A 70,748-nucleotide genomic window follows, 5' to 3' on the forward strand; every position below is an offset into this window, starting at 1 on the left:
TCAAAATTAAGGCTCACTTTCAAGCGTAATCAAAAGTACATTAGCAGCGAGCATTGGAAACCATTGTAGCAGAAGTGTTAGATGACGTACATGACCGGTGACGAGTTTATGATGAGACAACTACCTATTATAATAATAATAATAACAATATTCCATCCATCCATCCATTTTCTTTACCGCTTATCCTCACGAGGGTCGCGGGCGTGCTGGAGCCTATCCCAGCTATCTTCGGGCGGGAGGCGGGGTACACCCTGAACCGGTCACCAGCCAATCGCAGGGCACATACAAACAAACAACCATTCACACTCACATTCACACCTACGGGCAATCGAGAGTCTTCAATTAACCTACCACGCATGTTCTTGGTATGTAGGAGGAAACCGGAAGACCCAGAGAAAGCCCATGCAGGCACGGGGAGAACATGCAAACTCCACACAGGCGGGGCCGGGATTTGATCCCCGGTCCCCAGAACTGTGAGGCACACAGATCCAGCATACCCGCGAACCTAGTGAGAATAAGCGGTAGAAGATGGATGGATGGATGGATAATAATACCGCATTACTCTTATATAGCGATTTTCTTTCTTTTCGCTTTTCCTTAAAATTTCACGCTATTCATTCACTCTTCAGTCAGACCCATGTGGTGGTAAGCGACTTGTGTAGCCAGAGCTGCCTTTGGGCGGTCTGACGAAAGCGTGGCTGCCATTCTGCGCCTACAGCCCCTCGAACCACCACCACCAAACATCCCACAATGTAGGTTAAGTGTCTTGCCTGAAGAAAACCTTTGTTTTTGATGAGTTTTACTTACTTTTGCAGTGTTAGGAAATGTCACATCAAACGATGCTGTGATAGGCAGTCTGCTAGTAGGCGTGGCTCTGTCAAAATGGCGCTTTTCGAGTTTTGCGTATGAACTACAAGTAGCAGTACCAGGTTTTAGTGATTTGATACTGTATGACTTTTGAGGACTGGCAAAAAGGTAGTTCAGGAGGGGGGAAGACACCTTGTGAAATAGCAACACGAACACTCTTCTACTACATATTGTAGTCTTTTTAGTTTTTGGATGCAAACTCTTTATAACATGGGCTTTAACACATTAAATCACAGTTCGTCTCGGTGTGAATTTAGCAGTTTGTGTGTCCACCTGATTCTGAATGCCTTTGCCACTGGAATGTGTTCTGTCATCCATCCATTCATCCATTCATCCATCCAGCCATCCATTTTATATACCGTGTAACCACGTATTCTGGAACCTATCCCGGGTGACTTCAGAAAAGACAAACTACACCCTGTACTAGTCGCCAGTCACCCCCAGGGTACATATAGAGACATAAAACCATTGATAGTCACACGTAAACTGTAACTGAGTGAAAACTGAACTCCCAATGCCTGTACCGAAGTCAGGCAAGGGAACCATTACACCTTCATTACTACCATTTGACCACTTTAATACTCACATCTTCGTGATGAAAGACGTCACTTGTGCCACTCTACTGCATCCTCGTCGGCTGAAAGATGACAAACGGGCTACTGCTTCTATTGTCAGATACGTGCATTTAGTGTCACTGTGAAAAAAGTTGAAACCTTTGGTAGTTTTCATTAGTTTGTTTGCCACTTACCCACTTACCTTCTCCTCTTCTCTGCTCCGCAGGGACAACTCTGCTTCATTTTCCACACATCTGCTTTGCTACCCTCTACCTGAAACAAGTATGGTCATGCGCATTGAGAAGATGGAGTAGTCCATTCCATGAGAAGGGAGGGGAGAGCACTCGTAACGATCATGCTCGATAAGCATTTTGATGTGTTTTTTAGAGTGTGAATTAAGACTAAAGCTATAATAATTGCTTTAAATTGAAAAAAAAAGTCACTCAGATTTTGTGAGATGTTTGTTGGTGCCTTGGCAATCTCTTTGCAAATGACTGGTGACCAATCCAGGGTGATGTTAATTTTACAATTTTACCCTTTTGTGAAATTTCTCAATAATGTATCTATGTTAGTGGCCATGTACTCTTTTTGTGCCTTTCTCCATGGTCTCAATTGGCCAGCTCTTTAGTCCCGGTTCATGCAATCGCCTAGGCAGGTTTACGTCAATATAGCGACATCACGGATTGGTCGCGGTTTCTCCTCAGCGTGTGTTGTGGTTCGGCATCACAAGAAAATCCTCGGCAACGTTTTCTAACAGCAGATTTGACATTTATTAACTCAGCTTTCAGAGAGGCACTATATACATAAAATACATACAGTATGTTCCCATATCAGGAGGGTTACAACCAATGATAAAACTGTGTCAAATAAACAATTTTGGTTTCAACATTACATATTTCTATGTACACATTGAAATTAAAAAGTAGGAAAATAAAAATATTCATATCTTAAATACTTCATGGACAAAACTTTACATAGCATACACAGAAAAGAAGTACAGACATTTTTCATTGAAACCATTTGGACTTATGTCACAGTAGGAAAATAGTGGCATTCATAAGATGAATAATGGCTGGATCCAATTATAATATGTGGGTGTGAAATGTGAAAGATACTTCACACCACTGACTCTGCCAAAAATATGAAATGTACACGCTTGTAATAAATGTTATAGCTACCACTTTTGTGATGCGAACCTTACACTTTCGGTAAAATCTATATGGCTCGATTTTGGTGTGAAAGTTACGACTAAAATAAACCCACAATGCATGTAGCTTAATTTGTACTGTATGCAGCAGCTATTTTGTGACCAAGAAATTAAAGAAAAACCTACCGGTAGTTGCTATTTTATTATTTCATGTCATTCAATGCAATTTTTTACCTAGGACAATCTTTGTTCTACAATTATTAAATTATGCACAAAAATAAAATAACTTAGATAACACACTTATGAAAACATACACACTTTACATTTAAGACAAAATACATACATATTACTAATATCTCCCAGAGTTCTCTTGGATACAGTTGTGCTTGTGCAAACTGACTTAAAATCAATGGAACACAAACAAGTAAGATTCCTGATTTTTTTCCCCTCTGCTTTCAACACAGGCACAAAGTGTAATAACCAGAAAGAAAAAAAAAATTCTCATCAGAAGTCAGTCAACACGTGCACAATTTTATCAACTTGAAACCATGTCAATATTCTCATTGACAGAGTTGCATAGAATCAGACCTCAGAATATCCACAGGTGCACATAAGGTAAGCTTACAAGGTGTGAGTGTTGCTACTGTAATACAAAGGCCATAGCGTTACACACAAAACAGGAAACACTCTGTTGCCTTGGCTATTTTTAGCATGTGATTTTGTAGTGTGTTCATACGGTGATGATACTTACACAGCATAACCTTATTTACAATGCTGCTTTGGTAATGCTGGAAATGACAGCCAACCTTACGAAGCTAATGTTACTGATCATACCGCTAAGCGTGACGAGTGCAGGACAGCACTTGCTCTATCGGCAGCTAATTCGTTTTTATTTCGGCATCCTCGAGTAAAAGAGGGGGAAATGGTTCCAGTTGCTTGGGTCTGATAGGAGCAATCCCAGGAAGCAGCAGCAGCAGCAGCAATCAGCTAATCAGATCTGGCTCTCGTTTGTTTCAAAGACCCTGTAAAGTGAATTCAAGGATTTGTTTCGAAAGACGGTATACATGTTTGAAAATAATTGTTGAAAACGTGCAAGGACTGAGAACTACTGTATGTCGCAGTCAGTTGCGTAGATGTAGCATTAAAAGTTTTTTTACCATTTCAGTTTTCCTGATTTTTGGTGTATAGTGACGCACTTTGGAGTCCGGTATGTGTCGTAGTACTTGAGCGCCTTCGTTCACATCAGCGGTTATCCGGCGCAATTGTGGTGTGCCGTTAGCTACAACCCGAAAATGCATCTTCCCTTCGGATACTCTGCCGTGGTGGTTGCTATAGAGCGGCTCGTTGTCTGCAGTGAGTATAGTACAGAGACAGTCGTACAGAGATCAGAGTGGCTCCAATTACTGGAGACAAATTCCTTGCGTGTGTTTAACATACTTAGGCATTAAATCTGATTCGGATTCTGAAGAGCGAGGAGGGGGGAAAAAATAAGAATAAAAGTCTGACTTTGACAGCCAGCATGTGGACCAGGGATTTGGGCTGTTGTGGCCGCTTTAGAGCGCCAGCCGTGAGTGCTCACACTTTGTGGTGAGAAAGGCGGAAATACCAGGAGTGTGAATTTTGTTTTTTAAATGAACAAATTCTACCTTGACAGCAAACGTGTGGACCGGGGTTTCGTGCGGGTGTGGCCACATTAGAGCGCCTTGTCGTCAGGGCATTAAAAAGCCCTGTGATAACCTGGTGGGATATGTTCCATCCACCGGAAGCTTTAAGCAGATATTTTTTCATGGCTCATATACTGTATTTAGTTTTGTGTAGACATAAGAAAGATGCAAGATGAAGTAGCATCCATTTTTCAAAGTTTTAAACGGGTTTTGTTGACTGCTGAGCAGGGTGTGATTTAGCACATTAAGCTGACAATGGCTTGATATTCCACAATTGTGAATCCTTGATTTTTACACACGTGGCAATTTTTCTAATCATTCAAATTTGGTATTGTTGTTTGTTGCTGTTAACGACACTCTTCTCTGTGGTGTGTCAACTTTAAAACACGCTTATGTTCACTTTACAGGGACTTTACATTTCAGCCTGTAATCGTGACGCATCATTTATTATAAAAGAGTCTCCTTTCCAGTCCTGTTCTCTAAGCAGTAAATTCTGCTTTGGTCTAATTTTCTTGACAGTGAGCCTTTATAGCTGAGATGTACATCATTCGTCCAACATCGTGCTATTTATTTCTAGAATTACCAAGTCCAAGTCAAATCCATAAACATACAAAAAGGTGACATTGATGATTGAAGTGTCCTTAAACAGAGCCCAGCATCTCTGTGCTCCGGGCGTACGCTTCCAAATTCCTGTCTCTTTGTTCCCGTGCTGTATGTAAATAGCAGATTTATTATGTAACATTGCGTCTATGCTGTAAATACTATCTGTCAAGCATATGTTTCGTGGAACATTCTTATTATTTTACCTGTAGAGCGATGCTTTTTTGTTGTTGTTTATTTGCATTTATTGCTTTCAGATACCTGACAGAGGTGTGCTCCTTTGTATCGGAAGAAATGCAAAGCATCCACGCGCGCACAGTTGTGGCAGCTTTGGGCATGTACTGCATGTGCACACTCTATTGCGACATGCAAATCAATCTTTCTGCCGACTGAACTCTTCACACTCTTCACACATTTCTGCTCGTCGAACAGAAGACGGAGCCGGTGGTGAAAGGGAGTGGGGGTGCATATAAGACAGTCGTAGGCCCCTTTCTTGTTACAAATCAGGGTTTTTAAAAGTGTATTTGTCAGGGTTTTCATGAAGGTGCAGTTCCCCGCTCCCCCCCGTGCTTCTTCATTTGCACACGCTGACCCACTCTGTTATCCTGCATTCTTCGCACACCACGTAGCAACACCAGTGAAACTTGCAGTTGCAGCGTTCACTGCGCGTCTGCTGCAGGATGTTGTGGCCTCTCCCGCAGCATAGACTCTCGCAGTTGTCCATGCCCGGACTGGTCTTGTTGCAGATGCGACCCTGCGTCCCCGTCGAGTCCGAGCCCGGATCCCGCTCGCAGAAATCCGGCGACTTTTCAAAGTAGACCAGGTCGTTGATGCTGGGCCTCCTGCGGTGCGCGTGGTGGTGATGATGGTGGTGATGGTGGTGGTTGCTGTGATGGTTGTGGTTGTTGTTGTTGTTGTGGTGGGAGTGATCCAGCTGCCCGGTGTTGCGGTTGTGGGCCTTGATGAGAGTGGCAATGTGGAAGCGCTCTTTGAGGATGGAACCGACCACACGGAATTCCGGAGTGACCTGCCAACAGGTCTTCAGCTGGCAGCTTCCTGATGTCCCGTGACACTTGCATTTCCTCCGCATGTGATCCAGCACCACCTGGGGAAAGGAGAGAGATTAATGACCTTTATAAATACTGAAATACAAAGACGTCAACATCACCCTAAGTCCCAGTACACAGGCAAAGAAAATCGGTCTGTTTTTGTCTTGATTTTGCCCCTTCCTGACCAAGGACGACAAACGCTAGACTATTTTATGTTTTATGAGATTATCCTTCGGTCTGAGGTGTGATTATAGAGAATTTGTCCTGATTACAGTATAGGGTCCGAAACGGCTCCGGACCGACAATCTTAAATATTGAACGTGTTCAATATTTGCGACACAAAATCTTCACGCGTGGGGAAAGACAAATACTCCCGAGTCATGACTCTGTGAATTGTGACGTGGAATGGAATGTAGCTAGTGAAGAAGCGACCTGACTGTGGCACAAGGAAACGAGTGTTAATAAAAACAAACATTTCCTACCCGATGTCATGTTGTCTAAGTGGTTTCACCGGCCGGCAACAAGTATTTTCCAAAGCAAGTCTATATGACGATATCACCATTCTACAACACTCCCGCTCCCTTCGGCAACACTCGGGAAACATCGGCGCAAACATTGCCAGTAGCCTGTAAAATCAGGCCTTCAAAATAAAAGCATGCCAGTTAAATAACACGGTTAACACACACAAATACAAAGTCCGGTGGACCTCAGAAGTGGAGGACCAGCTCATGGAGCTGTGGGAAGCCCAAGAGTGCTAATTTAATATCTCCGCTGAGATTTTTCTGTAAATAAATAGACTCAAGGCCACCGTTATTTCCTCCTCTTGTTTGTCTCGTCGCATTTCTGTTTCTTCTTCTTCTTCTTCATTTTTGTTAGATCCCGTTTTATCAGGCGTGATTTCAGACTGGGCTGGCTAGATTCAAGATCGGCGGTGGAACAGAATCTTTACGCATGTGGTGTTCTGTGTTGAGATTGTCTAAGCACACTACACACGGTACAACCAAAACTGTTAAATGAATTTTTTATCTTCACGTATGGGGTCTGTCACAAATCAAAAAATCTTCTCCTCTTTTCCTCATTTGTGTACAAGGCTTAAAGTTCCTTAGAGACGTCCTCATTTCCCCCACAAAAAGTTGAGATTTTTCAACTTGATGTTATTATTGTATTTAAGTTGTTTTTGGGGCCACGGGGGGGACCAAGCCCAGTGTTCTCCCCCCTCCCCCCATGGCCCTCCTAGAACTGACACTGCTCTCTCCCAGTTGGACCCGAAGGTACAAGTCGACCAAAATGTGGATATTGGGACTGGTTGCTGGAGAGGCAGCAGTTTGCTTCTTGAGCACTCCTAAAGCAGGGTACACATACAGTATACCGCTAATTGTGCTGAATTTGAGCATTTTCCCCGTTCAACTCAAAGTCAACTGTAGCTTGATTATTGTATGTCTCCAGAGATTGTCTGGAGTGATTATATTGTGGTGTGGAGTGGTGTGTGTTGAGCGTGATATTATTTTTTTCCCCCGCCTCCCCGATGTGAAAATGTCTATTGTGAATGTTAAACCTGTTTCACATTTTGGATCGCAAGTTCATGTGTGTCGTCAAAACAGAGTTCGGCTGACCCACGGACTCAGTGATTGTGACGTGAAACTTAATTAGAGCTAATTTTCCAAGTACGCTATTTAAATATAGTTGCAAGCAAACTTGTCTTTGTAAGGAAACGGGAATATGTTTTGTTGGCTGACTATAACAGCAAAATATTAAGTTAAAAACATTTCCATCTCTCCATCTGGAGACAAATGCGGGACACTTGCAATGGTCATGGAAATAATTTGAAACTGCCAAAAGTAACAATTAATAATTAATTAATTAATAATTTACTTTAAAAAACAACGGAAAATTACTTAATCTAAACCAGACATAGCTTTATTTTTGTGGTCTAACAGAATTATTTTCAAAAACAAACTAATGAAACTTAATACCCTGCATTTAATTTAATATTCTATTGCACAAATTTGTGAGGAAATCACTGCAATCAAATGATCACCTCTTTCAATGGCTTTGTTCAATCATATAACCATATGAGGTTTTAACAAACATAATATTAATATATTACCAAATTAATATATACCAGGTCTGTTAAGATTTAAGGGTTGCTTCCTATTGTCGTATTATTTATTTTTCTTTCAATTGCAGCTCTCATATTCCTCTGTACATAAAAAAAATGTTGAAATTGAAGTATAAATAAATAAATAAGAAATAAAAGTGGAAACCTGTGCCGTTTTTGGAGGAAATGTCCTCTCAAGATATTTTTTAGATACTGTACCGTATATTAAAAAAATGATGCCTCCAGCCAGGGCTTGAAGATGTTTCCTTTTTTTTTTTTATAAATTAATGCATAGTGGGTGAAAGACTGAAACAGATACTGAAATGGATTCGATTCATCTGTTTGAAATGGATGTATAAAAAAAGACAAAGAAAAAACACTCCTTAGCCACAGAGCCAAAGTCAATAATGTTCAGTCACATCCGTGTGAAAACGAGCACCACAGTAAGAAAGAGAAGGTATCGGAACACCTGTGGAGAAGGCACATTACGAACACATCACAACAAAGGTGACGAGAGATATGATCAGAGAAATACTGTAGTTCTTGATTTCTCTATTACTACTACTACTTCTCGGCAAACTTAAAGCTAATAAAAAACGTACATAAAAAGTGAAAGTTTTTTAAAACACCTGTGTCACCATTCCTGTTTAAACACTCAAAAGTTTTAAAGGAAATCATGCATGTGCACAAATACGTCAGCATCATTCTTCAACGTTACAACACAGCGTTCGTGCTGTATGTGTGCGACTCAAGATAAGGAGCTTGATAACGCAAAGTGTACTTTTATTTAGAGTGACTCGTGGAGTTGCGTTACCCCCATAACTAAAATTTTCACCCCTAATATATGTATTAAAATACAATTGTAGTTTGTGCTTGTGTTAAATGTTATGAACTCATTCGCTGCCACCGACGAATATGTACGTCAAGTACCTTTTTCAATGGGTAGGCGTGGAAGAGGGTTTCGTCTGGCTTGTCTGTGAAATTCAGGTTTGTAAACCACTGTCATGACGAACAGATCCCTGTTTAGGCAGTGAATCTTGGCTTGTCGCACTGATTATGAGGGAGAGAAATGCCAACGCGTTGGAAGTCAGGCAAGTTTAGGCACCTCACACTTGAACAGAGTATGTACATGCACATCTGCTATCATGAGCAGACCACAGGGGGCCGTGCCCACCTACCAAGATGCTTGTGCAACCCTGCTCACACACACACTTGAGGCACAGATCTCCAAAAATAAAAAACATTTTTATTTTATTTTATCATAGTAGCTATTTTGTGTTAAGAAATATTAGTGTTGAGTTCTTTCCTGCAACAACATTAAAAACAGAAACAATGGTGCGTTTTTGATTGAGTTATGGCCAATATAATTTGCAACAGCCTCTCAGGGCATGACTGAAAATAATGTTAGGTGCATTTAAACATTTAAAATGTTACTTTTTCTTTTTTTTAATTTCTGCATGCAACAAAACTTATTTGCAAGTCCGGGGAAAAAAGGGAATGGATCGAAGCTTAATTTCAAATACAATACTAAATGTTTAAATAAGTCCTCCTCGTATTTATGAAATAAAAATCAGAACAGAAATTATAAACCGCCAGAAAACCAAAATTGCAGTTTGCTCCTGTATCCGTCATCATTTTATCATTTGTACTGGAGCGTGAAGTTCGTGAACATCAGCGCACAGCGTCTGCACGTTAGTGCTATAGACTACAATGCATAGAAATGTACATGCAGACACCAGCTTGAGCTGGGTGGACCTTTCTTTCGGATATGTCAGCGTGTCCGCCATACTGGATGTGGTGATCCTATCAGCCACACAATCTGCAAATTTCCCTCCATTTTCAACACCGCTTATCCTGGTTAGGGTCGCGGGGCGCTGGAGCCTATCCCAGCTGACTTCGGGCGAAAGGCGGACTACACTAAATTATATTCGTAAAATGGTGTCCGAATGGTCAGATACAATCAAAAGTATTGGTTCAGTCTCAATCCCATGCGTTCTGGCTTTGAGTGTAAAACGGTTGATCCGAATCTCCAAGCACAAAATAAACGAGGTATCTTCACAGATCGCTTTTCTTTGCCACACCCAATACGGCTGCGACATCATCGTACCATTCAGCACTCAAGGGTCTGTACTGAAAATGTTGTCTATGGTAATAATTGTAGCGTGTGTCGCACAAGGTGCTATTCTAGCTAGCAACGACACCTCGTGCGGCAGCACTACGCAAATAGGGAATAGGATTATCAAAAATATGGAGCAAAGTACAGGTAATAATAATAATTGTGCCACCCCATGTATCTCATGTGCCCCCCTTAAGACTGAGATCTGGCGACATGCCTGTGTGTATGTATGGTATAAAAAGAATAATGTGTCGCGGTAGGTAGCAGTGCGTCGCGATTGTGCGAAAAGATGACGCAGAATGGGAACGCCATGCAAAAAAGCCACTGACGTTCAAGTGGAGCCATGCGGTGAGGCAGCGTCACTCACAGCGCATTTATTTGTTGTGTATCTGTTAATAGATTGGTCTTGCCATAAAAGGCCCTCGCTTCCTCTTGTTTGAGGTGTCACGAAACAAAAAATTAAAAAAATGGTAAAACCCAGCCATTCCTTTGCTGGTTACGAAGAACCAAAAAAGGTAGAAGCAAACTTTTTTTTCTTGAAAGGGGGTCTGCTTTCTTTTGGTAGCGTTGGTGCTTCTGAGAGTCTTGAAAGATCAGTCAAAATGCTCTAGAAGGGTGGACAAGATTGGGAGCTCTGTTTCGAAAGCGGCTGGCAGTGAATGATTTAAAAACAGGCCTTTTTTTTTGTAGCTCAGTCTAAATGGTGCTGGCAAAACCTTAAACCTACATTATGTACATGCAACTTTTCAAAAACAGGAAGAAAAAAAAAACTTTCCCGGATGGTTCTTGTGTAACTGTGGCCTTTGAATGTATTTTTGCTGCTATCACTCATCAAACTGGTTGGAAATGTGAAGCATCTGAGAAAATTAATTGCAAGGTACCTTTTGATGAGAGCAAATAAACAAAAAGAGGAGAAAATATCCCCGTCTTTTGCATTCCCACTGTGCCCATAAATGTGTGTCAAGATAACAGAGAGTAACCAGTATAGCATTTTGAATAAACATCTCTTATTTGGAGTGTTGAAAAGACATTGTGATCGGTGCATATGTGCGTTTTGAAGACTTTTTGTAAACACCAGCATAATGGCTTTAGCAGTGCTCGTAGCGAGTTCAAATTCAAGCCCAGAAATACAAACACACTGGACTTAAACACATGGCAAAGGCTGTAATCATAAAAAACTATCCAGCCTCCTTAAACTTTAAAGAGTCTGACTGACCTACTGTCAGAGTCGTAATTGCATCCACATTGCTACTGTTTGAATGTTCACTCACAGCGGGACTATGGTTGTAATACAACGGTGGTGGGGGTGAGGAATCCTAAAGCATTGTTGTCGTTGTAGGGTTAAAGCAAATAAGACTAGATTTGAACTTTTGTTTTATCAAAACGAGAAGATGACATCTCATTAAAACATGAGTTTTGTTTAGGACATACTCATCTATTAATCACACACCTGGTATGCGCCGAACACTCAATACACACATTGCCCGTGAGTGAGCTCTTCTACCTTTCCACCCCACTGTTATGGAACAGCTGGGCTAATTTACATACCTACCACCGCATAGAGAAAAAAAATACAAAGAGTATTTAGTAACATAAAATAAATAATAGTAAATTACACAGTGCAAATTGCAGCACGGCAATCGTGTTATACTATATAACCCTATTTCATTTACATTGTTATTTTGATGTGAGGAGTATTTTGTTAGCGCTGTTTAGCTCTACCAGTTGGCGCCGTGCAAAAGTATGTTAGTCAAATCCCACTGCTCAAGAGCCGAATGATGCGTTCACACCAGAAGTGAATAGAACTTTTCCCATGATGTTATTACGTATAAAGGCAATGTAAATGCACAACTAGGTGCAAATTCGTGCCGGGCGTCGGAAATACACATTTGACAGGATATGATTCAGGCGAACACGTGAAAATATGCTTCTTCACCGATTCAAAACATGCTGACCACTGTTTAACAACAAGTTTATTGTCAAAGATTATTTTTTTGTGTGTGCTGATTTAGGACAATTGTGATGTACTGAATCCAAATGTTACATTAGTTTTGCTCAATCAGGTCAACTTTTTGAATTACAGACACGTTTCTTTTACCTTTTTGTTAACATGTACAGGTATTTTTGCTTTAGAGGTTCAAATAAACAGAGGTTCATGCATGGAATTTTGAACAATAATGGCGAAACATTCAATTTACAAGTACTTTATCAATGTCTACTATTCAATTTACAGTAAGTCAAGTTTGCAACATTTGAATAATAAACTGTTAACATCTTGGCATAAAAACCTGACCTGAACAAAAGAAACAGAGGTCATGTTCAGATTCCGTGAAGCAAAATTCTCCTAAATCAGTTGAAAAATGTAGACCACTTACAAAAAAAATATTTTTGTAACCCAGTGTAATAAGTCTATCCCTATTCTGCACCTCACCTTTCGCGGATCGAATTACACAGACAAAACCCCAAGTTAGGTGCGTCACTCTCTTATTCTGCAATTAGGGCATCTGACTCGACAATTGGCAGTGATAGGCTTTGCTGTTGATCACACAGCCTTTGTGAGGAAGTGGCTGGGTGAGCTGAAAGGGGGTGTACTGTAAACGGGGGTGGGGGTGAGGAAATGAAAGAGGAAGACAAGATGACAGGAGGAGATGATTTTAGGATCAGCTCCCATCGTTTTTTTCCTTTGCAGCCTGTAGAGAGAGAGAGAGAGTGTGTGTGTGCATGTGCATGTGTGCCTGTGTGTGTGTGCTTGCAGTGGTGGAGAACTGCAGTGCATCATATCAAGTTCTTTGAAACTTTTGGCTACCATATTTTACTTTCGGACCCATGGGGTTACAATGCATGTCGACTAGAAAGATGCAATCACTTCTCATAGTGGAGCCCAGTGGGAGACAAACATCTGGTGAGTTTCAGTTGGTTTACAGAGTGAGACAGAGGCGTCTATAAAATAACCCCAGACGGAGATCAAACACACACTTGTGGGAGCAGATTTGGACTGCAGGATGCAATGAATGGCGGCTGGGAGCGAGTAGGGGGGAACACACTCCGTTGCAGGCGACTACTGTGAAGCAAAGAAGTTACAACCCCAATTCCAATGAAGTTGAGACGTTGTGTTAAACATAAATAAAAACACAATGCAATGATTTGATCAATCATGTTCAACCTATATTTAATTGAATACCCTACAAAGACAAGATATTTAATGTTCAAACTGATAAACTTTATTGTTTTTAGAAAATAATCATGAACTTAGAATTTTATGGTTGCCACACGTTCCAAAAATGCTGGGACAGGTGGCAAAAAAGACTGAGAAAGTAGAGGAATGCTCATCAAACACCAGTTTGGAACATCCCACAGGTGAACAGGCTAATTGGGAACAGGTGGATGCCATGATTGGGTATAAAAGGAGCTTCCCTGAATTGCTCAGTCATTCACAAGCAGATATGGGGCGAGGCTTAACTCTTTGTGAACAAGTGCGTGACAAAATAGTCGAACAGTTTAAGGACAATGTTCCTCAACGTACAATTGCAAGGAATTTAGGGATTTCATCATCTTCGGTCCATAATATCATCAAAAGGTTCAGAGAGTCTGGTGAAATCACTGCATGTAAGCGGCAAGGCCGGAAAACAACATTGAATGCCCGTGACCTTCGACCCCTCACGCGGCACTTCATCAAAAACCGACATCAATGTGTAAAGGATATCACCACATGGGCTCAGAAACACTTCAGAAAACCAATGTCAGTAAATACAGTTCGGCGCTACATCCGTAAGTGCAACTTGAAACTCTACTATGCAAAGCAAAAGCCATTTATCAACAACACCCAGAAACTCTGCCGGCTTCTCTGGGCCCGAGCTCATCTAAGATGGACTGATGCAAAGTGGAAAAGTATTCTGTGGTCCGACGAGTCCACATTTCAAATTGATTTTGGAAATTGTGGCTGTTGTGTCGTCCGGGCCAAAGAGGAAAAGAACCATCCGGACTGTTATGGACACAAAGTTCAAAAGCCAGTATCTTTGATGGTATGGGCTGTGTTAGTGCCAATGGCATGGGTAACTTAGACATCTGTGAAGGCACCATTAATGCTGAAAGGTACATACAGGTTTTGGAGAAACATATGCTGCCATCCAAGCAACGTTTTTTTCATGGACGCCCCTGCTAATTTCAGCAAGACAATGCCAAACCACATTCTCCACATATTACAACAGCGTGGCATTGTAGTAAAAGAGTGCGGGTACTAGACTGGCCTGCCTGCAGTCCAGACCTGTCTCCCATTGAAAATGTGTGGCGCATTATGAAGCGTAAAATACGACAACGGAGACCGCAGACTGTTGAACAGCTGAAGCTGTACATCAAGCAAGAATGGGAAAGAATTCCACCTACAAAGCTACAACAATTAGTGTCCTCAGTTCCCAAACGTTTAGTCAATGTTGCTAAAAGAAAAGGTGATGTAACACAGTGGTAAACATGATCCTGTCCCAGCTGTTTTGGAACGTGTTGCAGCCATAAAATTCTAAGTTAATGATTATTTGCTAAAAACAATAAAGTTGATCAGTTTGAACATTAAATATCGTGTCTTTGTAGTGTATTCAATTAAGTATAGGTTGAACATGTTTTGCAAATCATTGGATTCTGTTTTTATTTATGTTTAACACAACGTCCCAACTTGATTGGAATTGGGGTTGTAGTTTAACACGATCAGAGGCAGAATCCGAGTTAGTTGTAGAAGTCTGATCATTTCAAAATGCTTCCTCGCTTAATGTCCGACCTGGTATTGTAAGGATTTCTTTCATTACATAACACAGATTCCCAGCCAAATTCAAATCAGAAAGATTGACGATTGACTCCTGCACAGCTCAAGCTAGAATACGGCACTTATTCTTACTTTTACTTAGTTTTACTTTTAGTTTTTTTTTTTTTTTTTTTTAACACATTTGGCAAGAATGTATCAGTTTTGGACATTTGCACATTTGCACATGTCAAAAGATATGCCCGTTAGCGGCAATGAGTAATTGCAGCGATTATTTGTCAAACAAGCAAACACATGGAGGCGGTTTTCAACATGTGAGTGCCTGTTACCGTTCTGTCGTAGTGCAAACTGTGCATGACGGCGGAATGCCCGAGGTGAGGTATTGCCACATTAACCTAATAACTCAAGTATATATATATATTTTTTTTGGGATCATGCCCAAATAACTACAATGGTGCATTAAGCATTGTTAATGTGCAGGGGTTGATTACAGATGAAAGGGTATGAAAATGTTATATTACAATTACAGAGACCGAAATTATAATGGTTACTAGTATGATCACGATATCGTGAGCCTAATCGAATAATTGCCTGAGTAATTTTTGAACATTTCTAGAAAATAAGAAAAGACACAACAAATTAAACAAACAATGAAAGTCCAGTTGCCTGGAGTCAGCATTTGCAGATTACCTTGAACTTGATGATGTGAATCTACACTGACGTAAAGAAAAAAAAATATATATATAATTTTTAGCAAGCGCATTGGTATTTTTCATCAATATTGTGACAGTAAGTTGAAAACGCTAGTTGGCAAATGATACTGAAAAATAAAAAAACCTAAATAAAATTTCGAATACAAACAAAATATATAAAATCACGTGCACGTTTTGCAGATTGCGAATTGCTACCGAACAGTAAGAAAACTGCATCAGAATGAATTTTCATCCATGCAAGCCTCCTCAAGATGTATTTATACGGAAGTGACTTTGATTACAAGGATGAGTCAAAAGATCTGTATACAGGGTGATGATCTGGAATTAATTTTCCATCTGGAGTCCTTTCAAAATGAAATGCATCCACACATCTGTCTCTCGTCATATGTAGCCATCGCCAGGGTTGCCTTCCGCCATGTTTCATAGCACCTTAACAAATGCTTCTTCTTCTTCTTCATCTGCAATTTGTGTCATCTTCTTTTGTCACAGTGCGTACCAGATTTCAGAACCCGAAAGACAATAGCTACTCTCCGAGATGCAAAATACATATGGTAGTAACGATAAAAATAAACACTACCACCATCTGAAATGTGAACACTGTTAATTAGTTATCTTTTTCATCACTATTGTTCATATCTAATCAAACCTTCAGCTAAGAAAAAAGCCAGAAATTAGCTGTTTAACTGCGAGCAGCAGATAAGCAAAGAGTTAGCGTAGCTTCTTCTATTTCTTCTTCTACTACCACTCGTCTTTGTTTTTTTCCCGTGTTGGTCATCTCAAGTATGCGACACGCTTTGCTTCCTCATCACATGGTACGTATGTACACCGCTTTAGAAATCTCATGACTGCAATTTACCAGGGTGCACATAATGGTACTGTAACTGAGCGACAGCATTGTCTATCATAGCTACACTTACAATATATACTGCCATTGAAGTCTCATATGCAGTAGTGCGTTTGTGATGTAATCACCAGTCAATCCCTGTGTCATCATGACTAAGTAGTTGAGGGGAAAATCCGTGTCTGCTGTCTGCGCGTTCCCCCCCCCCCCAAAAAAAAAACGATGAACATTGTCGGCGAGTGTTTGTTGCTTCAAAGCAGAGTAGCTTTGAAGCAAACCAGAGAGCCGCGGTGAAAGCAAAGCACACAAACAATTCCGCAGCGGCACATTAAGCTCAAGAGTCGCATGAAACAAATCAAACGGCTTGCTTCAAAAAGAATGTACATCGACAGCACACGCTCTCTTGCAAGCTCAACGGCATATGGCGCAAATACAGTCATGTATATTACACCGCTTGTCTCGGAGTGCAGTGGGTTCGTCCACGCTAAGTGTGTGTTTGTGTGTGTGTGTATATAGTATTTGCCCACTCAGTGTCCACCACTCTCATTTAGGGACTGTAATAAAATGTTATTACCAGCATAAGCACTTCCACCTGTTGGGAGTTTACCATGAAGCGCTCATGTCAACGCATGAGTGCGAGTAAGAAGGTGGAGTTCTCAAGGCGGAGTGTGCCGCATGCTTGTGTGGGGTGAGTCACAGCAAATGCTCCACTGATAAGAAAGAAGAAGAAAAAAAAGAGACTTAAACCCGGAGTAATTTCTTTTTAATAGGTTTTGGGTAGCAGCTGACTCAGTTCATTATTCAATTAATGAATGCCACTGATAACCACTCAGCTACTACTGTGCTATTGCTGCAATGGATCCAAGATTTGCTCCCAATTTATCATGCTGATAATCACTTTTACAGTATTGACACTTACTGGGTCGTGGAAGGCAAAATATATTTTGTTGTTGATTGTGCACGTTTTGTTGTCGAAGATGATGCGATGAAAATCGATTCGATTAATTAATACATTGTCATCATAGCTATTTATTTTCCAGCACAGTCCAGTGTGGCGATGTCTGTGTTTGTTGTATCACACAATTTCTATGGTAAATAAAGTTCTGGGTAGGACACAGTTGTTGGGTGTACATTATTAGACATTATTTGGTGCTGCCGTTGTTTGTCGCCTCCAATACCGAGGTACTGCTGGTATTGTATTAATATTTTGATTGTAGCGGTAATCGTAATAGCTGAAGCTAAGAAGACCAACCCCTGTTCTCATCTACCATCAGTTCATTTTCGTGATCCCTGACCTGTGCGGATGTATGAAAACTGTGTCGCCTTGTTGGATATTTCGCTGCTCCACAGAGCAATAAAGTCAGACAACGGCGGCAGATGGGCAAGTCAAAATTATGTAAATTGGCTGTTTGGAAGACAAGATGCCAAAAACGTGATTAGCATTTAGTCAGAATGGAAACGCCCTTGTGAGAGGAACATCGATGCCACTCTTTGTTGCAGTTAACGCTAAGCCGACACCAGCTGCCATTCTAGCAAGATAAAGTCAGGTCAGACCGACTAAAAGGTCATGCAACCTTTGATATTTTTATTGCCAGCCGAATTTGAATGATTAAAAAAAAACAAATTCTCAACTATATAAAATGAGGCTTCCAAATCGTGAAGTGATTCCGTGATCGCTGCTCTCAAACGCTATGATATGGACCTGTCCGCTGAATGTGCTAACAACACGCCCTGCTCAACTGTCAACTGTCAGTTAAATACTTACTTATACTACCATATGGAAATATAGAACTTCGAGGAAGAGCTTTCTCATGCCCACACATAACTACATGTTTAAACAGCAAAAAACTATCCGCTTAAAGCCTTCGGTAGCTGGAATATATTCCACTGGGTCAGCAGGGGGCTATCCACGCTGCGACGAGAAGCGCTGGCCACTAGCTAGCTTGCGAACTAACAGTTTCCCGGGGCTCCTCTCGGCCAGCGGAAGGGCGGTGGCCTCTTCTGCTGTTTCACCTCCTCTTTTCGGAATTTAAATAATGAAACCGAGCTGTTCTGTAAATTGTGGCATCTAGGCAAGATACATTTTTGGGGTGTAGGCATAACTAGCTAGCTAACTGCAAGTTGTAGTTAGCTACGACAAAAAATCTGAAAAACTGAAGTGGTGAAAAACCAAAACAGTTTAACTGAGTACTGCGTAGTTCTTTGCAGATGTTTTCAGTAATCGTCTTCTCCATCTTGTTTAGAAACAAATCTTTTTCCAGGGTCTTTAGATAAAAATTATATTGGTCCTAAATCAGAAATTGGGCATTCAGACCTTCAGTGCAAATCCAGCCTTGTGAAGATGAAGCATTAAGATTCAAGGGCAACAAAGGGTGCATGTTCAACCACCGATGACCTAATTGATGAAGATGAGCATCAAAACAACTTTTCCATGTGCGTAGCAAATAACAGACGCGTTGCACAAGAAGAGCGTGGTTCCTTCCTGTGAAGGGCCATAACATCCCTCGCTCTTTGCCTCGAGTCAAGCACTGATGATAAATGATAATTACTGCAAGATGTTTGCCAGTAACAAGCCACACTGTTACACTGTCACCACCTGCCTAATGAACAGACAGGACTCAACAAAACACTGCTCCAAAAGCTATCCTGCACTACATACACACAGGGAGGTGTGTTCGCTGAACGATTAAGGTGAGCTCTTGGAATAAAAAAAATATTTCACTTGGCTTTGAAGTTTGGAGCCATGGTAAGTGGCACCTTGCTATGAGCAGTTGTACGTAGTCCAGGTTTAAAGCCATTGTTGCTGACGATAGAAGGGAAGTGTTTTTCGCTTAACGGCAAATTGACAGCAACATGCGTTGTGCTAAACTGGTGTTTTTACACTGAAGTGGTGCCTTCAGTGGCCCGATTTACGCGGGTTTTATTTTTTTAGATACGAGCCGTCCCTTCTTTTTTTCTTGCGTTGACTTGCGAGCAAAAACTCGAGATACGAGCTCTGTATGCTGGCAAGGTGACTCAACTCACCTCACAACAAGAAGTTTGGCAGATATAATTATTTTTAAAAAGAAAAGAAAAAAAGAGGCTTCACTCTGTTTAATCCCACTCCCAGTTAACGTTTACTGACACTTGAAAGCTAAAACAAAGAGAATTACACAATGTATTTAAAACAACCACATAACTTTGCCTTAAACTTCGCTATCTTAATCCTAAAACACAATACAAAATCGCATAGATGGCGGTGTTATAATGCTTTAAGCAATGGGTAGTTGAACGTAAACGGCTCTAACACATGCAGACAGACAATTTAACAATACTCATGGGCCTGTATTCTTTATCCTCTGCGGAAAACACCTAAAATTACTGCATCTTGCTGCAATAAGATGCAGTAATAAGTAGTCAAAAACTGTAGTGGTGAAACACTTCTTAATTTGTTTCTGCATGACTGTATTACACTGTCCCCCAGTGGCCAAGTCACACAGGCACACACGCACCAGAAGGAGCCTTAATTAATTACTGTTCAATTCTTTACATTCTATTTGATTACAATATTACTGTTTCATTAATTGAGTACTATTTTCCTTGTGAAAACACATTATAAAAGTTTTCGTTGTTTTTTTTGGGGGGGGTGGGTGGGCGGGCGGAGGCAGGAACAGATTAATTGGATTACCATTCACTTCAATGGGGAAAGATGATTCGAGATACCAATGTTTTGAGTGTGGTAACGGAACAAACTCGTAGCTCAAGGCACCACTGTATATAGATCATTAGTTACACCTATACTGTAGATCCTGGTGAGATACAATATACATAAGCTGTATTCTAAACTTAACAATGAATATAAAAATATGAATCAATCCATTTTCTATGTAGTGCACACTGCTCGGGCACGGCTAAGCTGGAGTCGACTGTGCGCGAGAGGCGGAGTGCACGCTTGACTGGTCGCCAGTCAGTCGCAAGGTACATACAGACAGACAAGCATTCACACTCTCGTTCACAACCTAGGGACAATTTTGAACACAACATGTATGTTTATGAATGTGGGAGGAAGTACTTGGCTGCACGGCAGGTTTGAACACAGAACCTCAGAACTGTGAGGCACAATTGCTAACCACTTACCCCAAAATAGGACACTGTTAGACCCTGTTAACATCCTGTTGACTTGTAATGTGCATGGCAATAAAGGCACAACCTGTACACTTAACCCCTCACAGTAATGTAACAGACCTCTCATAAAGCTAAATAAGGTAACTAAAATACTGTACTATCAGCATCACTCAGCGTCGAGTGCAGTTTTACACTGCAAAGTACTTCTCCGATTATAAGCACATTTTTATTTCAATAACTCAATATAAACAGCATTATGATCATAGCAAAGGCACAATTGTCCATACAGCTGGATCTTATTAAATTGTGCAGGTGTACCTAATGTTGCAGTCTGTTGATGTAGCATTTAATATACCCATTTTTTACTGTACGTTACATTAATTTTTGACATCCTGTTTGGAAAAAAAATAAATAAAATCGACACCTTCCACCTGATTATTTCTCATTGTATGTGAAGTAACAGAAGAGAGGAGTTTGAGTCCCAGCGGCGGGGAAGGAAGGCCGAAACGTTTTCTACTTTCCACCCTGGTGTTAAAAGTCCAAAATCTTTTAAAGCAGGATTTGAAACATCTGTCACTGCAGCCACTAATTAGGACGAAAAACAAGATGGGACGTCGTGAGAACCCTGGGGTGGGCATGAGGGGACATGCACACCCCGCCAAAAGAACTACCGCATTCCTCTGCTTAAACAGTACTTCTCTTTAAGGGGGAGCGGGTCAAGTGGGTGGAGGCAGCAAGGTGGTGGTAGTCATAGGTCTAGGGGGAAAGACATACCAAGGGCATTGTTTTTATTTACTCTCCTGGTAATATTTTTCTCTAAACCAACAAGCTGAGTCGAGAGTCTCACAGGTATTTCTTTCAATGTTCTTTACCAAGTGAACAGTCATGTGGAGCATCTTAACTTTGAACACCCCTAAATGTCAATGTTCGAGCAATCTGCTGCTGAAGCTGCGCAAAACTTCAGAGGTTGAGCATGACGTCTCACTCAAATAGAAATAGAACTTGTAATACAACAGTTAGTTCTGACCAAGTAATTTGATTGGACAAGTGTCATTCCGTGAGTGATGACACACCGTACTACAGCACTGGGACTTTGAACTGTTCGTATCACTCTGCCCAACAGGTGTTTAAACCGTTAATCTGGTCTACATGAGCGCTCACATTACTCACATTACATTACTGCGCGTTGTTGAAAGCGTAGCGTTGCAAAGATGGACATACTGTATATTCAGAAGTAACATTTGATTTCAAGTATAAGTGCTTATCAGATGAGGACGAAGGCTGGAGGTGTGACCGCAAACCTCCAGGTGTGCTCATGTGATTAAATGACACATACACGAGCCATTAATGGCGCATTAATTGTACAAACAGGAGCGGACACTCACCCAACATCCTCATGCGGCTCTTGAGTACACTGTCGTCACATCAAATGATTTCATTTAGCCTCTCCAGACTACTTTGTGTAAGTTTTCATTGTCGTCGAGTAGGTTTGTGCAGGAAAAATTTGAGTTCCTCCAATTAAAAATACAGGTTCAAATTGAATGGGCTCGGACAACCCTTTAAAATGACATCAATATTATGAGTACTAAGAAAACTACAAGATTTTTTGAAGAACATTGAGGGCCCACTAAAAGACGTAATAGCGTGACGCGACTTGTCGTCACATGGACTAAACATCCAACTCGCTCTGTTAAAGTGAATCAGTACAACAAGCTCCATTTGTTACATTTCTTTGGGGGGTCACTGGTGATGCTGGCGCTTTGGATAGTTAGCATGTCGCGCGAACGGCTAGTGCCACAATTTGCTGCTACAAACAAAACGTAATTTGTTGCTGTTTATTCCTGTCAATTGATAAATGGCCCTTGTAGAATTGTTGCATAATATACAGTACAACATGACTCCCTTTCGTGTGATTTATCTTAGTCACGACAATGACGTCATGAATTAATCGACTTCGACTCAACATTCATGCTACAAAAATAATCTTTTGCCTACAAGTAAACTCAAATCTCTGAAACCAGAGAAGAAAACTCTAAGGACTGAAACGTTCAGAAGCAATTAGCCTTCGGAGGACTAGCAGACCGGGTTAAATATGAGCTCCCTGACCTGTGAGTTTCATAACATTACACATCGTAGGCCCCGGAAGACAAATTATTCTCTTCTTTGGCTCATGAGCACATTACTACATGTTATATGAGCCCCCGCAGAAGACTGACACCCAGTCCACAGGGCTGCTTGGAACTGAAGTCACCTTTTAAGAAACTGTGATATTTCTTTCTCTATTACAGCGAGCCTCTGTTGTCCTCTGCGAATTTGTGTTTTGTCTGCACAATCAAGGGAACCAGAAGTCCACTGATTGAAAGATTCAGGCCCAAATGACTTGAGAGGAAGTAAGGAACAATGTGCCATAAACAGCCGCTTCTTGTGTCCGTGGCAGCACTGGAGATCGAAAATAAAATAGTGATCATCCGGTGAAAATGTCATTTTATTAAAGACAATTTGTCAAGGTGCTTTGAATTCTCAAGGCACACAATTTCATCTAAATCGTTTCTCATTTTTAGCTTTATTTCCCCCCAGATGATAGACAGACGGCCGATGATCAACACAAGCAAAGATAGTCGAAGCAAAAAGGGAAGTCTGCGACCTAAAGTCCCTGTAAAGTGAAAATTATGTCTTCTAAATTTGTCATACCACAGAGAATTAGAATTACTCCTTTTGAGCACAAACATTGTCCATTCCCTTATTATTTCCTTGTTTCTTTTTTTTATTTGCATTGTTTTGTTTTTCCATTTGTCACAAGTTTATCTTGTGTTGATTATTTCGTTTTCTGTTTGTCTTCAATAAACACGAGTTTAAAAAAGTGTGTTGTTCAGCCTAATTTGAATGATTAAAAAAAATTGCCAAGTATATAAAATGAGGCTTTAAAACTGTGAAAAATCAAGCCATTCTCTCTGCTCTTGCACACTGTATACACTGAAACGACACCTCGCTCAACTGTCAATCACCACTGCTGCGACCTGAAAAAAAATGGATGCAACTTCATCTAGCATATTTCTTATGACTACATGTTTTAGCCGTGACAACGAGGTGCTCGAAAGCTGTCACACCAGCAGACTATCTGAAGGAAAGATGCATTTTCAGGGTGTAGGCATCACTAGCTACCTAACTGCATGTCACAATTACACTGGATTGCCCCTTATGCAAGCGGAGGCACTCAAGTTCTTATACAGTGAGGGAGGGGCAACTCATACCGGACTCCAAAGTGCATCACATGGGGCCATTTTAGCGATGGTCAAAAATCTGAAAAACTCTGAAAACAGTTCTCAGTCTTTGCAGATCTTTTCAGGAATTATCGATAAATATTTATAAAAACAGTGTTGGGGAAAGTCTATTTTCTACGCAAACAAGAACACACAGCACACTATGACAGGAACGGTGCTGAATGGATATTAACTTTGCATTCCTCGCAGCTCTGGCTGAATATATGAACAAAATATTTATTTGATCAATTCTTATGTTACAAAACAAAATAAATTCCATATCAGAATCAGAATCATCTTTATTTGCCAAGTATGTCCAAAACACACAAGGAATTTGTCTCCGGTAGTTGGAGCCGCTCTAGTACAACAGACAGTCAATTTACAGAACATCGTACAGTTTTCACTAAAGCATTCTGATACAAATAATAATTTTCCTTGGAATCAATTTTTACAATTATGTACGGTATATTACAAAAGAATCACAGAATAACGCATTCTCTCCCATTCATGAAGGGTCCCTGAACGCAACCCGTGTTCTCACGCAGCTGCGACATACCTGCCATGATTGGCGGCCGTGGCCGCACTGAATCGGTTGCCAAATACGTAATACGACGTTTATTCGCCGACATATGAAAGCTCGTAAATAGTCTATCCTGGAAGTCCCGAACAAAACCTGGCGCTCTTGAATGAAAATGAACTTTCGTTCGACAACTGTTCTTTGACGGCAGAATGAGCGTGATCTCAATTACGTTCATCAGACAGAAGTGAACTGAGTTCAGTTCACGTTCTCATAAAATATGAACTACTTCATGAACTTTCGTTCATTGAACGTGTTCGGGTACAACACTGCATATAAATATATATCCTGTAAAACTATAAATACCAACGCTGCGTTTTCACAGTGCTGTATGCTGTCCCTTTCGTTTCACACCCTCAAAGATCTGACAGAAATTGACTGTCAGCACACGCTCACAACCCAGACAGAAACAAACTAAGTGAGAACTTCCCAAGTCGATCCAATAGGGACTGGTTGATCATTTTATTTTATGAGCTCCCTGCAGAGTTGGGGAAATGACAGAAGTTCCCCGTAACTGTGGAGTAGAGAAGCAGCGTGATAACCAGGCCAGGAGGTGAAAATCCACCCTAGGCAATCATATTGAAGAAAGGAGAAATCTTCTGTATGTTAGCAGAACTCGAAGTCACAATGATCAAATATAACCACAAGAAGGGAAACAAGCCTGATATCAAAGCCCTCGTAAAGCATCAGAAGAGAAGCTGCTGAATGATTTTATGCTTCCTGTTGGTCCCCCACCCTACCCTCAGGTTACCTTCTGGAGCGTAACGTGGCTTAAATATTATTTAGGCCCAACTACAGTATGTTAGCAGCATGCCAAGCTGTCGTGAAGAACCACCGCATGGTAGAGCACAGTCCTGTTTTCAGACGAGAATTGTCTCATCGTAATTTTGAACTCGACACCCCGCAAGAACAGGTGGTCCTTCCACTAATGTTTGTGATGCCTTGTTTGCTAAAATGAGATGGCTTGAATTGTATTGTGCTCCATTCTGGGTGCATGTGATAGTTTATGGCCTTCGTTTATCTTGGAATGATGCGCTTCAGGCCTGATGCAGCGTAACATTTTCTTTCAACCTGTCAATCAGTGCTGTCTGTCACTGTACAGCAACCATAGAATGGCTGTACAGCAACCATTCTATCTTTGTGCAAAAGATAGAAAGCATTTGGGTGCGTATGTATATCTGTCGTCTACAGTTAAAAAAAAAAAAAAAAAAAAAAAAAAAGTATACACAGCCCTTTTCAAACACTATTTTTCCACATTTTTGGGAGCTTTTGTTATGGTCCGATGAAACCAAGCTTGAATCTTTTGGCCATTAATTTCAAATGGCATGTTTGGAGCAAACACAACCCAATACCTACAGCGAAGCATGGTGGCGGCAACGTCATGCTTTGGGGGTGTTTTTCTTTAACTGGAACTGGAGCCGTAGTTAGGGTGGGTGGAATTATGAAAAGTTCAAAATAGCAGCCAGTGATAGCTCAGCAACTTCAGGCTTCTGTTCGAAAGCAAAAATAAATAAATAAATACATTTAAAACAGCCTACTAGAACACATGAGTTAATCAAGAGAACTTTAAATGGTAGCAGCTGTGTGGTTACTCCCATGAATTTGAATATGATTGATTTATTCTGAACACACATCCAAGTTACTGTATATGTATATGGACACACATTTTTTTTCAGTTGTTTATTTTTTACTTTTCCTCATGAAATAAAAAAAATGAATCGAGTTGAGCAGGTTATAGGTTAGATTAATGGTGGAAAAGGTTTTGAAATGATTTATCTTGGTCTAATTTTTCTATAGCACAAAAACCTGGCATTTGAGCGGGGGGGGGGGTGTAGACTTTTCATTGCTTGGTTTTCACAGCCGAACCAAATTTCCAGCGAATGTTACTGTTTGTCTTGTTTTTTAAATCCATGTAAAGAGAAGTTACCTACCAACATGACAGGTGAACCCTGGGGCAGCGCATATCAAACGGAATAAATGACAGAGGAATCGTGGAGAATTCCTTCTTCCTTTTGTGTCCTCATTTACAGAACACTCTGTGCAGGTAACTTTTAAGTAAACACATACAATAAATGAATTATGTGACATTACCAACCTAAGCTTTATGTATACGTGTACAAGCTAAATAATCCTCTTCTTCTTTTTAGTTTGACACAATACAGTAATATTGAGGAGTGTTTCACCGTTCCAAAAATGAACCAGTTCAGTTCATGGTTCATAATTAAAATTTTGAACTAAGTTTACTGTTCCAAAAATTAACTAGGTGACGAGCTATTACCCTCAAAATAATGTCATTTACTTTCCTCATTATTGCCAACCATACTGTCCACACTAGTAGCCAGCTGCAGCTTTCGCGCTACAACCTCAAAAACAAGAGGAAAAACTTGTTGCTTGAATGTTCTTTTTTAAAATGAGGAATTTAAACAAAAACAGGACTTTTGTCTTTAATGTGCAAACAAACAACAAGCAACACTGTATGAAAAGACAACGACAAGTAGTGTACACTCTTTGTTCTCACTTTTGGCCACTTTTGGCCTACTAGCAGGAACAAAAACCTTAGTAATAGGGCTGCGACTAACGATGATTTTATTAATTAATTATTAATATTTTTTATATTATATAATTATTAATATGTTTTATATTGTATTATTATGTATTTCTTTACTCTTGGAAATTGTGATGAATATTTAAAATTCCAATTCAAAATGAAACAGGTGATCAATTGAGAGCTGAATCGATATTGAATCGGTGAGGACAATTTTGCAATACGTCGATTAATCGATGTTTTTATCCACCCCTAATAGTATGCCAAAGTTGACTTACTGGTATGCAGAAATGTCAGTAGTGGAAGGCATTAGTGGCAAAAAAAACCCACGTTGATAGCAGGGCTGCAACTAACGATGATTTTGTTATATATTTTAATTGATTAATCTGTCAGTCATTTTTTCGATTAATAGACGAATTGGATAAAAACATTTTTCAATTTCCATACGTTTATGAAAAAATAGGACATTATTTAAAATTGACAGTGCAGAAAATGTACAAACATAAATTGATTATGATTCCGTTAATAGTTTTGCCACTAACATGGCAGAAAATTGGCAAACATTTTGAACAGTGTTTTCCAAAGTAAAAGCATGTTTGTAAATGTCTTATTTGATTAAACACAGAAAGTAATCTGAAATCTGACAACATTGACTGTTGAGAGGCTGAAATTCTGAGGATTAAGACAATTTTAATTTAAACAATGTCTCTAAATGATTAATCGATTATCAAAATAGTTATCGAGTAATTCGGAAATCAATTTGTTGTCGACTAATCAATTAATTGTTGCACCTCTCGTTGCTAATAGATAGATGTTCTCCTAGTGCGGCCGAGTTGTTCTTCTGGTGGGGTGAATTGTTTGAGTGAGGACAAAGAGTGTACTAGTGGATGGACCCTAAGATGAATATCGAGGATATCTAATAAAGGCTCAAATGGCTTTCCATAGATTGTGTAGCCGATGACGTCAAGCTTGCATTGACGGAGTGTATCTGATTATTAAATTGGTTATTTACTGAGTCTTCTACTCAATGACCATACAAACACACTTTCATAGTTATTATTGCAAGGAATGAAAAATACCCCACATTTGCCATTCCTATTCCGCCGTTGACTCACCTGTCTGCCAACTCGGTTGTTATGAAGCCTCATCCTGGCGTGGATGTCCCTGTAGGTCTCACGGGCATCCAGGAAGTCCCGTGAGAATTTTTCTCCGAATTCCACGTCGGGACTGCAGCCGCCCCACTCCCAGGAGTCTTGAGGTCCCGGCAGCTCGGCGGGGAAGTGCTCCATGACGCCGTGTACCATCCCCTTTCCCCGGTGGATGGCCTCCAGTTGCAAGCGGTGCAGTTTGATGCGAAAGGCCTCCTCGTCGCCACGCCGCTTCTCGTCGCAGCTGCAGGCCTTCAGTTTGCCCATGGAGCAGGCGTTGGCCACCGCGTGCACGACGCCCGCTGCCGCGATGGCATAGGCGAAGGCGCTCTCGCGGAAACCTGTGAGATGCGAGCGCAGAAACAAATGTTGTTTAATCCACTTCAGTTTTATTGCGCCAAATCACAACAGAAGTGGTCTCGAGGCCCTTTGCACATGGAGCCGGTCAAAAACCACACTCCTCACTTAATTAAAAGACCAACTGAACCCTACGTGAGCAAGCAAGGAAAAACTCCCTCTTGGGAGAAACTTCAAGCAGACCCGAGAGTCAGTGTGGGCGGCCGTCTGCTTCGACCGGTTGGGTTAGAGAGTAGAAACGGAGAGAGAGAGAAAGAGAGAGAGAGAGAGAGTAATAGGGAGATCACAACTGAGAGACAAGAACATGCAGTACTACAACTGTCTTGCAGTCCAACTAGGAACCGCGCTAAAATGGAGAACGACTAACAAGTCAGTGAGGGAAAATGTAGATCCATAGGAAACTGGTACAGTAGGTGACTGCACATGAAACACGGAACAATGGCTCACAGAATTGTGAGAAAAATGACCAAAAATGGCATAGCTGTCCATCAAAATCCAACACTCTGATACGGTGCTGTTTGCAGCCTAATATTAATGTAAGAGCCCGGAAAATGCAATGTCATTCACCCAATGTCAGATGGGATACAGTATATGGAGGACCAAGAGTGCCAAAATGTAATAAATACATCACTAAATAAATAGATAAATTGATTTCAGTAGGTATTTAATTATTTTAATTTGTATTTATTATTTATTTAGGTATTTATTTAATTTTTGTCACTCCTGTTCCCCTGTGCATCATGAAATAATTTGTCATAAATGTTGAAATATTAAATATTGGCATCATAAATAAATATTGAAATAATTAAATACATTGTGAAATAATTCCATATTTTGGCACAAATTCCATCCATCCATCCATTTTCTTTATCCTCACTTGGGTCACGGGCTGCCACAAATGTATGTATTTATTTATTTAGTTATTTATTTAATGATGTATGTATTTATTTAATTTTGGTACTCTTGGTTCTCCATACACGCCATCTGACATTGGGCAAATGACAGTGCACACCCTGGACTGGTCGTCAGCTATTTTCCGGGCTCATATACAGCATTAATGTTATGCTGCAAACAGCAATGTATCCAAGTGTCGTACATTGATGGACAGTTGCGTCATTTTTTTGGTCATTTTTCTCACACTTCTGTGACCTATTGTTCCATGTTATTATTGCTCCAATGACTTTTTGCTCAGCAGAAAGTTAGCTCCAGTGTGCGACAGGCTTAAGAAACACAATCAGGAGGAGTTTCTGGCCATTGATTCCTTTCCTTTACTGCGTATCGTGTGGAGGCTTATGGGTAAACTGGAGCCTAATCCCAGCTAATTTAGGATCCAGCCCAGGACTGACAATTTAGGCAGACAACTGTTCTCACTCACATTTACAAGCCAAGGGAATTTCAAGTCATTATACTAACATGTATTGGACTGAGAGAGGAAGTCGGGGTATCTAGAGAAAACCCACACAAGCGCAGGGAACAAACTTGCTCCAGAAAGGCTTGAGTCTCCACTGATTCAAACGCAGAAACGTCTTGCTAAAAAGGGCTGAACACTCAACAAACTTGACTCTGGAACAGTTGAGACACTGGCGATGGTTTCCTTCGCAAAAAATCCTCAATGTTTAAGAAGAAGATTTCACTTTTCTCAATGGTACAAAGCGATAGGACGACTTCCAATTTACGCAGCTATCAATTAGCACGTTTACCTCACAGTTCAAGGTTCGAATCTCGACCTTTGTTCTCCCCGTGCTTGCGTGGGTTTTCTCCAGGTAGGACGGTTTCCTCTCACGTTCCAAAAATGTGTGATGACCAGTGAACATTTCGTTTCCCATACAGTGATGCCTTTAGATACGAATTTCATTTGTTGCGTGACCACTGTTGTAGCTCACTCATATTTCAAAATCATCATTTCGCATCGAAATGAATGAAAATGCCATTAATCCATTGCAGTCTCCCAAATAAATTATAGAATATTTTGTAGTCTATTTTTTTAAGAGAACATAGCACTCTATAATATTGTGCTTTACAAAAACAAAATAAAAAAAGATACAGTAATGACATAAATAGAATTTTAAAAAATGAAACAGTTTTTGTCACACTTTGCATCAAATGAATGGCCATCGTGCTGCTGCCCGCCTTGGCCACCTGCGGACAGTATAAGACAGACATATACTTTACATGGGCGTCTGTATAGTATAGGCATCTCAGCGGGTCCTACCTCCTCGCAGAGGATCAAGAATATATGACTTTAAGTACTGTTACATTTAAAGACTACAAGGTTGCTGCACCATTTCTGTTCAAAAATCAGTTCCTTTGAGGGTTATATATGGGGTTCCCATTATGTGTTAGCATTAGCATTAATCTGGTGGAATAAAGGCTAAAGTACCATATATGTGGTTGTTTGAAATAAACAAGGTGTAAATGTATTGTTTAGCTTGGCAGTAAACTTCAACTAGTAGTGCGATTAAACAGTTTGAAGCCTCTTTTTTTTTTTTTTTTTAAGAATTCTTCACTCTTTGCCAAAGTGCTGCTTATTGTGCAGCACTTTGACCATTCCAGGCAGTACCCTGCCTCTTGCCCGTATTCAGGATGATAACATGTTGCCGCTCCATACGCATTACACACAGAAAGCTTATAGAGATTATAAGCAAATGACTCGCATCCAAAACAAATCAACCTTCTCCTGTGTGACTAAGGATGCACAGATGATTTGATTTGCCCATTCAGTCTGAAATCAACGCACACACACGCAAAAACAGGGAAACATCTGGGACACCAGCAATTAAGTGTTGCTTTGTCTCTGAAGAACAACTGAGCTTGAACAGAACTCCACCACTCCCATCAGAGGACGCGCAGAAGAAACGCACATTGTTCCCAGACAAGACGGTGACTCTGTCTGAGTATCCTTTTCATTATATGCAGGACATTCAGTCACCTGCCAGCTGTGTACATGTGCTCTTATGCGGTCCATTTTAACGTCCTGATGGGTCTTTGACACACAATGGATGCGTTAATAGTTATTTTTTTATTTTTTTTTTACACTTCCCATCATCAATCAATTCCTTGACAAGATATATTCTTTATCTTTACTAAGATCCACTGGACCTTTATCCAACCTGTAACTCTACAGTGGCTTATTATTTCTGTTTGCCGGAATGATGTGACTAAGAGTTTATTTGATGTTTTTCTCATCATCAGTTACAAATGTCAGATTACACAAAAATTAAAGAATGTTTTTCACATAATTTAGTCGACGGGCAGCGCATGGACTAAAGAGGAACTCAGTGAATTCCGGTCAATATTTGAGAATGTTCATTTTCACGTTGCCGTTACGTTTCACTTTCAGTGGCGCTAGTGGTGCAGATCTATCAAATGGAACTATGTTGACAAAAAAGAAAAACAACTTTGTGTGTAGCAGTTGGGCCATAATGTTGTTGTTGTTTTTAATCAAAAATCTTGCTTTTCTAGTTTTTTTTTTTTTTTTTTTTTTAAAGTTGTATTTAATTCAAGGTTGTGTAGCAAGGTTGGTTCTGTTTCCACAAAGTGAATGTGTGAAAATTAGTCTGGATGGTTGTTTGCCCTGTGATTAACTGGTGACCAATCCATGACATTGTTTGCTTTTTGCCCAAAACTCAGCTGGAACCTATCTCTGATCTGGAATGGATACATTCAAATTGATGTGATTGTCTAATTTAAAAAAAGAGAAAACAATAGCTTTAAAAATAACAGTTTCCATCCATCCATCCATTTTATATACAGCATGTCCTTTTCAGGGTCATGGGTAGCTGGAGCCTATATTAAAAGGTTTATTCCTAAATTATTAGAGTTTTTTAATTTAAGAAAAAAACCCACAAAATGTTTACTTATTTAAAAAAAAAAAAAAAGGAAGGAGGAAAATGTGTTTGGCAGCCCATTATTGGCCGGTACAAGTATCTGTTGGTGATCTGGGGTCGCCATGGTAGTGATGTTGTTGTTCTTATTACATGCCAGGGTATCATCAGAAGGATTATAGTTTTTGAAGTTATTTTTTTCAAAAGAAATAGCATCATGTAGCTCTTTTAGAAAATGTGGCTCGTGTAGAAAACTATCTAACAGTAATTGCCTTATCTTCGGGAATTGTTATGCAGTGGTGTTTATGACACTGGACGGCGTTATGCTAACTGGTAATTATTTTTATCATGAGCTAAATGCACAAATGTGATGCAATGAGCAACATACATAAATTGTGCGAGAACAAGGTAGCATGTATATTAAAAAGGTTTCACGACAACTTGTCATGTTAAGGTAAAAAAAAAAAAAAGAAAGACGTGTTAATTGAATAAACTTTTAAGCTTTTGCAATACAGTATTTGACAAATTGTTTTATTCACTGACTCTCACTGTATACACACACACACACTCCACCTCATGAGATTTGGATAGCACTTAGGCTCTGCCAGATACATAGAAACCCTGTTTTAGGTCTTTCCCTGCATCGAGCCGGGCTCTCTGTAATGCAGGTCCCCAGAAGACGGGGAACAAATCAATCTAACAAATAATTCACCGGCTGCGGCATGCCCGGCTGAACTGATGGCAGAGGAAGTGGCAAAATGAATTAAAGATTCAAGGGAAACTGTCACTTTGTGTTACAGAAACCAACGGAACTGGTTTACGCTTTTGCCGCCGAGAGTTGGGAAAGTGCTGAGAGCAAATTCACGAGCACTTGCACTGGCGAGGGAAGTAAAAGCATTAGAAGCAGCGCAGCCTGCGGGAAGACGGTAACAGGAAAAGTAAGAGAATGAGAGGTATTCCCCTATTTCTGTCTCTTCATGTCTTGCCTCTTGAGGCTGCTTTTCATGCAAGATAAAGACCACTGAATATGGGCTTGTAAATTTTCTGAAACCCTTCAAGAGAGCAATACGTAAAAAAAGATGTGAGGCCTTCTGGTCTTGTAAAACGACACAAATGGTTCGACGAAGCACGCGTACACAGATGTGGGCGATACTGTCAGTTGGGCTTTTGGCGGGTTAAGGTGAATCGTAACTGTTTCCAATACATAAAATTCATCTAAAATTCTTTGTTAAGAGCAGCTTCACAAATAATTTAATCAGTGGCGATGATCTCGCGCCAGGACTGTAAATCTGTCTCTTTTACAGTAGCAAACAGTAGTTGTGGCTGCATGCGATACTGGTTGTGGCCTGTTAACTTAAGCCACTTTGTAGCTTTTGTGAAGCAGAGTAAGTCAACATGTATCATATGAATCATCAGTTTCAAAGGGGTTGTTTATGTCAGCGGTTTGGAGTTTTCGGCACCTGAGGCAAGGCAATGATTTCTACCAACAAGCAACCGTCTCTTCTAATCATGACAAACAAGTTTTAAATTAGATCCTGGTGAGGGAAAGTAGGATTATAGGTGAGCCTTCTATGGTGTTTCATGGAGGCTGATAGCATTACTATTTTGTTCTTTGAAAAGAAGAGCACATTCAGCTTGAAATAGTGGTATCATATCAACTCCATAATTTGTTGGTGATCCAAAGTGTGTCCAGCAATATTTGATCAGAAGATAAGCGGTACAGAAAATGGAGGGAGCGTCGAAGGAACTCATACAAAAACAGTATATCAAGTTTTAATGGCACTATTTTCCAGTTTCATTATCAAACCCAAATAAAAAGAAATTCTTGGTGCAACGCAATTTTCCACTTCATTTATTTATACATATCGTTAGCCTAATAGTGTAATTGCACAAGTAATTTCTAATTGTCACAATATCAATGCAAAAACACAATGTGTTTGCTAAAAAATGTTTTTTTTCTTTTCTTTCTTAATTCCAGTGTATATTCTTGGTGATCCAGGTTTGGGGTAGTTCACAAAGGTTGATTCGAGGCAATTGGACTCTTCTTGTTTGTTAGATTTGTTACGAATTAGTTTTTTGAAAACATTCAAACATGACCAAGGCAACTATGCTATTAGGCTAACGGTATATTTAAAGGGGACATATTTTGCCAACCCAACTTTATGTAGTATTTGGGATGTGATATTGTCTCTATGGTGCCTCAGTAAACGTGAAATATGAATGAAAATCTACTACAATCTACAAAACTACTTAAAGAGGCTGCTGTGAAAGCCTGGAAACCCATCATAAAAGAAGAATGCAAAATCTTGGTGATATCAAAAGGTGACAGGTGTGATGTAGTTGGTGCAAGCAAGTCTTAATTGCTTTATTCAATTTTTAATCTGTTTCAATAATTTTGCTTACAAACTTGTGAATTCAAACAAAAAAGTGATATTGTTGTTATTGAAGTTGTGTATCACATTCGGATGTAAATACCTGGAAATATAAGCTGAACTGTCGATTGTTCATATTACTCTTTATATGTCAAACGTTTTCAGTCTATAGCAAAAAAATAAATAAAATAAAGGAATTGGCCTTATTGTCCCAATACTTTTAGAGAGGCGAGAATATGCCATCATTTCAACACAGTAAGGGCTTGGTTTACGAAAGGTTTGCGCATGTGCAAACCAGTGTGGAAGCTGATCTACTACCCTGGATTGCTTCTGCCAAAGTGGTTAAAATATATCACAATTTATCATGCGCGTTTCTACCTAAAGGCGCAAAATTCAGAGAGGGATAGATGTAAATAGATTGATTTAGCGGGGTTTAAATACCGCGTCTGAAAGGCAGGTGTAAAACCGCACCGCTGGGCGTAACCATGACTGTGGTTATCGTGGCAATGAGGAGGTGTGGGTGAAATGAGACAACGGGGAGATTGGCTCTTTTCCGTTTGTGTAAATATTTTTGAAATGCCAGAAACAAAAATGAACGAGACATTGTCTATTCATCAGTGCAATTTTGGAGCTTCTGAATTATCTAATGGCAGACTTGGAGCAAGTCACAAGAAAGAGTCATGCCATATCACCCATGACAAAACTCTGCATTTCCTGCCATCTGTGTCATTTCAGCAAACTGTCAAAATTGGTGCTGGCCTCTCCCAGAGAAGTTTTTTTTTTTTTCGGGTGTGCTCTCCCAAGTTTTAAACACAGTGTTATACAGGATGGGGCAGAGCTAGCCAATGAGTTAAATCAAACAAAACATGGATTTTAGGCGGTGGCAGGCTTCCCCATCATTATCGTAGCGATAGATTGCACTCACTTGTTTCCCCTTCAGATAGGGAGTCTGTGTACCGCAGTCATAACAAACCTTGTGGTTGATGCTTCCAATTTTATCACTTCAAACTTCATTTTGCGCTTGCGGTGCTCTCCAAAATTTTTCACTTGTTGCCAATGGCGCCGCAATCTTCTTTGATCACGTGTAACACTCCCAGCAACAGCACACGCAATCTCTTAGTGTGAACACGCAATTTATTGCCCGCTTTTTTGTATATTAGTAAAGCAGTCCCTCAGTGTCTATTTGTCATAACATGCTCAGGAAATAGATGTTTTCCTACAAATTTACAACAATTTGCATACCTTATGAACGCCTAGTGAGAGCACGTTTATGTTATCCAATGTGCTTTGATAATTTTTTTGACAAATTTTAATCAACAACTAGTTTTTGCCACCTCCATAGCACTGAATCAGCACTCATCAATATCACCAGCAACCTCCTCGTGGCAGCTGACTGTGGCTTACTCACCATTCTCATCCTCCTTGATCGGAGTGCAGCATTTGATACCATTTCCCACACCATCCTCCTGAACAGACTCCACCGCATTGGCATTACACACGCACACACCCCTCCAGTGGTTCAGTTCTTATCTGTCCAGCTACACACAGTTTGAAATTGAAATCTTTCAAATCCCATCCATACCCCATTTCTTCTGGTGTCCCTCAGGGGTCTGTCTTTGGCCCCCTCCTCTTTATCACCTACATCTGGCCTCTTGGCAATTTTTCCATAAATTCAACTTAGACTTTCACTGTTACATGGACGACAACCAGCTCTACCTCTCCACCAAACCCATCACTACTCTTCCTCCCTCCTCCCTGACTGACTGCTTCTCTGAACTCAAACACTGGTTCACATCCAACTTTCTATGACTCAACAGTAATAAAATTGAAATCCTACTCATAAGTATCAAGTCCATGCTAGCCAAAATTGACAGTTTTTCCATCACACTTGATAATTCCTCTGTTTTCCCCTCCCCACACTGCTGCTGTCCCTGTTCGTAGCCTCATCACTTTCCGCCTGTATTATTGTACCTCTCTCCTGTTTGGTCTCCCCCACAAGTTGCTAAGAAAAAACTACAGCTTCGCCAGAACTCTGCGGCCCATATTCTCACAAAGACCCCCTCAACTCATCACATCACTCCAGCCCTGCAACAACTCCACTAGCTCCCTGGCCAATACTCCATCCATTATAAAATACTGATCTGCACCTTCAAGGCCATCAATAACCTTAACCCACCATATCTTGCTGACCTCCTTCACATTATCATACCCTCCCACTCTCTCAGATCTTGCCCTCCATCCACCTCAATCTCCCTTCTGCCCATCTGTCCAACATCGAGGACAGAGTCTTCAGCCGCTCTGTCTTTGGAATTCACTACCATCTGACCAGCGAAACACGGATTCATTAACCCTCTTCAAATCCAAACTCAACAAATACGTATTCCAGATTGCCTATTCACTTTAACATTTCTTATACCATTTGCCATTTTAATTTATGTTTTATGTTTTGTTATTTGTATTGTCCATCCATCCATTCTCTATACAGCTTATCCTGGTTAGGGTCACAGGGCGCTGGAGCCTATCCTAGCTGACTTCGGGCGAAAGGCGGACTACACCCTGAACTGGTCGCCAGTCAGTCACAGGGCAAAGATAGACACGGACAACCATTCGCACTCACATTCACACCATCACTAAGTGGGATCTGAACATACTCTGCCCGCACCGAAGTCAGGCGAGTGTACCACTACACCATCAGTGACTATTTTTATTGTATTTCCTTTAACTATGTTTGTACTGTGACCTTGAATGGCTTGAAAGGCACCAATAAATAATATTTTTATTCTTATTATTACTAAAAACAAGCAATTATAGATAAATGTCAGCTATAAAACTCGAATCATGTTACAGACAGTCCAATATTTATTTCTGTAAAAATGTGTTTAATAAGAATAAAAGCCTTTCTTGTCAGTGTCATTTAAAAGGTAACCCATGATGCAAAAATTCATCCTTGAGCACCACTGTCCTCCTTTTGTTCTTTTTTTTTTTTTTTTGGTGAACCTGCCCTGTTCAGCTGCAAGTCCATGCAGAATGGTGGATCTGTATGCCTTTTGTGTTGGAACAGTTTTTCTGTGTAACAGGGGAGTTTGAAATACTTCTGCTTATTTTTTTATTATCCTGATGTTTGTTGAAGATGCAGCCGGACAGAAAAGGGTTTTAGGGGGCAGACAGAGGGACAGAGTGGACAAGAGGAATAGAGGTGCGAAGCACAGCAGAAGGATAGTTAGACAGTCTAGATATTTGACCACAAGTAACGTTACAATAGTCAAATTGTGTTCTTATTTGTGGATGTGAATTGTGGGGGGGGGGCATGCAATAGCTAACCAATAGAACAAGATGAGAGAGGGCAGAAAAGGGTAGGACAGGATGTGGGAAATGAGCAAGGCAGTGCCACTGATGAGTGGTGAGGTGGGATGCTTTTATAGTGTCTAAACACCTGTAAGAACCTGTGAGTTGATATCTTAATAAAACGTTCAATGTTATTGTTAGTTGTCCCAGCATAAGCAATGCAAGCCTATAGCGTGTCTATGGAAGCTATTAGTGAATGAATACCACATCACATGCATGTTAGTCAACTGTTGTACTGTTGTCTTCCTTGTTTGATGAAGTTCACTCCAACTCAAAGAGCACACAAAATGCCCTGCTCATCAATCCTGGTGCCCCAAAGAACCAGATGCCCTTTCCAGTCAGTAACTTGGATTGAGTCTATGTGAAGATCCTCTTTCATCCTTTGTAGCTAACATGTGAAGCTTGGAAGACTTCAAACGATGCCTGAGGAAACTGATCTGCACCAAGTTTGGTAATCTGCAGGTGACCAACTTTTGAACTCTACTCATCTTTTGTCTGAACCACTGACAGGACAGTAGTGTCGGCTGGGTGGTTCCAAAGTAGGAAGAAGTCAGCGGAGGTAACCATGTGTATAATTTAGTCTTGTGTGCTCCCAGTCAAAAACAAGAGAAAACATGATCTCCTTTGACTGTGGCAAAATTGACTACACTAACATACAGTACGTTCATTCACGCGTGTCATTGTGGCAGCTTATGTCCTCGAGCTTCCCATTTTGAGGTATTCTATCAATGTGAAGTTGAGTGTGAAACCACAACCTGTTTGAACATCAAACCTTAGATTGGTGCCCCCATACTTTCCCCCCTGCATGTGTCTTTTAAAATTTGATGTAACCTTTACATGCAACATGTTGCTTCACATAATGTATTTTTAATGGAAGCGATGCAAGCATGGCAAGAGAAATACATTAAAAGACCACACGTTTCAGTTTTTAGGAATATTTTATTTTAACTAATTCTCTTTCCTAGAATCCAACCGTGTACTGTTACCGACAAATATTTTTGTCATGTATATTTTTCAACAGGTATGCATGAAAGAGTGCCTCAGAAGAAAGTTAGAAGTCAGACTGGTGAAAGAAATCAGTGTACTCTTTCTTACGGTAGGTTTACTGTTTATATTGTCACAGAACACAATATTCTGTAGGTCCTAAAAGATCAGTCAAAGTGCTTTAAAAACGATTGGCATTAAGTTAATAAGTCTGACCTCTTTTGAAGACGATGCTGTCGTAAGGAATTTTGTTCCTCGTCTCCAGGCTGGAGCAGTTCCAACGGTGCCCTCGGAACTGGTGCTGGCACTCGTGGATGGCGATCTGGATTCCCTGGATGGCTGAGGCCGTCACGTCGGGGTTGCGCATGCACACCTCCAGCTGGCGCCGGGTCAACCCCGGTAGAGTCAGGCACACCGTGTTGGCGTTCAGGATCGGGTCGATGTTGGGGAGCTTCAGGCCCAGAATTTCATTGGAGTCTACCCTGCATAGGGAACAAAGGTTCATGTGACAAGTTCGCACTCTCCCACAGTCCTACTGTGAAGGGCATCCAGTGAAGATGCGTCCCTTCAACTTTTGTCGGGCATGGAACCCTAGTTTACGCTTTTATTGGGAAGGGATCCATATTTGGTCATTTACAAGGTCTGCACATGCCTCCCTGTAGAAGCGTATAATTGCAGGCACTCAATGAGAAAAGTGAATAATAGCGAAATAAGCATACTGGAATTTGCTGCTAAATTGTCCATATGTGTTAATGCGGATGTGAATGGTTATTTTTCGAAACAATAGGTGCCGTGATTGGCGGGTGCCCAGCTAATCAGTGAATAAAGACAAAGATAATGAATGATTATTTTTACAATAGATTCATCCATCCATTTTCTTTTGCTTTTGTCCTCATTCAGGTTGTGGGTAAGTACACCCTGGACTGTTCGTCAGCTGATCGCAGGGCACGTATAGAAAAACAACTATTCACATTCACACCCTGTTTTGACTAACATTGTACATGCTTATCATGTGATAAACTCAGCATCCATTGCAGCCTGAACATCCTGAAAGTTGGATCCTTCCGTCTGTGATGCCTTCTCATGGTTTCTTCCTTTAGTTATTCATTTATTTATTTTTGTTTTTTTATTTATTTGTTTTTTTTCCAGAGTTTTTCCTTGCCCCAGATGGGGGTTCTAAACCAGAGGATGTCGTAGATTTTCGTGAACTGTGAGCCCGTGAAGCCCTTTGAGACTCTTTTGTAATTAAGGGCTGTATAAATAAACTTGACTTACTGTTAGTGTCAAACAGACCCGGAAAGATGCTCTTTTTACAAGAGCGAACTCTAGTTTTCACGCGCTGAGCAAAAAAGCTCACACAAGGAAATCTGCTGCTATTATGTGACTTGAGAACAACTCAAAGTTGAGAGCCTCTGTTTTCGTAGACGCCGCATTTTCAGCGGGAAGCAATTTCTGGCGTATCTTGATTTTCGCGCAAGCGCAAGGCCCACTGCATACCCATCGGTGACAAGTTGTGTGTTTCGGCATCAGGGTGCGTCCTTTGACATTCCCTCAGCGAAGTGACAATTTGGTGCCAGAAAGTCAGTCTAAAATCTTGGCGCAGCTGTTCTAATGTGATTATGCTGAATTGGGGCAGATTCTGAGCTCTGTGGACCTGTGGTGGATGTCAGACGTATTCCATTCATACATATGTGAACATCAAAGCCTCTGAATAATTGTAGAAATCAATCAATCATTATTCTTATTATATTTTTTTTAAATCATCCCACTGGCTGGCATACAGCTACGGGAGCCACACGAACAATCGATGGTGGGGCTAGATGCATGTAGTCCACCGACATATTTAATTCACCAGCAGTTATCGCCAGCTCATTCTGTATTTAATTATGTCATCTTTTGCCACACCGGCCAAGAGGAGTGACAAAGCTCCAGTCACGTAAGGTTCGCTCCTCCACGCAGAGATGTCTCCATACCACTGTCATTGCACCACATTTAAAGGAAATAAGAAGAGCCGCTTTAATTGGCGGCGAATGTCCTTTTTTTTTTCTTCCAATGATGAAAACCCGCTAAACCCGTCTCCGTCTGACGCCGCGCCGAATTTATGCCAGACACAAAAACAGAGCCCAAGGTGCGCGTTGGTGTTTAAACATCATCTGCAACTGTTGCAGATCAATCATGTGAAACACCGTCATTGTCTCTTAGACAGCAGCTAAGAGAGAGCACTTTTCCACATCACAAACAGTAAAAATAGAGCAACAAGGAAAACACAGGGCTGCCCTCATGATGAGAGAGCTCGTATAGCTGAAAGGTGGCCAGGCCGGCTTTTAAAGAGCAGGTTGTGTGTGTCACACAACACGTGGCCCAGACACACAACCTGGAGCGTGCCTGCAGGCGCACATGCACGCACATCTGTACATGCTTGACTGTGACTTGACATGCAGCTGGAAGTTTTGCACGCGTTCTCGCCACATTTCATAATTTTGTATTTGTGTGGCTCCACTCTTTAGTCTGCGAGCCAATTAGAGAACAAACGTCTTTTGGGCTTTTTCAGGGAAATTAAAGAGCAAAAAAAAAGAAACTTTGAACATAAATCAAAGCACGTTAGATGTTGATCATCCCTGATGGTGGCATTGTGCGCCCTCAGCTGTAATTCCATTTAGGCTTCTGTTATTACCTGTTGCGTTTCCTGCTTTGAGGTTAGGCCTGTTTCAACAGTTCTTTCCGAAAGGCAACATCTAATTAAGAGAAACATTGTTCTAGAAGGAGGGGAGCAAGGCCAACCACGTAATTGGCCAAAGATAATAAACGCCACGAAACAGAGGTAATGATTATTACTTAATTTCTTGCTTTGAAATTTTCAGCTTGAGTGTACACATCAATCAAATACTTTTGGTTTGTTTCCAATGACCCAAACTGATATTGTCTCATTAATATGTTTCAAATAACCATGATTACCTTTAATGGAGTTGCTGACACATTTAGGGCGTATATGACACCCATCAAACATTAATGACGTTAGTGCAGTGTTTCTCAAAGTGTGATAGTGCAAGTGATACACAAAAAGAATTTTTTAAACATTTAAAACGTGAAAAACACGACTATATGATGCATGTAGCTTGGCATACGGCCTATTTTTATCCAGTACAGTACCGCACGTTTTACTTTTGATGTACAGTCCAACTGCACAAGTACAGTTCAGTTATATTTAACTTTCAAATAAAGTCCAATATATTTGCTTTGAATCATATGAGGCGTTGACACATTTTAGTGTGCAAATGGCACCCATCAGCATAAATGACTTTAGCGCAGTGATTCTCATAGTGTGGTACGAGTACCACTAGTGGAAAGAGTCACTGCATCAAATACAAATAAAAATGCACAACATTTCAAACACGAAAAGCAATTAAACATGTAAGAATGAAGCTTGTAGTTAAGCATACAGCCTATTTGAGTCCAGTACAGTTAAATTTTTACTTTTGGTGTACAGTACTGTACAGTGCAGTTCAGTTGTATTTAACCTTCAAGTACAGTACGATACATTTGCATTACATTTTATGAATTTTATGAAAGTATTTTATTTAACATAGGTGGAGCACATATCAATTGAATCATTTTAAGTAGTAAATATATATAGTGTGTGCGATGTTTAAACTGCATAATGTCACATTGGTTTACATCGGTATACTTTTTATGAGTTTTGGAGGGAGTACTTGTCAAAAGTTTGCTCAAGTAGGTTGGAAAAAACTTCAGAATTGAACTCACCTTTCGTCAAATAGACAGAAAGCCACCAAGATGCACGTTACACTGATGAATGAGTGTTCCATTTTTGGCTATCGAGAGTTAAAAATTCAAAATAAAGTTTCAAATAAAACCAAAGAGATACGCGTGTTGTGAAGAGGTAGGTCCAATATTCCAAGCACAAAGTTGAGTGAAGTCAAAGACAAGAGTGGTCCTGGGCTCCACATCAAGAGATGTTCTCTGACGTGTGACGTGTGAGAGGAAGGAAAAGGGGGGCGGGGGGGAACCACAAAAAAAAAAAAAAAAACTAGCAGTTTTGTCACACACCTGCGAGTCCAAAAATCGGCGTAACATTCCACAGGGAGAAAACAGAGCAGAGACTGGACACGCACCGAGAAAAGACGCTCGACAAGAAGTGTGCGCGACTTGGGACGTTTCCCTCCAAACTGCTGCACTTCGCACTCCGCCGGCCCACTTGGTTTTTCTTCTTCTTTTTTTTTTTTTTTTTTTTTTTTTTTTTTTACGTCACTCTTGAAGCACGGGCTCGTCGAGGACGGTCAAGTGTCTCGTAAAAGAACGCACGAGATCCCTTTGAGAGAAGGGGAGCGCAACAATGCCTAACTTCGCCTGCGCTCTCTGCGCGGAGCACAATTTTGTGCTGGCGGAGGGTGGAGGATGATGTGCTGGCGTGTGTTCCAAAAGTCTCACTACAGCAGCACATGGCGCACTTTAGATGCTTTACTGAGTCATTTATGACAGCGCTTGAACATCCGAAACTCGAGAAGCATATTTTTCGTATTTTCTCCCAGGGGATTTGACGATAGAGGTTCTACTGCGGCTTTCAATTTAGAATTTTGATGGAAGGAATTTAGTGTCAAGCAAACAACTTCTTTAGACTTGTGGAGGTATTTGGACAGTGACAGAATTTTCTACCGCGTCAATAGTTTTGACATGAAAGATGATTGTCGTATTGCAGATATGGAAGTGGCCTTTCCTGCCCGTAAAACAAACAAACAAAAAACCCTAGAGAAAGTAATAAATAAATAAATTCATCATCACCATATGAAAATTAGTACGGACTTCCATATTTCCACCAGTAAAAAAACTAAGCAAAAATACAAATGAAAAGGTCGAGCCATAATTGTGAGATATTAAATCTTAATTATGAATTAGGAGATGGTAAGTCGTTATTATGAGTTATTAAGTCGTAATTATTAATTATTAAGTCATAGAAATGAGATACTAAGTCATAATTATGAAATACTAAGTCATTAATACAAGATACTAAGTCATAATTACAGGTGACTTATAAGATACAAATTCATAATTATGAAGTACGAAGTCATAATTGCAAGATAGTCATAATTATGAGATACTAAGTTATAAGTACGAGACACCAAGTCATAATTATGAGATACTAAGGCATAATTACGGGATGACTTATAAGATATTAAGTCATAATTATATGATACTAAGTCATAATTGCAAGATACACAGGCTTAATTATGAGATACTACTGTAAATCATAATTTTGAGATACTAAGTCATAATTATCAAATAGTAAATCAGAATTATGACATACTAAATTGCGATTATGGCATACTAAGGCATAATTGTGAAATATTAAGTCATAATTCTGAGATTATAGTCATAATTGCAATATATCTCATAATAATATAATAATTCATAATTACAAGATGCTAAGTAATAATTATGAGATACCAAGTCATAATAACCAAATACTAAGTCATAATTGTGACATACTAAGTTATAATTACAAAATACTAAGTCATATTTATGACACACTAAGTTGTAATTACGACGCAGTAAATCATTGTGTCAAAACACTAATTCATAATTATGACGTATGAAGTTCCATACATCCATCCATTTTGTGTCGCAGGAGCGCTGGAGCCTATCCCAGCCATCATCGGGCAGGAGGCGGGGTACACCCTCAACTGGTTGCCAGCCGATCGCAGGGCACAAATATAAACACTACAACCATTCGCACTCACATTCACGCCTACGGGCAATTTAGAGTCTTCAATTAACCTATCCTGCGTGTTTTGGGGATGTGGGAGGAAACCGGAGTGTCCGGAGAAAACCCACGCAGCCACGGGGTGAACATGCAAACTCCACACAGGCGGGGCCGGGGATTGAACTACGAGGCAGCTGTGCTAGTGCTATCTTTTTTTAATCTGCTACAGACCCCACACTTAAAGATAAGAAGAAAATCGAGACAAAATGCTGTGGCAAAGGCAACAGGCAAGAAAACAATCACTCTGCATCTTCCTCGCATGTGTCCTGCATCTAAATGCCCTGCTGATGATGACAGCCAGCAGGTGCGACGCAAGAGTCTCCGCCCACCGGGCGGCAAAAACAGCGAGCAGAGGATGGCAACAAAACAGGATCGGAACAGTATGCTATCTTTTAATACTGTGGTGGTGTATAGAGACAAAATCATACAAACTCATCATACCTGAACTGTAAAAATAACATGTAGCTATTACTTAGTACATAAAGTCATAAAACTGTTATGTGCCTTTAGCTCGATATCTTTACCTACACCCTGAAAATGCATCTTCGTCATTTGGGTAGTTTGCTGGCGGGGCCGCTTTAGAGAGGCTTGTTGTAGACCCTGAGTGCACGCACATCACACAGAGAAAGTCAGAAGTGCGAGAAAGGCGGAAAAAAACAAAAACAAAAAATAGGGACATGGGCTTCGGATTTACGTGGCCGTATTATAGCGCCTCGTTGTTGTCTGAGATTGGCGCGCACATCATGGAGAGAAGGTTGAAGAGCGAGGAAAAAAAAAAGTCTGATGTGAAAGCCATGTGGACAGTGGCTTGGCGCTGACGTGTCCACTTTAGAGCGCCTCGTTGTTGCAGCGTGCAAAAGCCCCTCAATGACCACCACAGGCTTGAAGATAATATATTTTCGCGACTATCACGTAGCTATGTGTAGGCACAAGAAAGATGCAAGCTGAAGTAGCATCCCTTTTTCTAGGTTGTAGCAGTGGTATACGATTGACAGTTGACAGTTGAGTGGGCGTGCTTTCAGCGCATTCAGCAGCATTTGAGAGTGGAGACAAAGGCTTGATTTCACAGGATTTTGAAGCCTGATTTTATATTCTACTTTATATACAATTTTTTAAATCATTGAAATTTGGCAGGCTCTTCTCTCTCTCGTCAGATTGAGAGTATTTATTTTGAATCTCCAGGGACTTTAAAAGTAAGATGATGATGTAAAATGTGGTGATTGTTTGATCTACTCTGTTTGTGCTTTATGTACATTTATAGTATTTTATCAGCTTATGTTTCCGTTTTTTCAAAACTCCGGATCTATCATGATCTTTCATCTTTTTTACAAATGTCTATAAAGTGTTACAAAAAGGCTCCCTTGTTGTTCAAGACCACATTACTGTACATAACTCAGCTTTTTTATGAGCAGATATAAATAAAGACATAGGAAGCATGAATAAAAGAAATTCCCCCCTAGCCACCTTACAGGGAAGGGTCTCAAATCTGCAGCCGCAAGGAGCCACCAGAGTCTTAAATCTCTCCAATCGACTCCTTGTTTAGATGCAATTAAGTTGCCAAAAGCAAATTTACTGTGGAAGAGCAAGGACCATTTGAAATGTTCTCTCTTATGTGTTTATCACACCACCCCATTTTGTGGATTTAGCAAAGCGATTGTTGTGTCCAATTACTGTAATTTCTTGTCAGCAATGCAGACTTGTTTGCAGATTTTGTGGTTTTGAAAATTTAAGATTGGTTATAAAGAAATGCTTTTTTTTTTATTGCTTCCATCCAAATTCCGGCCAGCAGCTTTCATTAAATGTGAATTATGTTACTCTACTCTTAACAGAAGTGAGCCATAGTGCTCATTCTGATCCAGTTATGCATTTCTATAAAACAGATTAGTAACACATTTGACAGTAAAAGATAAAGGAAGAGTACTTCTACACTTGAAAATAAAGCAATAGATGACCATGAGTAACTGTGATTGGCTGGCGACCTCCCACCCAAAGTCAGCTGGGATAGTCTCTAGCTCACCGGCAACACTACTGAGGGCGAGCACTATAGAAGTTGGATGAGTACATGAATGGATGGATGACCATGAGCAGATGTGGGCGGAGTAGCCAAAAATTTTACTCAGGTAAGAGTACTGTTGCTTTGGAATAATATGACTTTAAGTAAAAGTAAAAAGTAGTTGAATAAATCATTACATAAGCGTGAGTAGTAAGTACTGATTGAATAAACTATTCAACTACTCAGTAACCGGTGAGTAGCTTCTTATTTTTATTTCAATTAGAGCACGATTGTCAAAGAGAAACAAATACAGTGGGAATGTACAACTTCAGATAGTACCCAAAAGTATCACTTTTACTACAATAATAACAAATGGAATGTTAAAAAAAAAAAAAAAAAAAATTTAAGGCAAATTCAGCCACAAGGAATGGTCTTAAATTAATTCTTTGTTTACACTTGTGAAACAGTCCTACAAGATCACCAGGCAGATGCTACATAGAAAACCGCAAAGATTTTTCTCATGTTTGAAGTGGAGTTCTTGTCAGCTAAAATGTTGACATTTGAAGGTAAGCACAGGAGACTTTTTTTTCGTAGTTCATACATCCATTTTATGTACCGTTTATCCTCCTCCAGGTCGTTGGTGAGCCGGAGCCTATCGCAGCTGACTTTGAACGAGAGTACTGGTGGAACCTGGACTGGTCGCCAGCCAATTGCATCATCTGGAACTGAAAGCTGCCATAAATAATAAAGCACAGATCAATTATTTCAACAAAATGGTAAGAACAGGCCCATCTAACTCGGCTATACCAGCCAATCGCAGGGCACACAGAAACAAACCAACATTCGCATAATTGCTCCCACCATGTTGTCCTGTCATGATTCTTACAATAAAAATGTCTTTCATGAGTCATGTCGCAGCAAGACCATTATAAGAATGAACAAACCATATCTAAAACAAGATGGCAGTCTAGCTAAGGGTCAGATGAGCAGGGGCGCTTCTAGGTGGGTGGGGGCGGGCCCATCCCCCGGAAAAATTGGTCTAGAAGCACCACTGTAGATGAGTTCCCTCGCAGTGCTTGATCCCGTCACAGTTTTGTTACAAAAATTAACCATGAAGCTTGAGGCTGTCAGGATCATTTTTATTTTTTCCACATTTAAATAAATATTTGTTTTCTAACTTCAAATTCAACTCATGGGCCTCGAAACATTGTCACCAACCTTTTCTTTCCCAAATGTGCTTGTCAAAATAAGTGAAAATAATTGTGTCTTAGTTAGAGGCCCAACATCCTACAGTTGGAATTTGACTGACAAATGTAGGTCCCAGTTGACATTAGCATTTTTTTTTTAAACACACATTGTAGACATACTGCAACACAAACAGCGTCTACATCTGGACTCGCGTATGTTGCCAAGATGTCTGTCTCTTGCAGTCTTTTTGATTCTATTTCTTTCCTTCTTTCACACACATGCACACGCACACGCTCACGTTTAATTGCTTCCCATTCTGCACTGCTAAGTATGTTCCTGTTCCATTACATTAATTCAAATGTGGGAAGCTGTCAGTCGGAGTCTCAGCTAAACTCAACTGCTGCGTCTAGAGACATAAAAAAAAGTTTTAATCGGAAAACCCAGCCAGGTTAACATCATACTTTGTCATTATGGGCTGGAAAGGTTTTTGTTTTAACATTTTTTTTTTCCTTGTAGCCATTGAAAACATGGTTATTTTATCTTGCACTGCTCACTTTCCCTGCAATGTGAAACATGAAGCTGATGCACATCTAATTTAATAATAAACGAAAACACAAGAGTTTTCCCAGTAAGACTTTTTCAGAATTGACAAATTTGGTTCAATCTGAATCGAATTGTCCTGCAGGGAGAGACACGGCCAAGCTAGTGCAAGTGCCATGTAAACAATTTAGGTCATACAGTGTTCATGAGCATGTAGTTAATAGTCTTGTGCGAACGAAGTGTGTGTGTTTTTTTGGGTTGTACTCAGTGAGAGATTTCAAAAGTAAATGCATATTTTCCTTTAACTGACTTGAATTGAAGGTCCAAGTGGCAGAAAAAGTCAGAGTTGGGTACACACACGTCGACTTTTAACATCCTAACGGATTTTAAATGTGAAGGACCCCCCCCCCCCCCCCCCCACACATGAGGAATGACGAGGGGGGAAAAAAACAGTGTGTTCTTGCTGCTCTTTTAGTGTGTGTTATACTCGAGATTATCAATACAGCACCAGTGATGCCAGTAACGCATTACTTAGTAAAACGCTGTGCTACTATGATCACGTTTTTTCAGTAACAAGTCATCGAACACATTGGTATTTCCAAGCAGATTATCAGGCTAAAGTTATTTATCTTAGCCACTGTGCATTACTACTGTTGCAAGGATGCGTCGCCTAAGGCCTGGTACACACATAAAAATAACCGGTCTGTTTTTGTCGCGATTTTGCTCCTTTCCAACCAAGGATAACCTGTGTTTTAGGATTATCACATAAGATTATTGTGTGTTTTTGAAGTCTAATAAAATTCAGTTTGTCCCAATAATAGGGTCCAAAACGGGGCGGCCCTGACAAACTTAAATATTAAATGTGTTCAATATTTACAATAAAAAATCTTCACATGGGTGTGGAAAGCCAACATCTCTCCCGAGTCACGACTGTGAATTGTGACGTGAATCGGAATGTAGCCAGTCAAGAAGCGACATCACCTGACAGGGGAACAAGTAAATTAAAAAAATAACACGTCCAACCCGAGGTCATTTTTTTTGTATAAAAGAGAGTACAGACGGCAAGAAGTATTTTCCAAAGCAAGTCTTTTTTGACAACATTCCCTTTCGACAACACTTTCACCACTGGTCCCTTCGGAAACACTTGGGAAACAGATGCAATGTATGTGGTAGTGAAAGTTATTTGGTTTTGTTAGATCACATGTGATGGTGCGAGGTTTCTGCCTCAGAGGAATTGTTTTGAGATCGCTGGTGGAACAGAATATTTATGTATGTGGTGTTCTAATCTCTGTTGAGATAATTGAAACACACCACACACTGTATGACCAAAACTGTTAAATGCCAGATTTTGTATTTTATTTATTTTTTTCACTTCATGTGTGGGGTCCGTAACATATAAACAATCTTTTAAGATTCGAAAAATCTTTATTGGTGTACATTGCCTAAAATGTGCCGAGGCCATTTTGCGTGCTGGGACTGAATGCTTTAATGCAGACTCACAACTCACTGAGTCCGTATGTCTGTTAGCAACGCAATGAAAATGACCGAGAGGTCACTACACAACACACAGGCGACAGTCAGAGTTAAATGAAAGTAAAATAAACATGTAACACTGATATAACCCGACAGGAAAGGTAAGCTACGCATTTTAATATTATGGGACAACACAAACAAGTAAACAATAACGATTGCCATTTAGCGCATACAATGGAATATCGTTTGTTTTTTCAGCAGGCGAATGTTGTGGGTGCTATTTTCATGGGTCCTCCATAGCTTGAATGACATCACAGTAGAGCGGGAGGGAAAGAGAGAGCAGTTGATAAATTACAATATTGTGAGTGATGCAGTCATTAAAGTTACAGAGCTAGCAGTATTTCACTTATTGCCATAGTGTAGCAATAGTTATCTTCCTCCAGAGTTTGAGTCCATGAGAAGAAAGTTCATGCTGTCATTTAATTAGTGTACAAAATTTAAGTCCGCGTGGTACCTACCTGTTATGTACGAAGTTAGCATGCTATATGAAGTTCGGTGCTACATTAGCTCAGCAAATGCTAGCATTTATGTCTGTAAGTAGTAAGTAGTTTTCAGTCGTTTGTCTGATAACATGTACATATGTATCATGTGCCTTATGCAGCTGCTGAATTTAAATAACTAATAACTAATATAGTGTCATTACTTTGAAAATCAAGTAAGAGTTGTAGTTTTAGAAGAATTAGAACAACTGTTGGCTTATCTGTCTTATTACAGTGGTAAACTCTTTTCCTAGGCATTTCTATTATGGTGAATGACTTGTGCGACGCATTATACAAACATTTCAACACAAGCAGTTGCTTCTCTATTTGTGTCCGGTAATAGCACTAGCTTCAGGTTGCATCCTGATTGGCTATCGTTCTGATTCACATCACAATCAGAGTCATTGTTGACCACACACATAAAGATTTGCAATTGTAAATATTGAACAAGTTTATCAGGATTATTGGCCCCGTGCATTTTGTGAGCAGATCAATGAGAGGGAAACAAATCTCTCTTATTACACCCCACACAACAGGATAATTGGTCAAGATAATCATTTTAGAGACATCCAATCTGAATTTTGCTGAGTCTGATCAGAAGTGGCGATACTTTAGATACAGTCACGTTGCTTTTGTCCAAGTAATAGCCTCTTATGTTTCCGTGTACTGTTGATAAAAGACCAAATATGACCTTTAACCCCAGCTACATCTGAACATCTAGGGTCGGATATCCTTCAGACCAGAGGAGCCCACGTTCTGACATTGAGAAATAATCCCTGAAAGATCAATTAAGAACTGTGACCGTTAGAAAGGGGCATGCACCGACTGGACCTTTGACCTCCGTTACCACAGTCATCAGGTGTTGGATATCCTGCTAAATCATTGTCCTTGTGCCTCATAGAAAAAAAGAGTCGGTAGAAGAGAGATGACAACAAAAGACAACTGCAATAAAACAGAAACATCCATCCATCCATTTTCTGAGCCGCTTATCCTCACAAGGGTCGCGGGTGTGCTGGAGCCTATCCCAGCTATCTTCAGGCAGGAGGCGGGGTACACCCTGAACCGGTTGCCAGCCAATCGCAGGGCACATATAAACAAACAACCATACGCACTCACATTTACACCTACGGGCATTTTAGAGTCTTCAAACAACCTAAAATGCATGTTTTTGGGATGTGGGAGGAAACCAGAGTCCCCGGATAAAAACCCATGCAGGCACGGGGAGAACATGCAAACTCCACACAGGCGGGGCCGGGGATTGAACCGCGGTCCTCAGAACTGTGAGGCAGATGCTCTAACCAGTCCACTACCGTGCCGAAAACAGAAACATACCTCTAAAATGTTTATGTCAGGACAAGCAAATCCTGACACAGTATGCTGCTGGAAATATACTGTAAACTCAGCAGACACTTCTGTAGGGACACCTACAGAATCTGGCCAAAGAGCTGCTAAAAGAAAAATCTTAACAAAACAAAAACAATAGCACACAATCTTAAATGCAGATTTGCAAATGTACAGTGAACAGGTCTGACTTCTAGTCAAGTCGTAATTCAAGTCAAAGTCAAGTTTCGTCTTGTATAAGTGACCGAACGCCACTGAACAGTTTGTGAGGTTCTGCAACTTGTTTTCATGAGTGTCCAACTATTGGCCACGAGTTTTGCAATTTGAATCACAGGTGAAGGGCGTTGCAACGTTCAAGATGTAACAGGCCACGGCCAATCAAAAATGCCATGTCGTAGATGAGCTTTCACAACAACAACCAACAAAAATAAATTTCCCGGCGAAAACCACTGCTGACCGATAAGGCTCGTCTTACTTTTGCAAAAAAACATTTGAATGATTCCCAAGACTTTTGAGAGACTATTATATGGACTGACGAGACAAAATTTTAGCATTTTGGAAGGTGTGTGTCTGGTACATCTGGAGTAAATGTAACACAGCATTACAGAAAAAGAACATCATACTAACAGTCAAACATGGTAGTGGTAGTGTGATGGTCTTGGGCTACTTAGCTCCTTCCAGACCTGGACAACTTGCTGTGATTGATGGAAGCATGAGTTCTGCTCCTTATCAGAAAATCCTGAAGGAATGCTGCCCTATGGGGGGCACAAGCCAGTGCAAACTGTGGGCCGGTCCCAAGCCCGGATAAATGCAGAGGGTTACGTCAGGAAGGGCATCCGGCTTAAAACTTTGCCAAACAAATATGAGCGTTCATCTAAAGAATTCCATACCGGATCGGTCGTGGCCCGGGCTAACAACGTCCGCCCCCGGCACCGTTAACCTGCAGGACGCCAGTGGAAACTCAGCTACTGTGGGTCGAAGACAAAGGAGATGTGGAAAGCGGTTTCTTAGGCAGAAAGAGAAGAGGAAAGCACAGAGCCTAGAATTGAATGTGGGGAATTTGAATGTTGGGACTATGACAGGAAAATCTCAGGAGTTGCTTGACAAGATGATTAGGAGAAAGCTTGATATATTGTGTGTCCAGGAGAGCAGGTGGAAACGCAGTAAGGCTAGAAGGGGCACGGTTTAATTTATTTTACCATTGTGTAGATGTGAAGAGAAATGGAGTCGGGGTTATTTTAAAAGAAGCGTTAGCTAAGAATGTCTTGGAGGTGAAAAGAGTATCAGACCGCTTGATGAGGCTGAAACTTGAAATTGAGGGTGTTACGACCAGTTCAGGGTGTACCCCGCATCTCGCCCGAGATAGCTGGGATAGGCTACAGCACACCCGTGACGCTAATGAGGATAAGTGGTACAGAAACTGGATGGATGGATGTATAATGTGATTAGCGGCTATACCCCACAGGTAGGATGTGACCTAGAGGTGAAAGAGACATTCTGGAAGGCGCTAGATGAAGTAGTTCTGAGCATCCCAGAAAGAGAGAGTGTCGTGATTGGTGCAGATTGTAATGGAGATGTTGGTGAAGGAAACAGGGGTGATGAAGACGTAATGGGTAAGTACGGCATCCAGGAAAGGAACATGGAGGGACAGATGGTGGTAGATTTTTCAAAAAGGATGGAGATGGATGTAGTGTTCACTTTTTTCCAAAAGAGGCAGGAACATTGGGTGACCTAGGAGGTAAAAGCATGCAGGTGGATTAGATCTTGTGCAGACGATGTCATCTGAAGGAGGTTACCGACTATAAGGTAGTGGTAGAGGAGAGTGTTGCTAGACAGCATAGGATAGTGGTGTGTTAGATGACTCTGGCGGTGGGGGAGGAGGATTAAGAAGACAAAGGCACAGCAGAGAACCATGTGGTGGAAGCTGAGAAAGGAAGAGTGTTATGCAGCAGGAGGACCTTCCAGAAGACTGGACCACTAAAGCCAAGGTGATCAGAGAAAATGGCAGGAAAGTACTTGGTGTATCTTCTGGCAGGAAAGGAGAGAATGAGACTTTTTTAATTTTGAGACTTTGAGAATGAGACTTTTTTAATTTTTTTTTTTTGCGATTGCCCAGTTCAATGGTGTTTGGTATCGGTGCTCAGTGTGCAATGAGCCTAGGTTTTAGCCAAACAAGTCCGAGTTCGTCAAATTGGAGACTTAAATCTGATTTAGGTCCCCCACACCTGGTAGAAAGAATACAAATGTTTGCTTATTAAACCATGTGGTTATTAAACAGTTTCTCAGATTTGCACCATGTTCAAGTTTTTCTTTCTCAGACAATAGACATCTTTGTATTAAAATTGTAACAAAAAGTGCAGGGAGCTTCCAGGCTCAGCAGCATGTCTTAAAAAGTGAAAAACTTAAACAAATAAATAGTTCCCTGAGGTTTTCTACAGTAAATAAAGTTTTCCAAAGTTTCATCAGAACTGAAATGTTTAACTATCACTTGTCTTTGTTTTAAGTTCAAACAAAAACAAAAAGTGCAGGAAGTTCCCAGGGTCAGCACCATCGCATATAAAGTTAACTGAAAAATTAAATAAATAGCTCCCTGAAGTTTATTCAGTTTTAAATTGATCTCTTATCGGCTGTCGGATTTTAAAGAAGGCCGACGCTGATATGCATCAAGATGCCGATCGTCGGTCTATCGCTACTTCCTTTTTGTTCCTCTTTAAGAGTACACTAAAGACCTTTCTTAGGCTGAGCGGCAGATCCTTGTAAACACTTGTTGTAGAAATATCAACGTAAGTACCATGGCTACATCCAGCCATCGCACCGTCGGAAACCTGACGACTGTTACTGTCAAGCAAGCACTATTTAGAAGTTAGTGTTTCAGTCGGACTTTTGGGGGAATATCAGATGACTCAAACGATTCCCGCCTCGTCCTGACCTTTCCGTGCACTGCTTTCTTACAGCACACGGGGCCAGCGACATTATGTTCATATATTTTTGTTCATGTAGTGCATTAAGTACACAAGTCACACCCTTACTCTATGTGCCTCCCCAAGATGGGAGTTCAAGCAAAGTTCATTTTTTCTGGTAGAGTTATGGACTCTGCTGCTGCTGCAAACGAGCAAAGAAAAAGCAAGTGTGACAGAGCAGAGGTCAGCCAATTACAAAGCTCCACGATGGCAACAAAGGTCCTACACGCACATTCTTGCCACTGTGTTTGTGTTTGTACGTGTGCGGGAGACAGACAGAGTGTACAGTATATCAGCCTGTCAAGTGTGTGAAACATAGGACAGGTCTGACCGTGCAACGATCAGGCAATGAGATTGAGGCCTGCGTTGGCTTGAACAAGAGGAACATAGCAGCAAAGCTCCCATTTTTCAACTTTCTCGCTCCTTCGTCCCAGGGGGTCAATACACAATAACTAAAATTGACAAGGTGAAACATATACTTGCTATTATGCAGCTGTGATCTTGATAAATGAGGCATTTGATATGTCCTCACTGCTCACAATTTACAAAATGCTCACGCTAACACAGACGGTACACTGATTTGTTGGCTTTAAACATATGCATGTTATTAGAACAGCCACTCAGTTTTTTTTTCTTTTTTCTTATTGTAATGCATGGTGTCAGTGTTGTAATCCCCACGCAGACTCAGAAATACTCAGACAGTCTGGTTGAAATCAATTAAAATGTCTGTGCTGGGAAAGAAAGTTTGCTGGAGTGGTGAGAACTGACTTGACTTTAAATGATCCTGATGTTTTTGCAAATGTAGAGAGAACAAATGCCTGAGTGAAGACAGATTTACCGTGTTAAACGTTTTTTTTTACACTCATTAATTGTAATGAAAATGCCCTCTTTTTTCTTTTTTCTCATTATCTTGTGCGGAGAAAAAAGCTAAGCCCTTTGTGTATATGTTCTTTTATTTTCTACATCGACATCACAACCAATCACTTGCACCATAGAATATTTCGAATCAATTACTCCAATTCCTATTATTAGTCCCCTTTTTGGGTCACGTTTGGGCTAAAGCGTATCCTAGTGGACTTTGTGCGAGAGGCGGGGGCCATCCTGCTACCACAGGTTACATATATACCTATACAAACAACCATTCAAACTCACTTTCACAATTATAGATAATTTACAATGTTCAATTCACCTAACATGACCTTTTTTTGGAGCATGGGAGGGAGCCAAACATGCCAACGCCATACAGGAGCCGGGATTTGAACACTGATCCTCAGAACTCTGGAAGCCAACTATCTATCTATCTATCTATCTATCTATCTATCTATCTATCTATCTATCTATCTATCTATCTATCTATCTATCTATCTATCTATCTATCTATCTATCTATCTATCTATCTATCGATCTATCTGTCTGTCTGTCTGTCTTATCTGTCTGAGCATCTATATCTCAATAATAATAATAATATTATTTATTATTATTATTATAATGTGTGTGTTTTTTTTATGTTTTTTTTTTTTTGGCGTTTTGCTTGATCCTGTTCATGAGGAGCCTCCATTTTCTGTGCTGAGGCCGCCACCTTGTGTTCACTTACCAGAACAACGTGACCTACGTGCACACAACACACAGCAGCTGCTTCTCCACTTGAAGCAGAAGCCTGAGCATTTGAGATTCTCTACTAAAAACTGATGGCTTTTGACCATTACCCATCGTGTAGGGGCAATCATAGCAAAGATGACCAAATGCGTACCGTTCACGTACGACACACACACACACACACACACACACACACACACGGGAGTTGTCCAGTAAGTCGACAACGCCTGGCGTCCAAAAAGCCACATTTATTGTTCCAAGGAGCAAAACGAAGACGTGACCCTGAGCCAAAGCAGCCGTCACAGATAGCGGCCCCTCACTTCGCCTCCCACCGGCCTCTGGCAGCCATGTTTTCACAACCACAGATAACAAAGAAATGAAGAAAAGAAGGAGGAGGGGGGAAAACAGGGCAAGAAATGGTTGCGTAAAAGGATTTTATTTATGTTGGGACCATGTGACAAAGAGGAGAGTGGAAGACGCTGAGAGGTGACAAATGAGGTTAGGAGCAGGGTCACCTCGATGTCTATCCAATCAGCACAGAGTCAAAAGGTGTTCGCTGAAAGCTGTCATGTTGTTGTTGTGACTTTCGGCTTGTCGCAATTGCCTTACACTCTCATGTTTGTTTTAAGAAGGGTTGAATGTGTGCCAAAATATATTTTTTCAATTAAACCACATTGCTTCACTTTATCTGTACGGCCATTCATCTTGGCTTAGCACTGAGCTCACCCCGAAAAGAAGCAACACCCTTTGATTATAGATGATTCACACCAGATCCGAGCCGGGTGTTTTCCAGTGTAATTGTCGGCAAACGTCGCCTTAAAGATACGAGATGGACTGCTGGATCCTCGGCGCACTTGCAGCCTTGCTGGGTGGCCCGTGGCAGTTGAGACATCACCTCCAGGGCACCTCCTCCTCCATGGACTCATAAATATCACAAACAAATTCATATTTTCATGGCGATGTGTGCTAATGGGCGGCACGGTGAGAGACTGGTTAGAGCGTCAGCCTCACAGTTCTGAGGACCAGGGTTCAATCCCCGGCCCCCGCCTGTGTGGAGTTTGCATGTTCTCCCCGAGCCTGCGTGCGTTTTCTCCGGTTTCGTCCTACATCCCAAAAACATGCATTAATTGGAGACTCTAAATTGCCTGTAGGTGTGAATGTGATTGCGGATGGTTGATTGTTTCTATGTGCCCTGCGATTGGCTGGCAACCAGTTGAGGGTGTACCCCGCCTCCTGCCCGATGATAGCTGGGATAGGCTCCAGCACGCCCACGACCCTAGTGAGGAGAAGTGGCTCAGAAAATGGATGGATGTGTGCTAATGGGAAAACGTGTCTGTCCCGGCTCTAGTTTAAAAGCATATTGAGTTATATGAGAGCAGTTTCCCAATCCTGATTGAGTCAAGCCACATTATAAAAATCTCACACTATACTCCCAAAAAAAATGGCACAAAAGTGAAATATTAATGATCTCATTTCAATGTTTACAAATGTTATTTTCATCCATCCATTCATTTTCTGAGCCACTTCTCCTCACTAGGGTCGCGGGCGTACTGGAGCCTATCCCAGCTATCATCGGGCTGGAGGCGGGGTACACCCTGAACTGGTTGCCAGCCAATGAATTAATTGGGCGGCACAGTGGGCGACTGTTAGCACATCTGCCTCACAGTTCTGAGGACCTGGGTTGGAATCAGACCTCGCCTATGTGGAGTTTGCATGTTCTAACCGTGCCTGGGTGGGTTTTCTCCAGGCACTCCGGTTTCCTCCCACAGCCCACAAACATGCGTAGTCGGTTGATTGAAGACTCTAAATTGTCCGTAGGTGTGAATGTGAGTTCCATCGATCCATTTTCTGTACCGCTTATCCTCGTTAGGGTCGCGGGCGTGCTGGAGCCTATCCCGGCTAATTTCAGCTGAGAGGCAGGGTACACCCTGAACTGGTCGCCAACCAATCGCAGAGCAAATGAACAAATGAATAATTAGTGGAACACAAAGCTGATGCTCTGTTGAGTGAATGGCAACAGGTTGATGACAGGTTAATTGTACATTCTGCCATCTGGTGGAACAGCATTTAATTGTTCTGCCTGTCACTATACGTGGCTGGCAATAGATTGATGAACACATATTATTATTTTATTACAACTTTCTGACCATTTAAATAGAGTAGTTTTAACAATGCTAGCAATATTTAAATGTAGCCTCACTTCACTAATCACCCCCAACTCGAGTCTCTGACGCGCACGAGTGCGATTCTCAAACATGGCCGTTCACGATGGCATGTCATTCTGAAAGAGCGTAGTTGCGATAAATAGACACAGAGAGTGAGAATGTGCAGCTTCTACAAAATACCACCGCTACCAATACTAAATTCACATTAGCACTGTAAAAAATAAAATAAATAAATAAGTAAATGAAAAAAAATTAAAAAAATAAACATTAGCCACATCTGCTACGTTGGTGGCATAAATAATTTGTAACAGAGTGTTACACTAAAGCTAAATTCATCAGTTTGAAGTTTTATTTTTTGGAATGTACAATCAATTAAAAATAATAAAAGATGTGATAAACATACCTGTTGAGCAGAAATGTTGCTAAAACTGAATCCTCAGCTGTCTGAGGTGTTGTGGTTGTGGCAAGGTTATGGTTTGTGACAGCTTGAACCCCAAAGCAAGAACAGAGCATGGAAGGAATTCATTTAATATTTGATTTCTAAACAGGTTTCAACCAAAGTTGCTACTGTCCCAAAGTGTAGATAAGGTCTATTCACAGAAAGTACAAAATAAGAAAACTGGTACCATAAGGCACTACTAACTAGGAGGGGGGAAAAAAAGCAAACCTACAAGACTAATTCAACAAATAGCTACAGATGAGAATAGCAAATAGTGATGAACAAAGTACCAAAAGAAATAATATAATTTAAAAAAACATTTAAAAAAGGCAGAATCCAATATGGAAGCAAAACAAAATGCCTACGGGAAATGACAGAGGACAAGGGTATGATATCAATATATCAAGTTGCTCAATGTGCGGGGCTGAGTCGCCAACTGTCGTTTTTTTGCGGTGGCCCGTTCCACTCTGGTTCGACCGCATCACACTGTGCGGCGGGCCTAAGAGAAACACAGGGAGCACCAACTGACAGGAAAAAAAACTAAACATGACTCAGACAGAACATGACATGCGGTCCCATCGCTCTGCTTCTCTTTGCTAGTCTTATGCCTAGTTGTTGGCCACCACGAGAGATTGGCATTGATTTATTCTCTGAAGGTGGATATTCAGCCATAGTTTCAGCAAAGCTCCTGAAGCCCAAGCTAAAACGTCAGCGCGAGTCCACTGCAAATGATTGAAACGTTAACGGTCACGCGCTCTGTCTCTGGATGGTTCTTCTTCCACGGGCGTGGTGGTTTCTTACTAATCTAATTAGTGTATTAATGAGATTTCTGAATCCTAACTTCTTTGTGTGTTTGTCTCCCACTCCTGTGAATTTGGTTATGAGACACTCTCTAACACATCTCACCCCCACATTGGTACATGATTTGAGAAGAGTTCACAAAAACGGACCAGCATTATGGTGTCAGGTTACTTGTAGGTCCTCTTTCCGTCTCGCTCACGCTTGTTATCTTTTGAGCCGCCTCTCCCTCGTTGCCTTTTTCCCTCCATTCATTTCGTCCCCCTCCCTTGTTGCTCATTTACCCTCATCTGGCCCTCTCATTTCTCATTTTTATATAATCTAATGTCTTCTGTCTATGCTCTGGTCCTCTTTATTCTTCATGTAAGCGCACAGTTACAGTAAATGTGTGCTAAATAACACAAGTGGACCACCTAGAATCCCATGTAGGAGGTCCAAAAAAAAGAAAAAAAAGCTGATCTATGGAAATGACTGTGTGCAGATCCATTTCCTGTGGCAACCTTTTATTATTGCAGTGTGACTACGTATGTTTTGTGTAGGCTGTGTACAAATGACAATTCAATACATGTAACTTGGGATGCTGCACTACGGAAAAACATACCCATTCTTGGCTGGATGTGCACTATTGAGACGCACGCACACACACACACACACACACACACAATCAAATGCATTCATATATCTCAGGCCAATAAAATAAATATTTGAATACATATTAGGGTGCCTATGACGAACAAAATATATGGATCTAGGTCTCCCTTGTCCAGACGCGGGTCACCGGGGCCCCCCTCTGGAACCAGGCCTAGAGGTGGGACTCGAAGGCGAGCGCCTGGTGGCCGGGCACAGCCCGAAAGGGTAACGTGGTGTCACCTCTATGGCAGGGAAGGAGCCCGAGCTGGTGTGTTTGGTTGAGAAGTTCAGACTTGATATAGTCGGGCTCGCCACCACACACGGCTTGGGCTCTGGTACCAGTCCTCTTGAGTGGGGTTGGATTCTTTTCCACTCTGGAGTTGCCCACAGTGAGAGGTGCCGAGCAGGTGCGGGTATACTTATTGCCCCCCCGGCTCGGCGCCTGTACATTGGTGTTCGCCTCGGTGGACGAGAGGGTAGCCTCCGTCCGCCCTCGGGTGGGGGGGACGGGTACTGACTGTTATTTGTTCCTATGAACCAAACAGCAGTTTGGAGTACCCACCCTTTTTGGAGTCCTTAGAGGGCGTGTCGGAGAGCGCTCCCGCTGGGGTCTCTATCGCTCTGCTGGGGGACTTCAATGCTCACGTGGGCAATGACAGTGAGACCTGGAGCGGCATGATTGGGATGAACGGAGCCACCGATCATAACCCGAGTGGTGTTCTGTTATTGGACTTCTGTGCTCACCACGGATTGTCCATAACGAACACCATGTTCAAGCATAAGGGTGTCCACACGTGCACTTGGCACCAGGACACCCTAGGTCGGCGTTCAATGATCGACTTTGTGGTCGTGTCATCGGACTTGTGGCTGCATGTCTTGGACACTCGGGTGAAGAGAGGGGCGGAGCTGTCAACTGATCACCACCTGGTGGTGAGTTGACTCCGATGGTGGGGGAAGATGCCGGTCCGACGTGGCAGGCCCAAACATATTGTGAGGGTCTGCTGAGAACATCTGGCAGAATCCCCTATCAGAAAGAGTTTCAACTCCCACCTCCAGCAGAACTTCACCCACATCCTGTGGTAGGCTGGGGATATTGAGTCCGAGTGGACCATGTTCCGCGCCTCTATTGCCGAGGCGGCCGACCGGAGCTGTGGCCGTAAGGTAGTCGGTGACTGTTGTGGCGGCAATCCCCAAGCCCGTTGGTGGACACCAGCGGTGAGGGATGCCGTCAAGCTGAAGAAGGAGTCCTATCAGGCCTTTTTGGACTGTGGGACTCCTGAGGCAGCTGATGGGTACCGGCTGGCCGAGCGGAATGCGGCTTTGGTGGTCGCTGAGGCAAAAACCTGGGCGTGGTAGGAGTTCGGTGAGGCCATGGAGAATGACTTCCGGACTGCTTCGAGGAAATTCTGGTTCAGGGAGAGGGGGAAGCAGTGGACCTTCAACACTGCGTATAATGGGGATGCGGCGCTGCTGACCTCGACTCGCGACTTTGTGAGTCGGTGGGGAGAATACTTCGAAGACCTCCTCAATTCCACCGACACGCTTTCCCATGAGAAAACAGAGTCTGGCGTATCTGATGCGGGCTCTCCTATCTCTGGAGATGAGGCAGTTAAAAAGCTCCTCGGTGGCAAGGCCCCGGGGGTGGATGAGATTCGCCCGGAGTTCCTAAAGCCTCTGGATGTTGTAGGGCTGTCCTGGTTGACATGTCACTGCAACATCATCGGGGACAGTGCTGGCTGGGGTGATGGTCCCAACTACAGGGGGATTACACTCCTCAGCCTCCCTGGTAAGGTCTATTCAGGGGTGCTGGAGAGGAAGGTCCGTCGCAAAGTCGAATCTCAGATTCAGGAGGAGCAGTGTGGTTTTCGTCCTGGCTGTGAAACAGTGGACCAGCTCTTCACCCTCGGCAGGGGGGGGTGCTTCGGGAGTATGGAGTACCGAACCACCTGATACGAGCTGTTCGGTCCCTGGACGACCGCTGTCAGAGTTTGGTACGCATTGCCGGCATCAAGCCGTGACCTCCAACTCTCACTGCAGCGGTTCGCAGCCGAGTATGTAGCGGCTGGGATGAGAATCAGCACCTCTAAATTTGAGACCATGGTCCTTAGTCGTAAAAGGGTGGAGTGCCCTCTACAGGTCGGAAGTCTGGGCTTCCCTGGTGAGGCTGCTGCCCCCGCGACCCGACCTCGGATAAGCGGAAGACAATGGATGGATGGATGGATATTAGGGTGCTGCTTGACCTGTAAAACGTGCTTGGTTGTATTGTATATGAAAATAAAATAAAAGATAAGAATAGGAAGAGAGGACATTTTCCATTCCCATTGACTAAGCTCATTTTTGCCTGAAACAAAACTGCCCGAAAGCAGCATGTCACTGTGCAACAAATTCCTGAAAAATTACAACCTGTGTCAACTTGTTGAGTGCAAACCAATACGAGTCTGTTTTCACTTTTGCTCCCTTGTCTTGTTATTTCATAGAGTAAATACATACAATATAAAAAATATAATTGAGCCAGGGGGAAAGGATCTTTCACAGCTTATCACTTGTAATACCTCAACAATGCATTTATTTTATTTATTTATTTGTTAGTTAAAGCATGATTTTTATTTATATATATTTTTTTAAATTGACCTGTACGGAAATTTTTTTCTAGGTCTGTGAAAACATGTAAATGCAACAGCAGCATTGTATCCATTTATTTTTATGAACAGCCTTCTCATATGTAATTAACTTCTCAGTGATATTATGCAGCGTTCTAGGAAAAGAAAAAATCGAAATGTTTTCAAATCCTCCTGACATAATTGTATTAATAAAATATAATGTTTATGAGCAATATTTTGGAGCTGAATTAATTAAAAACTAATTAAGCCCTTTTGAGTGAGACACAGTTGAGCAAAAATGTAAGTTAAGTGTATTTTCTTTAATTATAGTATAGCTGTATAATATTATAGGATAAATACTATAGTATGGCTATTTATGGTAATGTGTTTTTAATTCAGTCATTATAGACCAAGTTTCTGGCCCGCGGGATCAATTTGAAGTCAACATGACATAGACACGCACAACGGCATCAGCCAAACATGTGCACGTAATTCCAAGAGCAGCGTCTTCTTATTTGTATGAACTATACAGTACTCAGTGTTGGGGGAGGCAGTGTCAGTTTCATAGGCGCCACGTGGCTACTTGCGTATCCGCTCATGCATTTTAAGTACTAGTAACTGTTACTGCTAATTTTGGATGCTCTCTTTGTTGTTGATTGAATGAAGACACATTGCCGAAGAACTCGCAAATCTGACTGGCGAACGACAACGACGAAGAAAACTCAGATTGACCTCTTATTTGATCAGAGGCAATGACGTCGACAGGAATACTTTTCAGTTTTGACATAGATGAAAATGTTCCTCATGGTTGTTACAGCAAAAATCTGACTGGGAAAAAAAATTTCAGCGTCGAAAATCGCACGTTTATAGGATTTGGGCACAATAGAAAAATGTACGGGCGTGATTCACTATTATAATTCTTCTTTTCTGTGAGGTTTGGACGAAATCTCATGATGCGTTTGCTCTCAATGTGACCCGAAAAATGAGATGGCTCGAGTGCACGCCGCCATTGTTTGTTGTTGAAAGGTAGCTAGCTTAGTTAGCTCGGCGGTAACCATCGTAGTTACGATCTCAAAATCAGCGGATGGTGGCACTTTCAACAGGTGATGGGAATCATATGCTAAATTATTTCGGATATTGACTATTTTTGGCGTTGTAGGCAAAGTATTTTGGTGAAAATATCATCGACTATCTCAAGCAGCAGCCGCTGCCGACATCGCCATTAGCTTGTGCCGTAGCAGATTTCTAATCTTCCTGGGGTCCTCATATAGTCAACAGTACAATTAATTAATAGATTAGTACAGCATCAATACAGTAGTTAAATATGATTCCTTGGTACAGTCACAAGTAAGTCTCAAGTCTTTAGCATCATGTCCCGAGTCAAGTCCCAAGTCGAGACAGGTAAGTTCCGAGTCAAGTCCCAAGTCCTATACTTTCAGTTTCAAGTCCTTTTGAGTCATTTTAACAACAAAGTAAAATTTATAGATTTAATTAATGTATTATATACATATATATAGTTAATATATTTTAAAACCCATATTCATTTATCATTTATTTATATTCATTGAACACACTATTATCATTGTCTTCTGATTTGAAAACTAGTTATCATGAAACATATATATGGTTTTACGGTCATGACGCCCCTGTAACAGCGCTCCACCAAGGCTGAGCATCTGCATCCTGTAGGTGGCAGCATGTCCACTGTGGATCCCCCCCCCCCCACTCCTTCACACACACAATAAAAAATAAAAAGTGTCTGACATTAACGTTTAATCTAACACACTATTGGTGAAATAAGCTAAGTGGAATGAATTGTCTTCAGATGTCAAATAAAAATCAAGATTAAAAAATATAATTAGGAGAGAAGACCAATAAACTGGCAGACAGTTTCCATATATACTGTATAATAGGCAACTTGTCATGGAAACATGGAAGCCTGAAAATGCCCTACAAAAATGGCTTGAGTTTTGCCTCAGTTGTAGTAGTAGTAGAAATAATCTGCGCAAAATTAGATGGTAAGTGTATGTGCAACTACACAACCACTGAAACGCCATGACGTACCATTGAGGGTTCTATATTCATGGACAGCGCAAAAAACTGGTGGATTCCAATTTTTGTACTCGCTGCTAGTGTTTGCCAATTTGGCCGGCCTTTCTACACCAAACTGAGCGTTGCAGCACAGCAGAGGGAGTGACCTTGGAGATGCGCCCGGCGGAGTGACAATATGTTGGCAAAAAGTCGATCTAAACTTATGCCTGCGTAGACCACGTTTAGCTTCCGGCGCAGGCTAACCCGCTGGTTTAATGTGATTTTGGTGAATGTGAGAGGGGCAATGGCAGACAGATACTGAGGTCCGCGGACATACTTACAGTAAGTCACCAGCGGTTATCACCAGCTCATACTGTATTTCATAATGGTACCTGCTCACATTGTCTGGTACCACACTGGCCAAGCGCAGTGATACTGCTCCACTTATGCACGGATCACTGCGATTACGCATCATCATCTTTCGCACAGAGACGTCTTCGTGTGAGACTGTCACTGTGCCGTTTTTAAAGGGAATGCGAGGAGCCGCTTTGATTGAAATCGTCTGTGTTCACTCCCACAGTGACGCAGCTCTCCCGCTCTTAAATATCCCAGCTTGCACTCGTCTGCAAAATCACCAACACCCAGTCTAACCTGCCTTGGCAACGCCGGTCATGAAAATAGAGCTCTAAGTTTTTAGATTCAGCAAGAAAGCAGGTCAACGGGTAATAATGCACATGATTTCTTGTTTTGACATACAACATCAAGTACAAATGCTGCTAGCGATAGTAGATGAGGCCACGTTCGCTGACCATGAACACTTACGAATATGCAGGACTGGTATTAGTGATAATGACCCGACACACACAATGCATTTCTCTCATTGCTTTGTAAATGAATGGACTGACACACCTAAAAAATTGTTATAAAACTTTGGGAAAAAATAAAATAAAATAAAACTCATTCATTCAAAAACTACTCCACTCTGCTGTTCATATATATATATATATTTTATTTTCTTGACTACAAATAAAGATGAAAAGTTAGATTTGATGTACCAAAATCAGGCTTAAGTTTTTCATTTGATATGAACCCTAAAGATTCCATCCAAAGATCTGCTTTTCATTCAAGTTGGTTTAAAGCAGAAATTGTGCGTCATTTGGAAAAATCATGACAGTTTCCTCGAACATAAACACCACCAAACGATGCTCATCTGTGAGAATAGGACACTATGAGAAATAGTTCACTTTACATTGTGAAGGAATATTAAGATTTACAGGAAATGGACATGCTGTGTCATACTGGAATATGAGCAGACTCCCACCTGAAAACGAACACAAGAGAGAACAAGTAGTGTGCTTTACCTAACCCAGGGAACACAGTTTCAGGTCAAACAAGTATAATGTGTGTCAGAAAAGATCCAGGACTGGTGTCACAAAAGAAATACAAAGTATTTTCAAACTATGAGTTTTACTCTTCTTCTGTGGGTCAGACAATCAAGCACAGAAAAAGGGGTTGTGGCAGGGCAACTGGTAGCTGCTTCACCAACGCACCTGCTCACAATGCCCTGAGCATCGAACACTTCCTGCCCAAGAAGAACATCGTCATGCTGGCTGGAGCAACCTCCCTACTCAACCAAATGACTTCGTCTGATTTTTTTTCACCCCCAACTTTCCCAAGCTCAGTGGTTATCAAGGGGAACCTTTTCGAGACATAAGCCATTGTTCCCCAGATCGAGCAGCACAATTGCCATTGAATAGAGGGAAAAAATGTGGAAAAGATGTCAATTATTTATATATTTTTTAATTACGTCACTACTGTATGTTTTTTTTTTAAAGTAAAATACTATAGGGTACTATTTTTTTTTATCTTAAAAACCTTTTACAAAAATGTTTGTTAGTATTTTTTGGTAGGCTGTAACGGATTAATGGCATTTCCTTTCATTTAAATGGATAAAGACAATTTGAGATACAGTAATCCCTCCTTTATCGCGTGGATTAAATTCCGGATTACCCCCCGCAATTGGTAAAATCCATAAAGTAATGACCACTATTTTTTAAAATTATTATTATGATTACTTATTAATCTTCCCCACACTCCTTTCTATACTCTGAAACACCTTTTAAATGCTTTAACATATAGTAATGCACAGTAGTATTGTACATTATTTACATTTTAGTCCTTGTAATTTGTTTTAATGATTTTTTTTTCTTAGTTTAGATGTTTTAGGTTAGAAAGTGTTTATTTTATCCCTTAAATAACAGCATGCACTCTAAAGCCTGCGATATTGCGAATTATGGACAATATGAATCTGAAAAAAAATGTACAGTGCACTGAGTCTGCAGTAGGTGAATTGCGAAATAGTGAATTAGTGAGTCTTTTGAGTGTGTTCATGGGACAAATTAAACTTGTATCTCAAGGCATTTTGTGACACCAATCCTGGAATTTATCTGACACACTTATGTCAACATCAGTTGCATGAAATGGTGATAATCAGTCCACCCACAGACACAATCACAGACGCACAAAAGATTTCTCATCTAATTGTTCACACTGCTTGGGAGTATTCTGAGTTTTTTAAAGTGACTACAGAGATGATTTTAACTGTTAAATTCACCTTGTATGAACAGACATACACACACAAATGCTATTTACATTTTAAAAAGCTAACCACCAAAAGTGCATAATAAAAGTAGCCCTGTATATCATCATCATTATGTTTTCTTATCGCAAACAATATCGTACCAATAGAAATTTTGGTTTCGAACAAATTGCCAACCCCAAAGATATTCCTACAAACCTTTTCAGTCCAATGCAGTGATATTCAAAGTGCTTCTGAGAGAGATGGAAGTGAGTAGTCTTGTCATCATATCTTTATATAAATAACTGTCACTGGCGGTCGGTCGAGTCTACAGCTGCATTGGCGGTGCTGAAAAACGGACTTGGAGAGAGATAAACAAAGTTTCACTTTTATGAAGTATTTTGCATGAGAGATTCATTAAAGCCGCACTTACGGTAATAGGGAACAGATATTATAAGTGTTTTTCTATATTCAGCAGCGCAACAAAAAGGAGTTCGGGGCAAATATGTCTCTTTTCACCAAGCAATACAGATCAGTTCAGTTGAATACATGTCCATCTGTTTCTTTTCTGTACCGCTTGTCCTCAGTGATTCCCTACCACAGTGTTCGTGTGAGAGATCAGGTGTGCCATTTTCCAATTTCACTTAATTGGTCCAAAAATTCTAATCTACTACTATGTTCATCTACACTATCTGTGCAAGCGACATATGGTGACAGGCAGAACTATTAAATGCTCTTCCACTAGATGGCAGATGATACAATTAACCTGTGTTAACCTGTTGGCTTTCATACATCAGAATAACTTTGGCCGAGGTTTCACATTGAAAATTGAGTTGAGATCGTCATTATTTCTGTAAACAGCGTGTCCCAAACATCACTATATGCTTCATTTCCCCCCCCATTTTGTTCGGGTATCATTCGGACAGATGTGAGACCATCAGTATTTGACAGTTTATGTTTTGCACTTTTTTAAAGCATATAATTCCCTTGTCCATGTCTCGCCAATTGACATTGGAGCAGCGTTGCGACTGTTCTTCAGCACAAGTGTGATTAGCTTTGTGGCCATCGCACTGCTTAATGTTTGCAATCCGTGTGACTTCAGGTTGTGCAAAGACTTCAAAGGGAAGTTTAGGATGCTCAAAAACCCAAAATCTGTACGGCTTGAGCTTCATCACTCTCTGAAAAATCAGCTGCATTGAGCTTTTGTTAATGATGAGTTCCAGTGCAGCCCTTCAGATAGACTTATGCTGGTTTTGCGTGAAATCCTGCTCTAAGAGTTCTGTGTTTTCATCAGTGGTGGTAGTAGCAGGCCTTCCGCTGCGTGGTTTGTCAAGAACTAATCCTGTTTAGAGGCAATTGCCATGGATAGCGAAAAGCTTCTTGCTTCAATGTCATTTGGTGAATTTTGGGCAATGGAATAATCAGTTTACAAAAACTGCCAAACCCAAGCTGTCAAATACTGATGGCTGAATGACAGCTGTCTGACTGATAGCTGAAACCAAACAAACCAAAGGATACTAAAGTATATTAATTTCTGTCATTTCATTGCCAAACTTTGTGATGGATACCAAAATAACTATGAGTGCTCAAACTCACTTATTGGCACACTTCCATTAGGTTACTAACCTTTGTGGTACAATACCTAAGGTCTCAGAATCTTCCCCTCCATACCACATGTAATTATTTACTCATGTAGTGAGAACACAATCCAGATTAGATCTTTTTCTTCCGCACCAAATGAACTGAACTGTAGTGCTTGATGGAACTGTGAGGCTGGATTTAGACTCTTAAATATCTAGATGCCATTTCGTGCCTTTCTTATGCGACCCACTGTGCTTAGAGACTGTAAATGGAATGCATACCATGTAGTACCAATGAGGATCATTTGAGACCCTTAATGTGTCAGTGTGACAATGTACTGTATTGTTGGCTCATGGTCATTTAAAAATAAACTCAAATTCAGAGAGCAGTTCACTTCCAGTGCTGCTGTTGCCCTGCTCGATCTACGAGGTCTGTCCGAAAAGTTCCAGCACCGATTCCGGAAGTATCCTTCCAAGACTGCATGGCGCAAGGTGTGCCAGACAAGGATGGGAAAATGCATTCACACCAGCCATACACTGAACTAGTCACACGACGTATGAAGTCAATGCAAATGCGAGAATAGGCACTAATACGGTCATGACGTATTAGTGCGTTTGACGCGACATGAGTGGGGCGGACGCACAAAAATGAGCTTCTTCATTGATTCAGGCCAGTTGGAAAATTCCAACTCGAGCGACAAATTTGCATGACGCTGCGTCGCGCCACTCAATCGGCGTTGTGTGGCTACACATATGTCCTGGAGTTGCTGAGCAGAGAATAAAATGATCGGTGCTGTTTGTGGGCAGCTGGAAGGTTTGGATAACACCTGCTGCTGTACGAAAAAAGAGCAGGCCTGGAGAATGATGAGCAAGGTGTATCTGGTAAGTATAATATGTTGATATGTGTACAGCTGTCAGTTTACTTTACTGGGAACCAAGCTAGCAATAGCATTAGCCACACGTAATACGCACTCACTCACTCTTTCTCTCTCTCTCTCTCTCTCTCTCTCTCTCTCTCTCTCTGGGGGTCTCTCTCGCTCTGATACACACACACACACACAATCTCTCTCTCTCTCTCTCTCTCTCTATTGAGTGTCTCTCTCTCTCTCTCTCTCTCTCGCTCTCTGATACACACACACACACACACACAATCTCTCTCTCTCTCTCTCTCTCTATTGAGAAATATAAGAAATGGTTTTGGTATCTACCAGGGAAAGCCCCTCTTCTTCTCTAGTATGTGTGGCGCGAATTAATCGAATTCATGTTCGCTTTATACACAACTTCAGGGTCAAACTGGCACCAGTAAAGCAAGGCGAAAGTTCGTCTTCGGTATAACGCAAGATTAGACTTCAGGCGCATTACTTCGAAGGGGGAACATTTGTAGGTTGTAGTCTGGATTGGAAATTATTTTTTTTTCTTTTGAGACGCCAGTCCCAGAACCTTTCTGACACACCTCGCAGATTTTTGGGTAGGATTTTACTATAGCTAGAAAATACACACATTCACATTCTTTGGTTCGTTTCTATGACAAAACAATTTCCAAAAAAATAGGTAGTTCCGAAAAAGATATTTCTGTGTTTTACTCATATGTCATTGTCAAGCGCCT

The 70,748-nt window shown here is 41.0% G+C and overlaps 1 protein-coding gene across 1 annotated transcript; it reads right to left on the reverse strand.

Moving 5' to 3' along the window:
• Nucleotides 1-5,225: 5,225 nt before the first annotated feature.
• On the reverse strand, nt 5,226-42,795 carry wnt10a (wingless-type MMTV integration site family, member 10a). The gene is made up of 4 exons (XM_061692331.1): nt 42,678-42,795; nt 39,132-39,397; nt 28,001-28,374; nt 5,226-5,937 (listed from the first exon to the last, which is right to left on the reverse strand). The coding sequence occupies exons 1-4, from the start codon at nt 42,737-42,739 to the stop codon at nt 5,407-5,409; spliced, it is 1,233 nt and encodes a 410-aa protein (XP_061548315.1). The 5' UTR covers nt 42,740-42,795; the 3' UTR covers nt 5,226-5,406.
• Between the last annotated feature and the right edge of the window lie 27,953 nt (nt 42,796-70,748).

Source organism: Phycodurus eques, chromosome 12 (genome assembly GCF_024500275.1).
Source record: "Phycodurus eques isolate BA_2022a chromosome 12, UOR_Pequ_1.1, whole genome shotgun sequence".
In the NCBI taxonomy this organism is placed as follows: domain Eukaryota; kingdom Metazoa; phylum Chordata; class Actinopteri; order Syngnathiformes; family Syngnathidae; genus Phycodurus; species Phycodurus eques.

What these genes read in the sequence shown, in the direction of transcription:
- wnt10a (XM_061692331.1), bottom strand. Translation starts at nt 42,739, where the DNA reads ATGGAACACTCATTCATCAGTGTAACGTGCATCTTGGTGGCTTTCTGT. An exon ending in TTCTGTCTATTTGACGAAAG is followed by an intron (nt 39,398 to 42,677) that starts GTGAGTTCAATT and finishes TTCCCTATGCAG; the next exon opens with GGTAGACTCCAATGAAATTC. An exon ending in CAGCATCGTCTTCAAAAGAG is followed by an intron (nt 28,375 to 39,131) that starts GTCAGACTTATT and finishes CGCATCTCACAG; the next exon opens with GTTTCCGCGAGAGCGCCTTC.